This window comes from Ruditapes philippinarum, unplaced genomic scaffold (genome assembly GCF_026571515.1).
Source record: "Ruditapes philippinarum isolate M1 unplaced genomic scaffold, ASM2657151v2 ctg5531_1_1_1_1, whole genome shotgun sequence".
NCBI lineage: Eukaryota > Metazoa > Mollusca > Bivalvia > Venerida > Veneridae > Ruditapes > Ruditapes philippinarum.
Genome location: NW_026863760.1, coordinates 6354 through 78442, shown reverse-complemented (window position 1 = coordinate 78442; position 72089 = coordinate 6354). Strand labels below are relative to the sequence as shown.

Below are 72089 nucleotides of genomic sequence, written 5' to 3'. Positions count from 1 at the left end.
GAGGCTTTTCAGTGAAAATGGCCATTTTTCACAATATGCTCATGGGGAAAGGGTTAACTAAAAAAATTATAAATGTTACAAAACAACAATTTTTTCACCAAAAATTAGGTAAAAGACCACATGTTAACATGGAAAAACTAGATTTTGGGTGATTCGAAGGTTTTTCATCATTTTTTTTGTTAACCTTTTCCCTTATATAAGCGTGTTTCGACGGCTTTTTTGCCCCCCCCCCCTTTTTTGAGGCCTCAAACAGTGAAAAAATGCCCTATTTAGGCCCCAAACACTGTCTTTTGTTTGAGATATGTTGTTAAAAAAAGTGACCATTTTTTCGGCGCCGTCCCCCATCCAAATATTACATCAGGGGGATGCCAGAAGGGGGATGTGCCCCCTTCTGTTTGGGGGGTTTGAAGGGGGCGGAGTCCCCCTCATCGCCAAGAAAATTTTGGACTTGTGAGAGGCTTTAAATGACCCCAGGTCGATCATAAGGTAACGTGTAACCAACGCTGAAAAGCCTTTGACTCTATCTCAATCCCTTGAGAAGTTGCAGCACTTTGAAATAAATTTTGATGGAAAAATTCGAGGCAAAAAAGGGATTTTTGGCAATTTTGAGATGTCCCCTCGTTGCCATGGTAACAAGAAATTTAAGACTGAGCATGTCGTTACAAAGGCAATGGTCCAGTCAACATTTGTGCCAAGTTTGATTAGTATTGGAGCATTTTTCAAAGTTTCATAGCAGTTTGAACTTGTAACAGGAGGCTTTTCAGTGAAAATGGCCATTTTTCACAATATGCTCATGGGGGAAAGGGTTAAAGTGAACACACAAGGAAAAATGCGGGGGACTTGGTTAAAATCCTCGTTTAAAGAAACAAAATAACACATGCATTTTCGACTTTCATATAATTTTGAAAAGTGCCGTACGGCTAGACAATACAGTGTGTCCTGGCTAGTCGTACGTGACTCACATACGGCTAGAACTTTTGGCCACTTCCAAAGAAAATACCAGTATTTTAGTTCAAAATATGTAAAATGTGTGTTTTCCACTAATCCTTTATTTACCCAGTTACAAATCGCAATAATTTTCGAAAAATAAATGATTTAAAGACTCAGTTTTTTGTCAGTCTGCAGAAATGGATGTTTAGTTTGACAACTGTTTCAATATCATTAAGTCATAATGTATACTGCACTTCAAAAGCGGTATGCCTAAAATACGAAAGTGAGATTTTTGACGAAAGTGAGCAGAGTGAGCGAAAGTGACTTTGACCGTTTTAATAGAATTTTGTAAACAGTGATTTTTCTGTTTGTAGACGTAAATTATTAGCAACTAATAATATTTCTTTTAAAAAATAATCACTATGACGATTTAGTCGCCATTCATTTGCATAATTTCTATAAACAAGTTCTAAGATCTTCCTTTTGCTCACTTTGAAAAATACGAAAGTGACTTGTAAAATATTAAATTTAGAGTTTAAATTGAAATTAATACTAAAATTGCAGTTTGTAGACGTATATCATCAGAAATATATAATATTTATTTTCAAAAATAATCATTATGACGAGTTAATCACCATTTGTTTGCATAATTTCTATACACAAGTTCTGAGATCTTCCTTTCCCTCACATTGAAAAATACGAAAGTGACTTGTAAAATATGAAATAAAGCGTTGAATTGAAAGTAAGTTATACTAATATTGCATTTTTCAGGCGTATATTATCAGAAATTAATATTATTTATTCTCAAAAATAATCATTATGATGATTTATACCTTTTTTTTTACATAATTTCTATATTCTAAGTTCAGCAATCTTCCGTTTGCTCACATAGAAAATACGAAAGTGACTTCTAAAATATCAAATATAGTGTTTAATTGAAATATAGTGTTGAATATCAAATTATTAAATTCTGATAATATTAATTTCTTATAATACTCGTCTATAAACTGCAAATTTAGTACATTTTCAATTTAAACTCTATATCCAATACTATACAAGTCACTTTCGTATTTTTCTATGCAAGCGAAAGGAAGATCGCTGATTTACTTGTACGATATAGCAATTAGGCAAATAAATGACGATTAAATCATGATTATGGTTATCTATTATAATATATATAATTAGTTGCTAATAATATACGTCTGCAAATAGCAATTTTACTGTAAAATTCTATTAAAACGGTACAATTCAAATTCTAAAAGTCACTTTCGCTCACCCTCGTCAAAAATCTCACTTTCGTATTTTAGGCAAACCCCTTCAAAAGCTATAATTTTAATATGTTCATATTTTACAATACAATTCTTAATTGGAACGTAATACATCAGTAAAGTTACAGTCACTTAACCAAGGAAAAACATTCTCTCTGATTAACTTTTCAGAAAGCTGTCACTAGAATGGGGTCATATAGACCCTAAGATCCTAAAAAATTAAAATTTCACAAGAACAGGCTTTTTCTGTTATTCACATTGAGATGTACATCCATACCCCAATTGTGACAGCTTTACTACTGCAAATAAATATCAAGATTGAAAAATGGCATAATAAATAGGTTAAAATTGTTTATTACCATTTATCTGAAATTGAGTTTGTCAAAATTTCTTCAAAATACATAACTGGTTATATTTTAACATTGTATGACAATTTTTATGTGGTACAGTTTATATTTTGTTAACTGATTGAAAAGTGGTTCAAAAATTTTGAAGAACAAGAAATTGGGTCAGAAATGATTTGTCCTTGATTCATAATAATAATTCAGGTAAAATTTTAAAAAGTTGTTGCATTTATTAGCTGAAATGATAATATTTGCAGAATTGTAAGAGAAATTTTATTTTTATAATTTCACTGTCAGTTATTATTGAAAAATCTGTTAGCTGATCGGAAAGAGGCAGTACGGGGATACTAATTTGAAATTATCAGGATCACAGGCACAGACAATTTGGTGTTTGACACTGTGCTAACTTTGCACATTCCTAGTTAACACTCACTAACTTTAAACCCGACTGGGGCACAGGTAGTGTTGTTGGTAGTTTACACTCCTGATCAGGCCGGGGGCCACATAATTTGAATTTACCAGACACAGTTCAGTCAATGCATTGTTCTTGTGCAGACTGTCCAGCAGTTTACCAGTACTAGTTGCCTTCATTTTCGCAAAGAACTGATAACTTCTGTTCTTGCCCAGTGATTGACCTTTTCGAAAACCTAGCTTAACACCGTTTTCCGGTGCGTTACGTATTTAGCTCTAGGGACCCGGAATTACACCAAATGAAGGACATAACACAATTACATGATTTTTTCTTTTCTATCATTACTTTACCATTGAAGTTAAAAACAATTGATGTGTTTGAAATTAATCAAAATTCCTTTAATACCTTATGCAATTTTTTTTTTTAAATAATTGTTTATAATGAAAATCAATAAAGTCAAAACAGTCGTAGTGACTCACTACGACTGTACAGTGACATCTTCAGTAATAAATAGAGATATTTTTTGCGTAAACTTGTGTATTAACTTCAATTTTTGTAATGAATTATTCATACAATGATATTTAATTATTTTCTTTAATACAATGAAATAACTGTTTTATTTCACTTTAATTAAAAAAAAGGCCAAAAAAACATAACAGATCATTATTACACTCCATTTAGGTGAATTCCCCAGAGCTATGTACAAGAAGTACCGGAAAACGACATTTAGCTAGGTTATCGAATTCGTGAATTTTTCTCACTGAATTGGGAATCGGCCTTTGCCTCTTGATTTTGGGAAAAATTATCGCTAAAGTTGCTAATTTGGGAAGTAAAAAAACAGGTTTAAGTTAAAGTAGATCATTGGGAAAACTGCATGATTTTAAAGAAAATTTCAATTGGTAAGAGGCCTTTTATTGGAGTCTGTTATAGAAGCAGAAAAATCACTGTAGCCAGAGCAGAGGTACAGTGCAAAGACTGTAGAAAGGATTTCATGATCAATCACAATGAAACCCAAAAGTGACCTGTGCTGTCCTGAAATCAATCTCTCATTGCCTGATTCACAGCCCAATGCTCCACCTAGTTAACCGTACAGCTTTGATGGGGGCACCTCACTGGCGGGTGACCTGTGGCATGTAGTCCATATTTATTCATGGTAGATTTCAATGGGTTACACAACTTACCGGAATCAACCTATTAACCGGCATCAGCAGGGAATTATCAGAATTGACCTGTAACTTTAAGTGCTTTATATCCATGTAGACAATTTTACAAAAACTTAGCCGTTTCCATTAAAATATACTGCAAAAAATAAAAAAAGAGTAAGTCTAAAATAAAGGCAAAAGTTGGGACCGAACCTTACACCTCTCTATAGAGTATAGTAGGTAATCACTTTACTGACAGTGCTAAATATTAGTTAACTACTCCATTATCCATAATAATTCTTGTATTAAAACAACTACACCAACAGAACTGAAGTGAATCGCACATTTAAATGAGCGCTATTCTTTTTTCAATTATTCAATAGAATCAGTTTTATCACTGTGTAATTACATGTTAATTAGTTCTTATTATCAAATAAATTTCAAACTTATTTATGAAACAGGAGTCAAATATTTGGAACAAGATTATGATTGTGAAGTCTTATATAATCATACTTAAACTTGATTTTTCATGATGGGATTGCATGTCTTTTCTACAATAGAGAAATTGTATGATTTTTTTTTCTATTTTCAGCAATAATCATGGCTACAGCAGGTGCCAGTATTTGCACAGACTCTAGTGATGCTATTGAACTGTATCAAACATTTGGCCTATACCTGAAACCTATAGCGCGTGTAAATGTTTGCGTACAGCTTCCGCCGTTGAAAGAAGCTGGGAAATCTATTTCAAACTGGGAAGTGATGGAGCGAATCAAAGCCATGATTAAACCACATTCATTCACATCTTTGAAAATAATCAAAAGCACAATGGAGTTTATAAGATTCGAAGGTGAGGCGGAGAATAAGGATCTAGTCACAACTATTATGCAGAGATTGGAAGGCAAGTCGATTAAACTAAGTGGGTTTCATGAACAATTAAAAGTAAAAGCAGGCGAGGCTAAAATTCAGTTTCCAAGTCGACATGATTGGGATTCATATTTCAGAGACGCGAAAAATATGAATGAAATGAGACCCGGTGAAAGACCAGATACTTTGTATATAAGAGACACGCCAACACGATGGTTTGCATCGAGACATTGTAAAGAGAAAGACAAACCGAGTGAAGAGGTGTTAAAACGAGTGTTTTGTCAATTTGGTGAAATACGTTGTGTTGATATTCCAATGTTAGATCCATATCGTAAAGAAATGTCTGGACTTGTTAAATCCGGCTCGATTCAAACATTTACATTTGGTCAAGATCTAGTGTTTGATTGTTATGTACAGTTTAAAGAATATATTGGTTTTGTAAAAGCAATGGACAGGTTTAGAGGGATGAAACTATTATACATGGATGAAGATGACAAATGTGCTGTAGCTAATATAAAGGTATGTTAATAATGATCTATATACGGTTACCTTAACGTTAAACATCCATACAAAGCTTAAAATGTACAAATGTCTCAGGGGCAAGCCATTGTTTCCTTGAGCAAGAAACTACACTGTCATTGTATAGAGGAACATATTTGATCATTTGTCTTAAGTTAAGGCTTATTGCTTCCTAAACAAATGAACTAAAATAAATTCTGTATATAAAAGTTAAAACTAAATTACTAATAAATTTGGCTTTTTTTCCACTTTACAAATTTTCATGTATAAATTATAATGACAATCAAGTAGCATAAAAAGAACATTTAAGCTGGAGGTTAAAACAACATTAAAATGGTTTGTTTAATTACATTTTGAGGTATGGACAAGTCATTTGAATTACCAAAAATGTGTTAAGAAACAAAATACCTATACCTGTAGGATACCTGTAGGATGATTCTGGGCTCTGATGGAAGGGCTAATCCCTTTTTAAGCCCCTCTTCTTTTGACAAACTTTTGCCACTACTTCATATAAGTCACATCACTTTTATGTTAATTCATATTCACTTATGCTTATTTATTATATGATTTTGGTTTTAAATAGTAATGATTTTGTCCGCAGTTTCATTTTTATAATTACTGAATTTCTTTTGAATAGTTAACATTAGCTTATTTAGCTCATATCCTCCCAGGGCTAAGCGGCTTGCCTCTATGCTGTCAAAATTGTAAACACGGCCATTTGCCTTGTAAATCATTTTGCAGCATGCCTTCAGAAATAACTGGCTAGAACCCTGGCATGAATAAATAAATCTTTGAGTTTATTTTTTGTATTTATAGTTAGAAATTTCATACTGTCATGTTTTTGTAAATCTACTTGAATCTTAGGTATGTACTGGTATATTTTGTCAAAGACATGTATACGTATATACATGTAATACAAATACATGTATATGTTTCATTTTTACAGGTAGATTTTGATAAGACCAAACACCTGTCAGACAAAGCTATCAGGAAGCGACGGTTAGAGAGGGAAAGACTGGAGCAACTAGAGAAGGAAAGAGAAGAAAGAGTGAGGAGAGAAAGGGAAGAACAAGATAGAAAAGTGGCAGAAGAAAAGTAAGTTACCATTACTTGTCTCCCTTTATATAAACTATTCTATTAAAGACTGTTTGTCCATACACAATTTTTTCACTTACTTTCCTTCAAGAATGGATGTAATAGGTTTTAAACTCTTTCCCAAATACATTATCCACCAGGATTTTGTTGAATCTTATCAGTCCTAGGCATTAAATGATTGATCAACTGAAACAATAATGATTCTGGATGTTACTATGAACTGTCAACAAATCGTGTTATAAATATTTTAAGATCTTAAAGTTTTACCTGTCTGTATATATGTCAGAAGAGCTTGCAAGGAACATTTCTAATGACTTTTCACCTTTGCTAATACAGTTTTGTAATGATGAAATACATTTTGTATACATTATTTTACAGCTGAATAAAGGCTGTTTCCCCTAGCACAAAATAGGTTTATTAGTCCCCTACCGGTTTAACCGGAGGGGACTTTAGGTTTACCCTCCGTCCGTCTGTCGGTCTGTCTGTCTGTCTGTCTGTCCGTCTGTCTGTCAGTCCGTCAGTCCGTCCGTCCACAAAACTGGATCCCGCGATAACGCAAAAAGTACTGAAAATATTTTTATGAAACTTGATATATGGATAGATGGCAGTATGGAGATTATGCACGTCTTTTTTTTTTCTTCCTATGTTGAAAATTCTGGTTGCTATGGCAACAAATAGTCTGAAAATATGGCAAATTTAACACATAAACTGGATCCAGTGATAACTCAAAAAGTACTGAAAATATTTTTATGAAACTTGAAGTATGGGTAGATGGCAGTCTGGAGATTATGCACATCTTTTTCTTTTCTTCCTATGTTGAAAATTCTGGTTGCTATGGCAACAAATAGCCTGAATTTCAAGATTTCTGATTTAAATATTTCAGCTTTTTCACTATATGTTCTTTATTTCTTAAGGTGTTTATTTCTAACTTTAAATATAAGTTCCTGGTCATCAACCACATCATATGTGACAAGGTTTATAACTCTAGCACAAAAAATATCAATATTACCTCCCTTGAACTTAGATTTTTTAGGGGAAAAAATGTTGTCTTTTTTAAATAACTTCTTTATTTCCTAATGTATCTACTTCAAACTTCATATATATGTTTCTTATTATCACTCGACATTTTTGAGAAGGTTAAATACTCTAGCAAGACTATTTCCAGAATTATGTCCCCCTTGAACTTAGACTTTTTTCGAGAAACTGGTATTTTCACTCCAACTTCTTCATTCCTTATAGGATTTACTTTAAAATCCCACATCGTAATAATATGACAAGGTTGTATAAACATAATTTCCTTATTAAGCATGGAAACTTAACACATTACTGTGATATAGACAAACTTATTTTATTATGTTTTGTGGTCGATATTTTCAAATACAGACTTCATCCTCAAATTCATTATAAATGGCAATACACAGGAGTGTATTACAATTAAAGAACTTTTTGAGGGACCGGTAGGGGACTACTGTATTGCCCGCAATACTATCAAATGCTTGTTTTCCCATAAAATTGCTATATTTTCCCCTGTGCACATTCTTCACCAAAACTATTAATTAAGAGCAGCTGCCTTATATGAGTTAGTTGATAAATTTGACTGAAACAGTGAAAGCTGTCCATATGCAAAGCTTCTTCCGTGTACCATACTTGTTAAATTGAATTGAAATTATAAAAAAAAAAGTTTGGGCAAATTCCTTCGGTAGTTGTTGGAATTTGATTTCAAGTTTTCCCCCCTCTCTGATTTATGATGCTATATTTTATATGTTTTGAAAATTGAAAAGAAAATCACTTTAAATGTTTGTTTATGAAGATGTGTAAGGTATAAAATATTGACATCTGAATTTTTTCCAGACGTTTAAAAGATGAGGAGGAAATGGAACGAGACAGGAAAAGGCAGGAAAAGTTACAAAGACGCGAGGACCGAAGGAAAGAAAGAGAAGACAAAAGAAAGCAGAAATATCTCGAACAAAAGAGGTTTGAGGAGGAGAAAAAGATGCAGCTAAAAATAGCGCTGGAAGAGCGAAAATTCATGCTGAATCAGCGGAAATTGGAATCATTAAGATTGCTAACGGAACTGTTTGAGCGTGTTAAGGTATGTACATATGTCATTTCCTTCCATCTGTTGACTTTGTTGCAAGGAATTTTAAGTTTTGGAGTCAAAATGCAATGGATATAGAAAATATCACAATCAAAAAGTACTGGTTTGTTAACATGCAAAGTGCCCAGCTAGCTTACAGAACGTCAGTGGTTCTACTCTGTTGTGTGTTTGTGCCTAAAATGATGCACGGAAGGGCACCTGAGGTCTTCCTCCACCAATAAAGCTAGAACATGGCCATATGACCTATACTGTGTCTTTGACGTAAAAATCAATAAAACATGCAAAGTGTAAAGCATCATTACAGGTTTATAATGTCCTACAAGAAATTTTAATTGGGGTGGTGAGAAATTAAACTCGACCATTTAAAGGGTTACACTAATATTTCATGAATTATATATTGTACATTGGTTTTCACAGGTGATAAAGGTCAAAGAAGATTTAGAGAAGAAGGAAATAGAGCTAGAAGAAGAGAGAAAGCGCCAGGTTGATCTTGAAAAACAGAGAAAAGATGAAGAGATGAGGAAGAAAAAAGAAGCAATAAAAAAGAAAAAAGAACAATTGAAAAGACAAGAACAAGAGCTCAGGGAAAAAATATTAAAGAACTGGAAACATAACGAGGAACATAAACAGGAGCAAATGAGAGAAGAGTTACGTAAAAAGTTATCAGGGAAGACGAAATTGAAATCTGCAGTTGTGATGCGGAGATGACTAGACGATGTGCTAGCTGAACGAGAAGATGAAAGCAGTACCAGTAGTATGATTGATAAACTGCCATATATAATAGACACAAAAATGGTGCAGCAGAGGACTTATGACTCTGATTACAGTGACGATTAAAGCCATAAATCTTATTTATTGTAAGAGGGTAACAATTTTTTTTTTCACTCTTTACGGGAATTCTTTATTCCTTTAGATGAAAAAAAAGACAATTTCTGAGAATGCTTCACATGTCTCAGGGACAGCAGAAAGGAAAAAAGATCTAGCCCTTTTTTGTTGACATTTCAAATGTTAAGTTATGGAAGGGAGAAAACGAATGGAAAATGACCTGATCTGATTCTATGAAATGCAGAGAGCAATTGATATAAAGACATAAACTTGGTGTTTTTGTTTCACATGTAAGGGAAGGCAGAAGAAAAAAACACAGGTTTGTTGACTCAAACTTGTAACTGTTAACAGCATTACAAATTTATGTACGGAAGCAGATATAGCCTCATATAGGTAATGGTGAGGTTCATATATCGTCACCTCAGTGCAATAACAGGTTAACTCCTATTAAATTTAGAAGGACTTAACCCGTTACTGCAGTAAGTTGACAATATGACAAGATGTTCTTGTTGTTATTTCCAGTCCACTTACTACTTCAGTAATGATCTCAGTGAAATTGTTCATCATTTTTTGTGTGTGTTAGAATAGGATGATTGTTGTTTCAATACTGCCATATTAAGCAGCATGCCTCCAAATTCAGATAATTTCTTTTTAACATTATACACACATGTATATAGTGTCTTAAATAGTAATTATATTGTGAAGTGAACAAAGATTGCAATTTAAAGTAACATCTAATGTACATGTTTTTGTAATCCATAATTTTAAAGTACCTCAAATTTTTCAGAACACATGTATCAACAAATAGGCATAGTCAATGAGAAAGAAAATGTTGAGTGGCATGAAAAACATTATTTTAACTATAAATATTTATACATTTTTGAAAATTATGATATATTTTTTTAGGAGCTTCTTTCGATTATCTGAATGTATGTAACTTTAAACTTGTGTGTTTGCATTTGTTAAATAGGTATTATTGTGAAAATGCCAAACTATCAAATATTTGTTTAGATATGTGCAATGGTAGCAAAGAATGGGGTAGGTTGAAAATAGGCCAAGCAGTGCTTTGTAAAAAGGATAGAAATCACTTACCAGATTTAAGTTTAGTTTTTAAAACATTTATTTAGATGACAAAGGATGAAAAGTCAAAACAATATTTATTTGATATTCTATGTTACATTAGTTTCCAGACAGGAACCGTTTGTCTTTGTTAATCTTAATGACCAGTATTATTGCTTCAAAAGCACAATGTTCTGTTAGACTTGTTGACTTTGTTGGAATTGTTGTGCCCCCATTTTAGGGGGGCATTTAGATTAACCCTTGTTTGTCTGTCTGTCCGTCTGTGCTACTGAATCCCTATTCAGATAGGGGGCCATCTAACTGTAAACAGAACAAAAGAGATCAATAGAGTTCATTCCATAGCAATGGAGTAAGGGGCCATTGGCCCTCTATCAAACAAAGGAAAATAGCAAAAGATTCCTCTTATATCATTTCAGCTGGATGTCCATTCGTATGTCTGTCTCTCCATCTGTCTGTTTTTATTTTTGTGTCGCACGTAGCTCAAGAAGTATTTCAAGAGTTATTGCCCTTGACTTAGTAAAATTTTCAATTTTCAACTTGTGTCGCTCATAGCTCAAAAAGTATCTTACCTAGGGTCATGAAACTTTACAGGAATGTTGATCAGCATGTGTTGTTGTTAAGGGTGTAACGGTTTACCGGTATACCGATATATTGCAATATGAAAAAATAAATTTCGAACCGCGGTACGATTTTTGGAAAACCGGTATTTTATAAAAATCATCATTTTCAATTAATTGCCTTCTAATTTTGTACAAATTTCACATAAAATCTTTAATTGGCAAAGTTTGTTGGCGCCAACGTAAGATAAAAGTATCTGACAACTAGTACACTTAAAAGTCAATAAGCGGCCGCATAATTTACATAAGCGGCCCAAATGTGAAAGGTCACACGCGACTTGTTTTGTTTATCAAATTGTGTGACACTACTTTCTATTTATTCCTTACATTTTTATTAAGTTTCTACTAAAAATATATACATATAATAATAATATATAAATGTTACTTCATCTTTACATCAAAACATATACACGACAATACGTATTGCAATATATCGCAATACGCTTCAGCAAAATTGCAATATATTGCAATACGGTTTTTGCTGTATTGTTACACCCCTAGTTGTTGTGCACCTGCGTATTTTCGTGTGTATTTATTTAGTATTTGTAGAGTTATTGCCCTTGACTAAGTAAAAATTTGCAATTTCAACTTGTGTCGTATGTAGCTCAAAAAGTATTTGACCTAGAGTCATGAAACTTTACAGGGATATTGATCAGCATATGAAGTTGTGCACCTTGGGGTTTGCTTGAGGATTTATTCTGTATGTGTTAAGTTCTTGCCCTTTACTTAGTAAAAGATTTTTAGTTTTCAACTTGTGACACATGTAGCCCAAAAACTATTTGACCTGGAGTCATAAGATTGACAAAACGGTGGAGTGTGGGGGCACCCGTGTCTATTGGACTCATTTCTAGTTTTTATCTTTTTTGCCTTTTCTTTCAAAATTGAAATGAGAAATGTGTCCCATGATTATCATTTTCTATTGTTAGAAAAAATGTTATCAGTTCTATTAAAGCAAATAACTTGGCCATGCATTTACTGTATATACAATGTTATACAATGTTTGTTATTTATAGTACACATTGTTGTCTAGTAAGGTAATAAGTCAACTTACAAGCTAAATATTATTGAAGTTTTTCAATTTATTAAATTTGTTGAATTAAATTCAAGAAGTTAGAAAAGAAATTGCTAGAATTTATATCTCACAGAGAAAAGGCATTTTCCCATTTGAAAACTGAGATACATTTGTATTTGTAAATGGTCTTCGGTCGCATTTCTAGAGTAAATTACTCTTCATGGATTTTGATAAATTGTGCTTTTTTGCACATTATTTGGCAAAGACCTGCTCTCATTCTACTGAAAAAAACATACAATACTGCTTTGTAAATTGCTATTGTTTATTGAAATATGTGACAGGTACAGTCAAAACTGTGAACAAAGGCCATTCAAAGGAAGAGACAAAACATGGCCATTATAGACAAGTGGCCTTAATAGACAAGTGATCTGTACTTGGAGACAATTATGTTCATTTAAAACAATGAAAGTTTGTCGAAGAGTGGTCTTTATTTGCAGGGTGATCTTTTTTCAGAGGTGGTTTTTAATACGGGTTTGACTGTATAATTAATTTGACTATATTTTTTGAAGGTTTTTATGATAAATAAAACATGGACAGATCATCATGTTGGCATTTTTTACTGAAATTACATAATATGCTGCCATTATTATCTGTTTTCATTTCCATTTTTAAATATAACTCGTTACTAAACATACAGATAGAATCATGACTGCCAAATAGCATGTTTATTTTTTATTCATATTTGATATTGTTTTTACCTGTCATGCAAAGTCAGTAATTTTAATTAGTCTCATTGAAGATGTCAAATCTTTAGATTTTCAAGTGAGTGTTGTCTCTTATTATGATGCTTAATATTTTAAGTGGACTTTTAATTTTTAATCTGGACAATACCTTTCATCATTTTTAAGGAAGAATTTAATATGTGACAGAATGACCAGTATAGCACCAGACCAGGCTGTATTCTGTTGGCTGACTGAAAATTTTCATCTTGTTATCCACATAAGTAAGTATGGACAATTCATTGCCAAATAGGAAAATGGTCAAGTCCATTATACAGGTTAAGGGCCAAGTTAGTTTGTGCATGGAAAAGCAGTGGCATTTTTTGTTGGTTATTAACAGTGCTACCCACTAAAAAAATCTGGTTTGTCTTGTAACAAGGCATTCATTGACTTTGACTGATGAAATCTTTGAAAACGTCATTCTAGTCTGTATGTCTTTTTCTACAAATGTATTTCATAGTTTGGCAGTGGTTTTTCTCATTTAATTTCTTGATTTTGGGAAGAATTATCACTAAAATTGCTATTTTGGGAAAGTAAAAAAGCTTGTATAAGTTCATATTTTTGGGGAAAACTGCATTATTTTAAAGAAAATTTCAATTAGGAAGAGGTCTTTTATACGCCTCTGTTATGGTCAAAAATCATTGTATGGAAGAAGCTTGAATTTTTGCAATGAGATATGGAGCTATATCCACATTTTTTTCTCATTTGTTTTCTGTTATTGCTCATACAGAAATGTTGATGTTCCATAAGTTAATGAGTTTTATATTACAAAAATCACTGATTGTTTTATATGTTTTGAAAAATAAAGACAGAAATACAGTTACTGTAAGTGTTTCTTTATCTTTCTTTATGCATAGACTTTTATGTCACCATTGGACAAAACTTAGGATATAGATTTTAAGCTTTTGTAACAGCGTTTCTAAGTCAAATGGCAAGACTTATTACCAAATATGTTTAGAACCAGGAAGTTTAAACATATTTATTTAAACTTCATTGCAAAACAAGTTCTTACAACTTATATTAATTAATTCCTGGAACATACCAGTACTGGTGCCATATGAAAAAATATGGTCGTGACCCAAGTAGGACTCAAACCCATGATCCCTGGGTTGAGAGGCGGACCTGTAAACCACTAGCCCCGCTCCCCTGTAATGGTAATTAAGTACTAATGACCACAGGGGGCCCACACAGTGTTTGGATGGTATATACTGCTTGATAGTGACCTTAAAATGAGATTTTAGTCATAACCTTATAATATGTATATAAATATAGACTATATTTATATACATATTATAAGGTTATGACTAAAATCTCATTTTAAGGTCACTATCAAGCAGTATATACCATCCAAACACTGTGTGGGCCCCCTGTGCTAATGACCATGTACATTGAGATTTTTAAGTGCCACACTATATAAATGCAGCTGATTGGAGGTGGAATTATGGTCAAGACAATCCTGAAATTATTACTCACATCAAAGCTGGAGAAATGCAGCTCAATACGAAATCCACATAAATGTGGTTCCCAATGGACTCGATAGGAAATTTTTATGTAAAACTTCTCTATAATCATCTATTAATTTCTTCTCTCTTTAAACAAAACGTTTACTTTTAACAGAAACCTATACATGTACAAGCTTCTTACATCCAAAATATTAGACATAACAGCTTGTTGCTGTAGGCAAGCCTTATATATCAGTAGCTTTGCCCAACAGTAAAATTGTATTACCCTTGGTACGTCTTATTTATAGGACTAGCTCCTTATGGGGACATAAACATTGACACATGTTAAACCAGAGAATGTTCAAAGGGAGTTTATGTCTTTAAAAAATAACAATAGTACAATAATATTAAACAAAGTAAACACAAATCTATACAGATCTTATTCTAGGTGACATGTGTTTTAATAATATACTGTTATAAAAGGTGGCCTAATAAAAGTCTCCAAACCCAACTACTTTATTTAAACTGTTGTCGTTGAATCTAAACAATATCAGCTATATATAAAATCTGAATATTAAATTATAGCTCCCATGTTGAACTACATCTTCACAGAGAAAACTCCTTAACATTAATTCTAAAAATAATGCTACCAAAAAAAAAAAAAAAGAGATGACAACAATATTCTACTATGTTAGTCGCCAGAACATAAACAATGATATCTCCACGTCATTTTCTCCAACACAGCTAATATGACTTTACGATTTCAATTCAAAGACACTGCATGGCATTATTTTACTAAAACATGAGATAGCGACTCGAGTCACACTGGTTAGCACTGTTTTATTGATTTATATCGATGCTAATTAATTTTTAATTGATCTTAAATTGCATCGATTTCGGATTAGTCAAATTCGGACAACATTCTAGTTCAGCAGCATGACATACTTTAAGTTAATTATGCTTTCATGTAGAACTTATGCTGTTGAAATCCAATACTTTTTTGTAAATTATTCATTCTTTCTCACTAAATAAGATGCCATTGTTTTGAAAGAATTGAGAAATTGTACATGTAATTTCAATTGACATGCAAGTGTAGTATATGCTATAAATTTGACCAAACTTTTATACATGTACTAGCAATATTCTGGCCAGTAAAATTTACTAAAGTTGCAGGTTTAATTTAGTTTGATATAGTTTTCATTTTGCAGTCAGACCCATTGTATAGAATGATTTTGTATATTGTCAGTGACATAGTCTTATTTCGTGAAATTTTTTAGAAGACTGACTATTTGCTACTTATATTATTTATGATCATATACATATATGTATACATGTATGTTTATAATTTTATCAACAAATTCATGATGTTATTATCTCACAGTTGACTGAAAGTTTACTATGGGGCAGCTTCTGCAGAGGTACCTAGTTGAAGAAGACGGTGGCAACGGACAAGTGGAACCTGGGGCAGTTATTCCTGTCAAGTTTCCAGACCTTTCAGCACTTCCTCCCGAATTAAGTCTCTTGGTTTTGTCTAATCTTAATGCAACTGATCTGTGTCTTGCAGCGTGTGTCTGGGATAAACTAGGAAATGACGAAATTCTTTGGCAAAGGTATAACTTGAGAATGTATTATTTGACACATCTCTTCTTAATTAGGTACATGAATGTGTAATTTGTGTTACATTTATTTTGTCACTTTTTTTTTTGGTAGATGCATGTGCTTTCAGCTTAAAGTGATCATTTGATGTATAAAACTGTTTTTGTATTGTAAAAGAAACATTTGCGATTGCTTTTACACAGTGTTTTTAAATATTATAAATTAACCTGTGCAATTTTATTCACTTTCTTAAATGCTCTGTCTTTACAGCTTATGTAAAAGTTCATGGGGAAGTGTAAGCATTTATCAGAGATGTAGGAATGATCCATCATTTTCCTACCGAAAGCTTTTTCTTTGTCTAGATGAAGCAACCTTGACCTTTAATGGAGACCCTTTTAAGGTAAATTAATCACAACTTTTTAACAATCCAAGGAAGGTTTATGATTTTATCTTTTTGTTAGAGTTACCAATCTTTAAAATTCAGATATTGAGATTTGTGTTCTGTAATAAGAAAAGGTATTATATTTACAAGGCACAAGGAAGCTTAATAGGTCAATCACAGCTAATTTAACTAGGAGCAAGCCATGGCATGAAATAATGCTCACCACTTAAATTGCTGAATTTATATAATGGATTTGCCCATCTTTGAATAAGAAAGAAGCCATTAAAAGTTTAAAGGATTCCAAAACACAGAAATCGAGAAGCCAACAGTATAGGTAATAGTCAGCCTGCATAGACTTGATGTGCAGTCTGAGCTGGCTGTTTACTGGTGACATAGGCTAAGCACTTTGGGTCGCAGCATGTTAAAGGTTTAATGCTCTGCTTGGTTCTTTATCTGTCAATAGAAACTGTTATAAGGTATTGATGATATTGGACAGGTTGTGATTTAAAATTTTAAAAATTTATTTAGACATAATGTAATTCATATTAATTTTATAACTATACCTTTTACTTAGTTAAACAAAGTTAATTATTTTACAGGGAGAAGAATACCTTATTTCTAAAGGACTTGTTGATGACAGTCCAATAGAGCTTGCAAAGTTTATCCATACATCCCGGAAGATAAAAGCACAGCCTAGGAGAATGTACTTGGATAGAAGGTAGACAAAAAATTCTATATGGTCATCCCTCAAGCAAAAAATGCTTTTCTATTGTATTAAATATATAAATTGAAATACATATTTGTTAAGAGGGAGAAATAATGGTGACCAAAACAAAATAACCTATTTTTATTTTTTTTAAAAAGCAACAATTTTCTTGTACTTACTGTCATTGGTATTATGTAGCAAAGTTGCTCTGTAGTTTTAAGTCAAAACAGAAATGATGTTAATTTTATGTAGTATTCTAATGTTTAGGGTTTTTTTCTTTTTGTTCTTTCATTTTTTTATTTAACAAGCTACATGTACCTACTTTGCAGCAGAGTTCAATATATTGCATTAAACATGACACACTAGTACATAATTATGTGCATTGATAGCAAACAATGTAATAGAAAGGTATGGATTTCCTTGTACCTTTGTTATTTAGATTGTTTTGAATAGCACCGATATTCTTACTGTATAATATTGCTGAAAAAAATATTGTGTCATATTATCAAAATAAACCCTTCATCTGGTCAAGATGCCATTACCTGACAAGTGAAGAATTCTGTGTCATTAATGAAAAAAGTCACACCTACCTATATATAAAAGTGTTGAACTACATGTGTATACTTCAACTGCTATTGCACATTTATTGACCTGCTTGAACTAAAAATGATCAGCCTCTGCCAGTATCTTTAGGCTGGCAAGGTTTTCATCTTGATATCCCCAAAGTTGATAATGACCATTTCCTAACTTGAAGCTGGACAAGTTCATTTGAGAAATTCAGAAGGATAAGAGTAAATTAAAAATTTTATATGTTTACAGAAGAGATGTTTTGGACCATGTTATGCAGTTACAGAATTATGAGAATCAATTTCTTCCGAATGCCATGAGAAAGTTATTCAGTACAATATCGGCACCAGCCGAGCGTGGTAGCTACCTAGAACAAATCATTGACAAATTTGCTGAAAGATTTTGCAACTGCAACCCAAATCTTGGTCTTCACAAAGGTAAATTGTTTTCATATTTAGAAGGACCTTTGTTTTGACAAAAAGGGATACATCAGAATACTTGGTGTAAAAAGATTTTTAATTGCTGGTAACTTTTACAGACTTGCTTAAATATTTGAAAATTGTTGATTAGAAACACTAAAATTTATAAGATGTAAAATAAATGTATATGTACATGTATTATGCTTACATTGGTAAATAGTATTTTTAAATGAGGTTCCTCTCTGAAATGCAATGAAAAATATTGAGTATTGACTGACGTGACTGGAGACTGTCACAAGAGATTTCCAAATGTTTCTTTCCGTATTTTTAGTTTTTGCTGATTTATATGTATACCTTATTATTATTTCAGATGTTGTATACTTCCTTTTTTTTTTCGTTAAATTATTTTGTGGGTTTGATTTTGCCCCAGCCCCCCTTTGTTAAAAAAAAATTTGCCAAAAGGGGAAATTTATCAAAAAAATAAAAAGGGGACAGCAAGGGGGGTTGGGGACGGGGAATTTTTGCCGGCCCCCTTTATTGACAATTTTTATCTTGTGGGCCATGAAAACCTTAAATTATTTAAAAAAAATTTCAGATTTTATTTTTTTAATTTTAAAGATGTTTTTGCCTTTTTAGGGTAAAAGGGGGTGTCTGTTAAAACCCTGAAACCCCCTCCAGATGACCCAAACTATTTAAAGGGAAAAAAAATTTTAGAAAAATTACTCGTTTTCAAGAAAAAGAAAAAAAATTTTTAAAATTTTTCAAGTTTTTAATTTTTTATATTATTTGTGTTTATTGACTGATTTATGCAAATTTATCACCATATTTCTACAGGGTGAGTAACTCAGTTAGAGCTATTTTTGCATATTTTGACCTCATTGTGGTAATGGTTAATGCCATTTGCAACATGTTAATTACTTTTTTTGTTCGCAATATTCTTACTTTTGAATACATTTTCAAACTTTTTTATGAAAATTAACACAAATCTGGAGGCATGCTGCTAAGAAGACCAGCTTTGTAGAAAGAAAACTTTAATACCGACGACACTAATGATGATCATCCTTACATATGAAATCAATTTTATGTAATTATTGCATCATCAATTTACTTGAAACCACCTGTCTTGATCAAAAGATACCATAATTATGACTTTGCCGAACATGGAATGACTGAAAAAAAACCAACAAGATACCTTTTTCATGGAATGTTGCTAATGTATATGTTGGTCTGTTTCAAAATGATTTAACCATATAATATAGAATCAGATATATAAAGATTTATTGTATTATACCTAATATAGACTAGTTTTTAAAATCAGGTCTTTTTGTTGTGAATATATAAGTTATTGTTTGTTTATCATGAAATATGTAGATATTTCAGGTGCATACTGTAGTATAACTTGCGCTTTTTATTTGATATTATGACATTTATTATTGACACAATAGTGCTGTATCATACTGTGCTTAGATTAAGCTTAAGATTTTTGCTGATCAATTGTATGGAGTGCCTTTTCCAATCTATATTAGGAAAGGCGACTGGTTTAATACATGGATTGACAGTTTCCGAACTAGCAGACAACAGGCTATTCTTATCAGTAGAATTGCGAGTAAAGATAATTGATTGTGTATCTAACTTATAAAAATGGTCTGACGTCTGACTTGTGGTCGGTTTAACCATCAATTTAAATACCTTCAGTGTCAAACAATGTGTTGAAATATATACTGAGGCAAAGCTAAGATCACAAGCTTTTCATTGGTGTAATAAATTTTAAAATCGCCCCAAACTAGCAGTTTAAAATACGGCTAAATTTGCATTGTTTTAGCATTAGAGATATTGATTTTTTTTCTTGAAAATAAGGAAAACAACTTGTGTTTTTTCACTTGATATACCTCGGTTATTTACGTAGTTCAAATAGAGACTGTCAATGGGTGTATTAGGAACAATTATGACATAAGTGACATTTTGTGAAATTTGAGAAATTTTCCAAAGGTTAAAAATCTACCCTATACAGGTATAATAGTTTTAAATGTTAAATAGTATGACCATGTAACCTGTTATTTCTTAAATGAAAAAAGTCAAAACAGTTTAGTTTTTTCTCAGATATTGAAATAGATGATTTTGTGGCAGCTGCTTCAATTGAATTATTTGTTTTTATTATATTTTTTGTTGTGTTTTTTTTTTGGGAGGGGGGTGAAATGGCAAAATAAGAGATTATTTTGTATTGGGACTTATTGAAAATGCCCTGTTACTTTTTTTTTGTATGAAAAAGTTTTCTATATATTGCGATTCCATGTTTTATTCTTTACTTTGAAGAAAAAGTCAGTGATTCATAATTGTATAAGTTATACAAAAAATCTGTGTATTGCTTTATTATTCAGTATATTATTTTATGATATTATAATTAGAAAATATGTTTTAATTTTTAAGCATAAAATTTTTAAGTATAAAAAATTTAGTATTTAAATTATACGAATATAATGTTCTATCTATCATGTAAACCCAAATAAGTTTAAAAGTTAAAAAAGAATATTTTTTTATTGGGCAAAACCCCGTAGTGTAAAAGGGTCAAAAAATCAGTCGGCTTTTTAAGGGTTTTGTTTATATTTTTAGCGCAAATGGGGGTCCCAAACAAAAATGTTATTACACTAGTGTTTAAATTGGGTTTTTTCAGGGCTTGTTTCCATGGTTTTTTTGATTAAAAAAGTAAAAAACAAAATTTCCCTACTTTAAACAAAAAATTTTTTTGCAAATAATTTACCTTTGGGCCCCGTCTGGAGATGCTTTTTGCCAAAAAGGTTTTTTAAGGGGCACTTTTTAAATCAAGGGGAAATTTTTCAATGGGCTAAACCCTTTTGTAAAAATTTCTTTACAATGTCTAAACATTTTATAAAGATGCAAAGAGTTTATTTTAAATGCACCATTAATCAAACAGTGTAAAAGTCAGTCGTCCAAATGCATTTTATAACTTTTGAAATTAGATATTAATTTTATGGGTGTTTTTTTTATACATTCTATATAGATTTGTAATTTTGATAATTTCAAACATGTAAAACATTTATGTTAAAAGATATAATGTATATTTTACGCTGAAACAATACCTACAAGTAAAAGCTGTTTGCATACATGTGAACTTTTTTTGATGATCAAGTGGGAGATTTTTCTTCAAAAAGAGGGAGATTTTAGAATTTTGCAATACACAAAAAAGGAAGTTCTGACATAAAAAATAGGAAGATTTCTTTAATTTGTGAAAATACCCCTTATTTTAAGAAAAATCTTTGAAAATATGGCTGCAGAAAGTGGGAGTCTCCTGCTAAAAGTGGTAGAGTTCACATGTATGCTGTTTGGTTAGCTCAATAGCTAGTGTTGAACTGTGAATCGGGCGATAGGGGTCCGATTCCCAGACAGTGCAGGTCTTTTTCGTTGTGATTGATCATGAAATCCTTTCTATGGTCATTCACACTGTACCTTTGCTCTGGTATGTACAAAAGTTATCATTTCACTGCTAAAGTGAAGACAACTAGTTCTGGTAAACTGCTTGACAGCTTGCCGAGGAACGATGCGGTGGCTGAATTGTGTTCTGGTAAATTCAGTGTAGCTTTCTACCATGAACCGAAGGGTAAACTAACACCGCCACCACCACCTTTCCAGTAATAAAATGGGGCAAGCACAATGATTTTTGTTACTACATGTATATGTAAAAAGGATGTAAAAGATTAAAGTCATATGTGGACATTATATTTATCCAAGTGATGATACTTTATACAAAAATCTGTATAACTAGCCACCCAAGTTTTAAACATGTTTAGAGTGATTTTGGTCATTTGTAACCAAACAGTCAGTATAGTGTTATTTTTATCAAGGTCACATATTTCTATACAGTGACACTCTTATTTTATACATAAATGCTTAAACAATTACTCTGTGTTGCACAAGTAAGGCTGGACATCATTCTTATTTTTCTGACTGAGAAGTCTGACTTTGCATGGTTGAAGTTTCTTTATGTCTAGCTATGCAACTTTATTCTATACCCATGTGACCAAAGCGAATGAAGATCAGCTGGCTTATCTTTCCTTTCTACGCTGTTTGAAAATCAGTCAGTACTTATTTTAAAATTTCCTTAAAAAATGATAAATGTTTTAGTCCAGATTGAAAAATGGAAAAGTCTGTTTTAGGTATTCAGTATGGTAAGAGTTGTCCCACTTAAGTAACTTCATAGTATTCCAATATGAAAGTTTGAAGAATTATTTTATTTTATTTTTCCTTTCATTGAATGTTTTGTATAAGTTAAGATAATTAAGCTTCTTTGGTTTTAGATGATATTGTTTGGTATGAAGACTTTGCATTATTTTTTGTTTTTTTTAATATAGACTTTGCAGTTGTAAATAATTTTATTGTTGTTGTTGTTGTTGATGATTCATTGTTTATACCAATTTCCTTACACATAGGTTGTTATTTTGTATTTTAAGAATAAAATTGATAAAATTCAACTTGTAAGTTTTGTTTTATTTACAGATAGTATACATATTAACCCACTTGTGTATTAACAATAATAATTGCTGTTCCAGGATTTGACTTGTCTGTGGCTTTTGTATATAGTCAGGCCAATCCGCACATCTGTGAACTCTAACCATGCTTTATATTGCTTGGAGCTCAATTGTAAATTTGATTAAAGTACTACATACTGGCATGGTATAGTACAAGGTCACAGGAGGACAAACTGTCACCTGAGTGCAGTAACAGGTTAACTCCTTATATGATGTAATATTAAGAGTTAACCTATTATTGCTCTAAGGTGATGAAACTCATTATATGCTATATTTGGCACCTCTACTGCGGAATCTGGTCCAAACAACTGACACGGATTAATTAAACAAATGACCAGTGATACTTTTGATTGCCATTTATCATCATCACATCATACCATCCACCAATAGATAACTTGTTGTGACCATGGTGCTAGTAAACTGAATCTGGGACTTGAAAAAAATTAAGACATGATACATTTTGGGTAAAATGACAACTTCAATTCAAGGTTCTATGCATCTGTTCTGTATTCTGCCTGATTACATTTCCAAAAAAAAATATATACTGGTTGGAGAGATAACTCCGACACTAAATCACATATTTTTTGCAATATTTTAATTATCTTCCAGTATATTTTAAATATTGAACCACCTAAACAAAGTTCAGTTCAAAGACTTTACATTACACTACAAAAAAAATGTATGGAAATGGAATCTGGTACTTCTTTAAGGTCTTGAATGAGGTATACAAAACATAGTCTTTTTACCCCACAACAGTAGATAAAGTCGACACTTAAATTTTTAAGTAAAAAAAGACTGGTAAATCAGCATCAATAATTTATCTTTACATCTTGAATGGTTTATCTATTTTTTGTAAATATTTAAACAATTTTTTAACAATCTTTCCGAAGTCAGTGGCCTGTGGTCAATACATTTCTAACTACCTTATTGTAATTTAGTAAAAAGAACGTTTTGAAGCAGTTTTTGCCTACAAAAAGTTTAGGTTATTAGAAAAACATTAAAAAATTGGAAGTGGCTAGCCGTACGGGCCCGTACGGCTAGCCAAAAGTTCTAGCCGTACGTGAGTCACGTACGACTAGCCTGGACACACTGTATTGGCTAGCCGTACGGCACTTTTCAAAATTATATGGAAGTCGAAAATGCATATGTTATTTTGTGTCATTAAACGACGATATTAATCAAATCCCCGCATTTGTCCTAGTGTGTTCACTTTAATAAAGATGCTCCGCAATTTTGCACACACAAAAAATGAATACGAGTAAGCGTTGTATAATCTATCTTAATAAAATTAATTTAAGTGTCAAAGTTGCCTTAATTTTCATGCTTATGATTTGTATGAAAGATGAATTGTTAAATCTGTTAATTAAGCACATGGATCGAATAAATAATGACCGGAGGGGAATAAATAAATAAATAAAATTATATTTAAAAAAAACGGTGAAAAGGAAAAATAATTTAATAATGCAAACTTTCCTTAAATGATGGACGATGGACAAACTTCTATACCGTCGGTAATTGACGCAATTATCAGAGCCCAACAACAACTATTTTCGGTGTTTTTTGTTTGCTTTTTTTTTCAATTTAAAAATAAAACTTAACGAAACAAAAAAGGATTATTATCAAAATTTTGTAAACTATTTCAATTGATGTTATTTAACTGCAACCAAACGCTATTTTTTCTCGACGTCTTGAGATGACAAAGTACGTACATTCTTTACTGTAGCCAACACGTCGATTAATCTCTAAAAAGTAAACATTCTTGACTAAAATCCTCGCTTAAAGTCATAATTAACATATGCACTTTCGCCTTCCATATATTTTTGAAAAGTGCCGTACGGCTAGCCAATACAGTGTGTCCTGGCTAGTCGTACGTGACTCACGTACGGCTAGAACTTTTGGCTAGCCGTACGGGCCCGTACGGCTAGCCACTTCCTAAAAAATTTACCAAATTATAATAAAGCATCACATTCTGTCCTGTTCCTATACTATTAGGTGATCATGTGCTTGTTTGTTGAAAAACAAAGCTATAACAATTATACTTATCAAGTGTCGGGGTTATCTATGCGTCGGAGTTATCTCTCTGACCAGTATATAAAATAAATCTTGTATAGAATAGAAATAATAGTATCATTATTATATGCCTCATAGTGTCCCAGTACTAAGGGCGACAAATCTATGATATAAACTCCTGGCAGCGGTTACCTGGGGGATACTAATCGACGGTCTCCGCAAAATCGACGGTCTTTGACGGTCTCCAAAGACCGTCGAAGACCGTCTATTGTAGGAGACCGTCGATTAGTAGGTTATCACACAAATCGACGGTCTCGCGATGAATTGATAAGAATAATTTTAGAAATAATTAATAACAGGTCAATTAATATTTTCTTTTACGACCGATTCTCAATATTTAAGGATATTAATGGGGAAAGAAATGATTACATAAAAAAGGGAAAAATATAAAAAAAAATATGGGGAAATAAGATATTGTTATGCAACAAATTAGATAAACAAATTAACAATGAAATATATTGAAATATAAAAATGTTATTGAATTTATAAATAAATATCAAGGTCTTATATTTTTATTTAGATCTATATTATTATTGTTAGTAGTAGTTAAGAGTAGTTAGCAGTAGTAGTAGTATAAATATAAATTCGTGAGTTTATGCATATTTGCATATATTCTAAAGACCGTAGAAGACCGTCAATGGGGAGAGACCGTCGATTTGTAGTTTATAGATAAAGACGGTCTCATGGTATAGTTTTATGCCTACAAGGGCCGTCGATTGTAGTAGACGGTTGATTAGCAGGTTACTATACAAATCGACGGTCTCGTGATTATACATTAATTTGATGGATATTACATAGTTATCAATTAATTTAGCCGGTCAATAAGCAAATTTCTAAGATAATGATTTATTGATTTCAGTATTTTTTGATAATTTGTAAAAAAACAAATAAGATTTAAAAATGAATAAGATAAAAACATAATTAACATGCCATTTTTTTTATATATTTTTTTTTAATTTCTTTTTAAGACAATGAAATATATTGGAATATAAAAAAATGCTATTAAATTTATTAAAAAATATCAATGTCTAATATTTTTTATTTATATCATAAGTAATAGTAGTAATTAGTAGCAGTAATATAATTTCGATGTTTTAGCTTAAAAATACATACATAAATTTGTGAGTTTTATGCACATTTGTATATATTCTAAAGACCGTCGAAGACCGTCAATGGTGAGAGACCGTCGATTTGTAGGTTATAGACCGTTGATTTGTAGGAGACCGTCGATTAGTAGGTTACTATACAAATCGACGGTCTCGTGTCCAGCCAATAAGCATTTTTTCTAAGACGAAAAAATTTTTTTTTGTGTCAAACTTTTGTAAAAAAAGAAAGAAAGATATTTCCTTAAAAAGGGATATATATAATTAATATGATTTTTTGATGACTGTCAATTAATCGATAGATCATTGTTATTTTTCCAGATTTCCCCTTTTGTATTTATGAGTGGTTTTTATTTGTATTTTTTTAATATCAACTTCATCGATAATATTATAATTTGTATAAGTAATAATAGTATAGTCAGAATAATTTTAAACAGAAAATTATTAATTTTGTAAGTGTGCGCACAATTGTCTAAGACCGTCGAAGACCGTCAACAGGGAGAGACCGTCAAGTATAGTCTACAGTAGTTTGATAAATATTGAGGGCCTCGTGGAGACCGTCGATTAGTAGGTTACTACACAAATCGACGGTCTCGTGATTATACATGAATTTAATGGATATTATATAGTTATTTATTAATTTAGCCGGTCAATAAGCAAAACTATTTTTTTTTCTATTTTTTTTTTTCTTTTCATTTTTTCTTTTTGTTTTTTTTTATTATTTTGTTATTTTCTTGTTTAAGGTCTCCGATTTTATGTTACATGAACTCCCTCCTATATTATTATTATTATTATAAGTAGTAGTATAATCTCGATATTTTAATTTAAAAATCTATAAGAATGTGTTAGTTTACGCACCAATTGTATATATTCTAAAGACCCTTGAAGACCGTCAATTTGAGAGAGACCGTCGATTTAGTAATATTATAAATATAGACGGTCTCGTGGTATGGTTATGTCTCCAAAGACCGTTGATTGTAGGAGACCGTCGATTAGTATGTAAAATATACGAATCGACGGTCTCGTGTTATTAATTTATGTAGCCAGCCAATAAGCATTTTCTCTTAGACGATAGTTTATTTGTTACAATTTTTTTGATGATTTGTAAAAAAGCAAAATACGATATTCCTTTAAAAAAGGATATAATATAATTAATATGATTTTTTTTTATGAACTGTCAATCAATTGATAGATGATTGTTATTTTTCCAGATTTCCCCTTTTTGTATTTATGAGTGGTTTTTTATTTGTATTTTTTTTTTAATATTAACTTCATCGATAATATTATCATTTGTATAAGTAATAATAGTAAAGTCAGAATAATTTAAACAGAAAAATTGTTAATTTGTAAGTTTGCACACAATTGTCTAAGACCGTCGAAGACCGTCAACAGGGAGAGACCGTCAATTATAGTCTACAGTAGTTTGATAAATATTGAGGGCCTCGTGGAGACCGTCGATTAGTAGGTTACTACACAAATCGACGGTCTCGTGATTATACATGAATTTAATGGATACTATATACATTTGTAGTTAATAATTAATTTAGCAGGTCAATAAGCAAAACTTTTTTTAAATTTCTTACCCTTTTTATTTATTTATATTGTTTTCTTTCCCTTTTTTATTTATTTTTTATTCCTTTTCTTGTTTAAGGTCTCAGATTTTATGTTACATGAACTCCCTCTATATTACTATTATAAGTAGTAGTATAATCTTGATATTTTTAATTTAAAAATCTGTAAAAATGTGTTTAGTTTTCGCACAATTGTATATATTCTAAAGACCCTTGAAGACCGTCAATTGAGAGAGACCGTCGATTAGTAATATTATAAATATAGACGGTCTCGTGGTATGGTTATATCTCCAAAGACCGTTGACTGTAGGAGACCGTCGATTAGTAGGTTACTATACGAATCGACGGTCTCGTGTTATTAATCTATGTTGCCAGCCAATTAGCATTTTCTCTAAGACGATATTTTATTTGCTTCAATTTTTTTGATGATTTGTAAATTAAAAAGCAAATAAAATATTCCCTTTAAAAAAGGATATGATATAATTAATTGATTTTTTTTTTGATGACTGTCAATTAATTGATAGATCATTGTTATTTTTTTCAAGATTTCCCCTTTTTGTATTTATGAGTGGTTTTTATTTGTATTATTTTAATATTAACTTCATCGATAATATTATCATTTGTATAAGTAATAGTATTATACTCAGAATAATTTAAACAGAAAAATTGTTAATGTAAGTGTGCGCACAATTGTCTAAGACCGTCGAAGACCGTCAACAGGGAGAGACCGTCAATTATAGTCGACAGTAGTTTGATAAATATTGACGGCCTCGTGGAGACCGTCGATTAGTAGGTTACTACACAAATCGACGGTCTCGTGATTATACATGAATTTAATGGATATTATATAGTTGTTAATTAATTTAGCCGGGCAATAAGCAAAACTATTTTTTTTTTCTCTTTTTTTTCTTTTTAATTTTCTTTTTTGTTTTTTTATTATTTTGTTATTTTCTTGTTTAAGGTCTCCGATTTTATGTTACATGAACTCCCTCTATATTATTTTTATAAGAAGTATAATCTCGATATTTTTAATTTAAAAATCTATAAAAATGTGTTAGTTTTCGCACAATTGTATATATTCTAAAGACCCTTGAAGACCGTCAATTGAGAGAGACCGTCGATTAGTAGTATTATAAATATAGACGGTCTCGTGGTATGGTTATGTCTCCAAAGACCGTTGATTGTAGGAGACCGTCGATTAGTATGTAAATATACGAATCGACGGTCTCGTGTTATTAATTTATGTTGCCAGCCAATAAGCATTTTTCTCTAAGACGTTATTTGTGTCAATTTTTCGATGATTTGTAAAAAAAGCAAATAAAATATTCCTTTGAAAAAAGGGAAAAATTATAATTATTATTATTTTTTTTTTGATGACTGCCAATTAATTGATAGATCATTGTTATTTTTTTTTTCGATTTTTTTAATATCAACTTCATCGATACTATTTTCATTTGTACAAGTAATAGTAGTGTACTCAGAATTATTTTAACACAAACATTGTTAATTTGTAAGTTTTGCACACAATTGTCTTAGACCGTCGAAGACCGTCAACATGGAGAGACCACAGTAGTTTGATAAATATCGACGGTCTCGTGGTTACCGTCGATTAGTAGGTTACAATTTGAACTTGTAACGGGAGACTTTTCAATGAAAACAGCCATTTTTCACAAAATGCTCATGAAGTAATGGGTTAAATAATAATACTTATGTAATCTTTATTTGACCTATCACTACACATTATAATATTATTGAGGGCTAGAAGTAAATGTATATTACTTAATGCTGAAATAAATTGTTGTTGTTGTTGTTGTGTGTTGTGTTGTATATTTTCTTTATATTCTTAAGACCATAGAAGACCGTCAACATGGAGAGACCGGACCGCCGACTACAAATATTTTATTGCAATAAAACTAGCAATACAATTTTCAATAAAAAGGCATGGTTAACAGAAGAGCACAATGCATGTATAATATACTTATGACATACCCTTGTCCCAATTAATTCTTGTGCATTTCGCGATAAAACATTTTTTTTTAAAAGTATATATTATAAAGTATCAAAATATTAGCCCCGTCATTAAAATTGCCTATACATAGTAAATTGATTTTTCCACATATAAAACAAGCAAGTCTGCTCTATATATTCTTAATAGTAAATATTACTCATTGACTTGATTGCAGTAACAAACTTTGTGCTAATGTTTTCATTTAATAACTTTATTAAACCCTATTAATGTGGTTAAATTTGTTAATTAGTAATAATGGCAAATAATCGAAAACTGTTACGAGAATTGTTGCGTGAATATATTATAGCCATCTATTAATTACACTAATTGTCGCGGAGTATTAGTTAATTATCGAGAATTAGCCAATCAATTAGCATGTGTGCGTTACCAAATTATATTACCGTAACAATTTATTGGTCATTTGAAAGCTTTCTAGTAATATAGTAATATTTCAACTAATCTATTGCAAGACTGCTAGTCCTGCTTAAATTAATATTTACAAGAAACGATCATTAAATACAGTTTGACACAGTCTGTAACTTTAGTGAACTTTGTAAATAATTAATATTTGAAAAAGGAGGTCTGTCTGTAAGTACTTTATGGATTTCCATGGATTTGAAATACAAAAATTTACAATGTGTTCATGTATAATAATTCATATTTATATAAAGGGCGTTTTTGATGTTGCAACATGTGTGTACTGTAAATACCTCTTGCCATATTAAATGGGCTAAGGAAGGCTTTTAATGTATCTTATAAGAATAAAAATCCACTTTAATTAAAATGCTTCTATAAGAAATTCCGTTCCTTTGCATACTTGCACATGTATAAAAATTTAGATCATGACTGAGTAGATATACATATTAAAAATCTAAAGAAGATAACAGTATATTGAAATTCCAACTAACCCGCTTAAATTCTTAAGGTCTTAGACCCATCATTGACATATCTTAGAACCTATGGAATGTTAATATTTATTGAATCTATGCTACATGCCTGACATGTTTGCAAATTTTCATTGACTTTTACCATCTAATAAGAAAATTATGACCAAGTGTATGTTTTCGGCCTTTCCCTTTCTGGATCGTGTAAAATTTGCCAGAGTTGAACTATAGAAATGAGCTTATTTTCAACAGATATTGCAAAAACATTAGAAATTTGGTACCAAATTGTAGTACATTTATTATATTATCAAAATAAAATATCATTTGAGTAACAGTATTTGCAATAAAACTTATGAAAACAAAAATATGTTACCATTGTCACTCGGAAAATGGCCAAATCGTGAAAATGTAGACTTGTACTTCAATTTTTCTAAGAATTTTCTATAACCTACTTACAAGGTCCAGCCAATTGAAATACATAGAAATTATCTAACATACCATATGAGAAAAATAAGAAAAGAAAGACATCATTTACCATGTTGTTTGTAAAATATACAGCATTATATTTGACAACCCCATAAACTGATTTTGGCCATTTTTCATCAACAGTACACATTTCTTTATGTAAAATTCAAAATACATTTTGAAAAGTATCAAACATTCTCAAAATGACCTAATTATTATGAAGCTATATTCTAAGCATTCTATAAATATGTTAATTACTGTATATACTGAGTAAATGTAAAAATTGTCAACTTGAAATGGATCTCAACGTATTGTTCTGACTTTAGAAAGAGTACGAGCAGTGTACTAAACTGTATTATTCCCCTCTGGAGCAACACAGAAGTATATCATATAAAAATGCTATGTCATACACTAATTCCTTGAAAAATACTGTGCAAGGGCAGGGATAACAGTTTCTAATGTTCTTTTAGTATTAGTTACTCGTGGCTGACCGTCACAGTTCTTCATCACGAAAATGTTCCGAAGACCATCTTCGCCTTGGCGCTTAAAGATGCACCTTAGATGTTGTAGGTTCAAGCCGGACGCAGCAATATTCTCGGCTGTAGTTAACTTACACACACTATTATAAATCAATACTCTAAGTGACGGCAAATTCTTTGCTTTTTCCCGACTGCACAACTGGGAATTGTACACAGATTTTGTTGAAAATGTGTGTGGCAGCAGATCAACAGATAATATGTCCAAGTGGTGAATAAGTTTACCAAGAATCGAGACATCTTCTGAAGCATTATGAGCACAGTATGAAGCTCCCAATAGATCCTTTGCAAGGTCTTCCTGTTTGTAAGACTTCCTGTTTGGGTATGCTTTTCTAAATATAGACAGTGAATCCGCACATCCAGCAACACACTTACACATTCTGTCCCTCAATCCTACATTGTCACATGCCGTCAACAAAACAGGAAAGTCAAATCTTCTGCCATTATGCGCAACCAATACAACATTCTGAAATTTTTCTAACCAATCACAATATGATTTCAAAGCTTCATATATGGAATAAGCCTCTACATTAGTTCCATTGTACTATGTTTCATAACTATAAGATTTTTATGGCATGTAGTAATTAGGGTAATTCTACATGTAAAAACTGGCAATTTATGTATAGTACTCACATGTCTAGTTTAGGTAAAAAAATAAATAAAAATAATCTAGATTTTTTGCTAGTTTGATACAAACGGAGTTTCTAGCTTGCATTATAATATCATTTACGTAAAAGAAAAAATATAAACAGACGCAACATTGTGCGTAACGTCTATACGAGTAATTATATAATATCTTAAAGAGAAAAATGCCCATTATGTACATTGCTACACTGTCATTAATTGCAGACTGTCGTGCTTCTGGTCGGAGCAAATGATGTTGCTTTCAATGTGCCGTCTCATATAGCTTATGACATACGTGCACTCTGTGAGACCATCCATTCAATAAATCCTGGGTAAGTTTTTTTGTTTGTCTTTTTTTTTCTTTTTTTTTTTTGGGGGGAGAGGGGGTGACAGGTAGGTTCGGGTTACGTCACATATTGAGACTTTCCAGCTTTCTTGTAATTTCATAATTGGTTTATACAGTTTTTTTTAGTTCGATTGTGCAGGAAGCTATAAGCTTATAGACACACTTTCGAATCCGTTCCTGGAGATGAGTGTAATGTTTCTTGCTGAAGGAAACAACAAATTGCCCCTGGAAGGGGTTTGAACCCATGCGGCTAGCGATAATGAAATTACTATTACTAGTTCACCGCATTAACCACTCGGCCATGCTTTTTGATAATTGACATGCTTTCGTTGATTGAATTTTAGCTTTAAAAAAAGAGAAAAAGTTTTAATGTCGCATTATTAAAGGCACATAATGCCCAAGAAACGAATAAATTTTTCCTGGCTTAGAAAGGGCAGAGTTTAATTTATGGCTTATGTTTATGTCACATGAAATAAGTAACGTTGAATAACGCTGAGGGAGGACAAAAAGAAAGACCCTTTGAAGAATGAAAACAAAAGCATTTCTGTAGACAAAAGGGCATTTAATGTACTATGACTTAACTTGATGTTATAGGCAACAACCTTGCCTTGATATAATAATGATAAGAATATAGTTAGGAAAAAAATGTCTCCAGACAAATGTTAAAGTAAAACGACGTCATTTTACCGGATATAACTGAAAGTGAAAATGCCACTTCAGACAAAAAAAGACACGCGTCTCCAGATAGGACCTTAAAGAAAAAAGTTAAATTAGAAATGCCAACTTTGAAATCACCAATAAAAAATCAATGTATTAACGAATTAAACACTGGAAGAAATTCCGATGTTACAGATTATGCCCCTTGGTTGACGAATTTAATATTTAGATTTAAATGATAAAAAAATACTTGAAGATCAACAATGGCTGACAGACAAACATAATAAATGCAACAATGACGATATTAAAAAGGCAATTTCCGAACATTCATGGTTTGCAGGATACTAAATTAGCACCTTTTTTCTTAGACAATAAGAAAATTTGGAATGTTGACAGAAAATTTGCTAGACAAATTGAATACCCTTCTGTACAAATACATTTTGACGGCAGTTGTCACTGGACAGTCAGTATGAAATCAATAGATGACTTGAATTTTATATATTATTTTAGACAGTTTAGGGGAAAACCTTAAACTATTAAAAAAATAACATTCAGATCCAATTATCACAACTTTATTCAAGTGAAAAAAATAATTTATGCGTTAAAGTTCCAAGAGTACAACAACAACCAAATAGCAACGATTGTGGACTATTTGCAATAGCACAAACGTAGATTTCTGTTATAGTGGCGGCAGATTCAATTTTAAACATCAATATATTGTTTCAGAAATGCGCGAACATTTGTTTCATTGTTTTGTTAATGAAAAAATGTCTCCTTTCCCAAAAGAAAATAGTAAGTTTCAGAGGCCCGCATCTTTTCAAGGTATCCATAGGTCATTTAAAATCAAGACAACCTGTATGTGTGAAATGCCGGAATTTGTAGACAATATGATTCAATGTGATAATAGAAAATGTCGGAAGTGGTTCCATCAAAAATGTGTAGGTGTTAAACATAAACCAAAATCATTAGAAAAGCAATTTCCCTGGGAATGTTTTTATTGTCATAATATTAATTAAATGTAGGAATGTACTAAAAATGGGATGACTTTGTTTCAACGAAAAGCGGCACGCTTCCAGCTGAGTAATAAACCAAAAAGTAAAACATACAGAATATGTTTACTTTAAAAATATATATAAATATTCACAACAATACATTATATGTCATTATGTATTGTTTACATACGTGTATTTGATATGATTCACGACAAAACGCAACGTTATTCTTTTTAAAATAACCTTTACATACAGTAGATATGATGCTAGTGGTATTAGTTTCGTATTAAGTAGATCTATTCGAAATGACTATTCTTAACTTATTGAACTTTATAGAAATATTCAGGTAAGATAGTTTCACCCATTTGTTTATTTATTTACTCATTAAATTTACATTTTTTACGCTGCGTTTTTATTGACGCTATAAATTATAAACGAAAAATGTCATACGTTCTGGATATTCTTTTGACCTTATAATATTTAATGCGATTATGAACAGATAGAACGGTAATGAAAATAAGTGGATTTGTTTTAACCTTTTTCCCTTTTCAAAGCATTGTGTTATAGCCAGGATAAATGTTTCGTACCTGCAATAGAACTTATTATTTCCATTTGTAGATAATTATTGACTTTTATTTATAAACTAACTTACTCGATCTATCTTTATATTTGATACCTGAATAAATATACCGATTTATAGCTTTAAATTGACAGAAAATTAAAATACTTTCAATTAATGCACCATTGTCTTAGAAAGGAAAATGGCGGACTTCGCAGGCATCTTAGCGTGAAACTGATAACGATCGCTGATTAGCTTATCTCTGTGACCCCTGCCAGCTTGATTGACAGGCGGCGTAATGTTTATTTTGTTTTATTTTACATTGCATTCATTAAAAGTAGGCCCTTATATTAACAACTTTTATTTTTTTAAATTTTATTCCTGACCGATTTTTAAACCAAAGTTGTGCTATAAAGAATCAATTTCTAATAAATTACTGAAATAATTTTTTTTGTAACTTTTGTAACTTTTCTCGTGCAAAATTTATTATAAAATTTTCTCTCACTTTTTTACATAATTCCATAAATTGATTGCATAACTGTTTACTATGTTCATGTTTTTTTCCCACTTATGTACTTCGTAATTTGAGATTTAATAGCTGATTTAAATTTTATTTACATTGCCTTTAAGTAAGTGTTTTTTTGTTTATATTTGCATTTTGTATATTTCGTAACCATTGTTTTTTGCCTTTTCCATTTGTCAGTTCAACAGGTCATTTTTCAATTCAACAGATTTGATTATTTCAAACATCGTTTTTTTTGCGTTCATTAAAAAGTAGGGCCTTAAATTAACAGTTTTTTATGTTTTAAATTTTTATTCCAGACAGATTTTTGAAACCAAAATTGTGCTATAAAGAAATCAATTCTAATAAATTTCTGAAATAATTTTTTTGTAACTTTTGTTAGTTTTCTCGTGCAAAATTTATTATAAATTTTCTCTTACTTTTTTACATTATGCCATACAAATTGATTTGCATAAATGTTTACTATGTTCATGTTTTATTTTCACTTATATATACTTCGTAATTTGACATTTATTAGCTGATTTAATTTTTATTTACATTGCCTTTAAGTGTGTTTTTTTTTTGTTTTTTGTTTATATTTGCATTTTGTATATTTCGTAAACCATTATTTTTGCCTTTTCCATTTGTCAGTTCAACAGATTTGATTATTTTTAACATCGTTTTTCTTTGCATTCAGGAAAAAGTAGGCTTTTTTTTATGTTGTAAAATTTTTATTTCTGGACAGAAGTTGACGATTTTTTCCATTCTAATAGATTTCTTTAATTATTTTTTTGTTACCTTTCTAACTTTTCATGTGCATTTTTTTTGAAATACATTATCTCACATTTTTTTCTTTTTATAAGTTAGGTTGGGCCACGAGAGAGTTTCTCCCCGTGGTGTGGCCCTGGATTATTACATTTTCGCAAAAACAGTCAAATCCGTTTATTTATTTTATTTACATCTAAACCTTTGGCGAAATGTTAATTAACTGAACGCTTCTCAACAAAATATATAAGATTTTCCACGGAGAAAAACCAATAACATTTTTTAAGTTAAAGTTTTTTTTATTTTTAGAAAAAAAATGCTTATTGGCCACATTTTTACCTATGTCGCAATTTCAATTATGTAATAAATCTTATATAATAACCTATTAATAGAGGGTTCTACTTTATCTTTACAAATATTAAGTCAAAATGTATTTAATTTCATTAAAGACAATTAATTGATCATTGTTGAATTACAACTGAACAAACACATCATCTAAATTCTAAAAATATTTTTATAACTTTTAAAAAATTTCTTTCTTTTTATTATTACTGTATTTTTTTCATCAAAAATACCCGTTAATCACTCTAATTCTATTGACATCAATCACTGAAAATAAAAAGTGTTATTGCCTATTGGTCATTCTGTCTAATTACGTATATAATCTGGAGACCCGTCGATTTGTGTTATAACCTACTAATCGACGGTCTACTACAATTGACGGTCTTCGACGGTCTTTGGAGACCGGGGACCGTCGAAGACCGGAGACCGTCGATTAGTATCCCCCCGGTTACCTTCCTTGATCCGGGGAGATCACTGTGTACACTTGTGACAAGGGTTTTTCCTGAATGGTTATTTTTAGAAACTGTTAATTGGGATCATACCAGCAAATATTTATTAATTTTGGGTGCTATATTCTCATAGAAAGTGGTAAGTTAAAACATAGGTTTACCTTTTATTGCTATCTTGTCTATCGTTTTGGTAATTTATATGATTTTAATATAAACAATTATGTTAATTTTCTATTTATTACACCTGTTGCTGTCAAATGAGAAATTACGTCATCATGTCGAAAAAAAATGTTTTTCTTTCTCCTGTATATTATGGTATCTTTTTACATGAATGATTTAGTTTCAGCTATTTTTCATAGATACATTTGCTATTTTTCGAAATAAGAAGAGAAATTAGTGATGTTTCTAAAAAAGAAAGTGATCTTTTATTCAGGGTCATTGACCTCCTTAATTAATTAGTAATTATCGTGGATTGACGTGTAATCGATACTGACCTGAATTCGATACTTTGTTTTTTGTTTACCGCGACATAATTAATTAAGGAGGTCAATGAGTGACCCTTAAATTTATTGTAAGAGAAAGCAAAACAGTGTCATGAGTCACAGTCCATGTATTTGCACACCAAATTCATGGTTTATGTATATTACAGTACATGTACAATATGGCTGTATCATTCAATTTTTTTCTTCAAACTTTCTCAAAGTTACAAATGAATTTATAAGTACATATTATGTACGTTTAGAGCTGTCATCGATATCGACAATATCGATGTATCGTTGATATTTTTTTGTCGATCAATAATCGATACACATTTTAAAAAATCGATACTTTTGACTTATAAATTAAATGTCTAGAAATTATACAATTCACCCAAAATATATGCAGAAACAATTATTTATATCAAATGTGATGCTTTTGTTATATAGTGGAATTATTTCATAGCAATGGTGACAAAAAATATTGTCTAGAAAAAATCATGCAGTGGACAATTAAGACACTGTACATAACATGTTTTTGACTGAAATCATTGAAACAGGTATGAAAATGAATGACAGACAATTGGGTGTATAGGATATTATCGATATATCGGTGTATCGTTGATTTTAGTTACTTGATATCGATATATCGTTGATGTGCTTTGCACTGAATCAATGACAGCTCTATGTACGTTACTGTAGCATTCAATTCTATATACTTCCTTAGGCATTACTGCAGTATAGTATTAGGATTGTGAGTTTTGGATCATCAAGTACCTAGTGAAGGCCCCACCCAATTATATGGTAAAGTTTCAGGTGAATTTCCCCACACTGCAATTTGGTCATATCCTCTGCAATTTTGGCACTGAGACAAACAAGTACTGTATACATACTAATAAATTAGGTCTTAAATCTGCGGGCTTAATTTTCTGAAGTGAATGATTTGCAGATGATATGATTTTCAGTAAACTAAATCTATTTTACCTACTAGTATTTAAAAAAGGGTTAAATATTAGTGCCCATATGTACAGTGTTAAACAGGATAAAGTCAGGCTTAGTAAGTTAGTCATATCCATACAGAATGACCTAATTAAGGCTCTTTATAATGTTGCCTGCTCAATGTTATTATATTTAAACTTTGTTTTTAAAATCTCACCCTATCACAAAATTAATTGACTGTTCCTACGCTTGACAATTATTAGTCAATCAAAATCAGCAGGGAAGTAATGTTAAATTTATGTTATGATATCATTCATGGTGTTTGTTTATTTTTCTAATCTTTCTTTGGCTCTGGCCCAAATACTTAATTAAACAGATAATACTGGTTAATTATTATTGTATAACAGTAATAAAATATTAGCTCTTATACCATGACATAACAAATATGTGTAGTATTTCCTTTTCATATTGTGAGTTTATTTAGCTTATTAATGATTTTGTAGGAAGCTTTTAGCGCACTTTCTAATCAACCAGTACTAACTATTGAGTTGGGCTTGCCCCACAGACAGGGTTTAAACCCACACAACCAACATTCCTAAGATTTATTGTCTTATCATGTTTATCATTAATTTTGGCCGTGCCGCCAATATACAGTTCACCCTTGCAGTAATATTAGATTGTTAACTGTATGTACTTTGTCTAATGCATGAAATTAATAATTAATCCATTCCATATTATTACAGGAAGGCCAGGTGAGGTACTTTTAGGAACAAGTTTCAACTACATATACATGACAACCTGACATGATGGATAAGTTTGGTAAATCAGAAGACAAATATATTTCTGGTAAGTTTAGATAAATGAGCCGCGTCACGACAAAACCAACGTAATGCGTTTGCGAGCAGCATGGATCCAGACCAGCCTGCGCATCTGTGCAGTCTGATCAGGATTCATGCTGTTCGCTATCAGTTTCTCTACTGTTAATCGGGTTTGTAAGCGAACAGCATGGATCCTGATATTAAATTTATTAGAACCACTGGTATTCTGTAAGCTAGCTGGATAACTTTTGCAAAGTAAAGAGCTCAATGTTGTTCCTGGGATTCTAACCCACAAATGTCAAGTAATTCAAAGTTGGATCCTGATATTAAATTTATTAGAACCACTGGTATTCTGTAAGCTAGCTGGATAACTTTTGCAAAGTAAAGAGCTCAATGTTGTTCCTGGGATTCTAACCCACAAATGTCAAGTAATTCAAAGTTGGTGATGTTAATCACGTGGCTATAAAGTTTTGAAATGATAGAAAGAGATATATTTGATATTATTTTTGAAGTATTTAAAGGAACTACACTAAGGTTCAAAAGCCCAAAAATATAAAATTTGGATTTCTTACATAGATCAGCAGCAGCACTTAAAACAAAAAGTATGTAAAATATAATCAAGAAATATACTCGGAGATAAATTTAAAGTCTTATTTTTATGTTTTTTCGCCCAATTTGTTGCAACACTTCAATTTTGGGTCATTTTTCACAATTAGAATGATTATTTTGGAAAAACAGAGTGTCCGAATGATCTGAAATTTTTCGCACAAGTTATTGGTCTAGCCCTTTCACCAAGTGGAAAACATAAATCTCGAAAAAATTAACTCAAGTCCGGTCATTTCAAAAAAAGCTCAGTTGAGTTCCTTTAATTTATATATTCCCTGACTGTTCTTTTATTACTAAGATATACTGATAAAGTTTTTAGTGATTGAACTGATTATGTGAAGTTTTCTTTGATACAGGCTCTAGTTCAGGTAGTGAAGAGTCTGAGCAGTCTTGGGAAGATAACACAGAGAAGCACTCTTTAGCAGATGGCAGAAATCCTGAGCTTGAATTTTTACTAGGTCATACTGAGCCGAAACAGATTGAAAGTCCACACAGCAGGAGACAAGATGTGGTGGACACCTCTAATTCTGTTCTTGAGTCTTTATTGGGCGTATCTGAACCACAGTACACTGACAGATATGCCAGTGACAAGCATCATGAAGCTAGCCAGGTTACTATAGAGACAAAGAATAGTAATGTTGTCAACCCTTTGTCTGAAATGCAAAGTACAAAAAACATTAATGTTGAAACCCAAAGTGCTAAATTCCCATATGTTGAGAGCTCACATGCTCCAGCCAGACAATCTGTGTATAAAAGTGACAAAAACGTTTATTCAAGGACTTCACAGTACTGTTCTTACCCAGTCATTGACATGACAAAAGCCCATCAAATAGGGCGTACAAGGTTTTACAAAATACGAGTACAGTCCTCCTCGCTGATAAATGATTTGAAATTTGAGGTGAGCCAAATGTTCAATGTAAGCATTAGTAAGGTACATATTATAGAAGAAGAGGGACAAAAAGAGGAAGTTTTGCTCAAAATAATAATAGTAATTCTTCCTGACAATGTAGGAGAAGAGTATTGTCCCTTGTTGGTGGAAGTATTCGAGCTTACAGACCAATTCCATCCAGAGATTTTGTGCATTAGATTGCCAGTCAGACAGACCATAAAAGACATAAAGAAACTCCTTGCTGAAGAGTTACGTTGGAAAGGTCTGGTCCTTTGTCAAAATGGCAATGTTTTGGAAGATAACTTGCAGTTAAGGTCATGTAATTTTAAACTTCTTGCAAGAATTCAAGCTTTGAAACAAAGTTATCATAGAATTGATTTTGTTTATCAACCAAGGTCTGATGTTTCTTGTTCGTACTCGCTAGATCTTGATATGAATAGTTCTTTAGAACAAGTGAAAAGGCAGTTTGCAGCACAATTTCATGATGAAATTCAAAAACTAAAAGGTACCGAAGAATCAACATTTCACTTATGTTTTCAAGGTCGTTTACTTAAAGATGAAGAATGTGTGGGTCTTGTGCTGCGAAAAAATATCAAAGAGGAGAAAATTACGCTACATTTTGGTGCACAGGTTTCAATAAGCATTGATCTGAAGTTTAGAGTGAGACGGAAAACTAAGCACAAGTTACTGATTGTCTCTAAAAAGATATCCACCACTTCCCTCAGGACAGAGGTGTCAAAACATCTTGGTGTTGATCCAAAGGCAGTGAAGCTCACTTTTGATGACAAGCTTCTGGATGAGCATGATGATTTGAGCAGGGTCTATAAAGAGCACTGGCAGAATGGTTGCAGGATTGCTGCTGGAATAAAGAAACACAAGACTTTGAGAATAAAGCATCCGATTGAATGTGGTGAGGAACCATTCGAAATGTACATGCTCGACCCTGTGTCAGCTCTGAAAAGAAAGATTGCAGAGCAATGGGGCTTGAAGCTACTTCAGATTTCACTTTTCTGTAGAGGCATAATGATGGAATATGACCAGCCTCTTCAGTATTACCCGATTAAAAATAATATGGAAATTTCCCTACAGTTATTTCAGCACAGAATCATTTTAAAAGTAGTCATTTTATCAGGTAAAAAGAGGATTAGCCTCATTATAGACAATAGCGAAACAACTACAGGAGACGATTTGTTACGATTCTGTGCGCACCACTTCCAATATGCTCGGGAACGTTCAAGGGGGATTTTCAAGGATCACTGCATAGATCGGACGTGCTCACTTGCAGATCAGGGTGTGAAGTCTGGAGATACTGTGATAATAAGCTACTTCGACCAGCCCAATTTGTTACAAGGGAACCTTATCAACATCTTCATGGTACATGAAAATGGACATATGGTAAAACGTTTAGGTGCGGTCAACTCTGGACTTCTACTTCACGGTATGTAGTCTTGTTACATACCTATAATTAATAAGCATTACTTTACAATGATTCTTTTTTTAAATATGAAAATAATTACTTTTTTTTCACATTTTATTATTTATGTTCTTAGTACTAAATGAAGTAAAAAACAAAAGATCTTTCTGCAAATGCTATGTTATGGGAAAAAAATGCTCTAAGCAGGAGTGATAAAGTTGTTAGTCAATTAAATACAACGTAATATGTACTTAAAACAGGTAAAAAACCTCAGTGTAGATTTAAATCTGAATGTTGTTGTTATTTTTGTTATTTCAGCACCCAAAACAGCTGAAGCACCTCAGACTGAGGACACTTGTCTGGATAATGGACCTATACCGGCGGGAATTAGCATTTGTGATACCAAAGAAGCTGCTGTTTCCAGTTTGCCCCGTCAGATGGTAATATCTTATTATCAATTTAATATATATTTATGTAATACATATGCCATTGTTATAATCAGACCAGCCAATATTTACCCTATGACTGACCAGATTTATAGTCTTATGCCAATTTTTAAGTTTTTTGTTAATTATTCCCCTTAAAGTAAGGTTACTACTGTCAGTCAGGGTTTTCATTTTTATGTAAGCAATTTTCATGTGCCAATGAAAAAAAAAGATTTGGCAAAGTGTCAATGGGGATATTTTAGTCTAACGGTGAAAATACAACTGATTTTAACAGCTAATGATATGCATCGCCAATCTGTTAATAATGAAAACCCTGTACAGTTCTCATATCAGAGTAGGTAAATCGAATTATACATATCTATCATGGAGTATGAGTACAATAAGAGGTTTCACATTACCTATTCAGATTTATTGGCAAAAATATTTTTGAACAATAGAGAACAATAGAGTAGCCACATAATTACTGTCCCATTAGAACATCAGTCCTTCCTTCCCACATTTTTGTCTGATGCATATCTCAAAAAGTATTTGAGATATTCACTTGAAACTTCATAAGTTGATAGATCATATTGAAGAGGAATGCAGTGCACAAGAATTATAACTCTACCTTGTATAATTTTTCAGTTATTGCCCTTTGTTATTTTTCAAACTTAATTTTTGTCCAGAGCATAACTCAAAAAGCCTGTAAGATATCAACATGAAACTTCATAGGTGGATAGATGTCACTCAGGAGGTGTGCAGTGCACAAGAATGATAACTCTACCCTTCTAATTTTTGAGTTATTGCCCTTTGTTATTTTTCATACATAATTTTTTCACCTGAGTGGAGCATAACTCAAGAAGTCTTGGAGATGTCAACATGAAACTTCATAGGTGGGTAGATCTTTAATTGAGGAGGAATGCTGTTTGCAAGAATGGTAACTCTACCCTTTTTAATTTTTATCTCACCTATCACAAAGTGACAGGGTGAGCTTTTGTGATCGCTTTTCGTCCAGCGTCAGTCCGTCGTCCATAAACTTTTACTTTAAATGACATCTCCTCATAAACCACTAAGCCAATTTTATCCAAACCTCACAGGAATGTTCCTTTGGTGGTCACCTCTAAAAATTGTTCAAAGAATTTATTTCCATGCAGAACTCTGGTTGCCATGGCATAGGAGGAATGGTAGATCGTTGTTTTTATATACCCGAAAGAATTTCGGGCATATTATGTTATACCCCCTGGCGTCCGTCTGTCCGTCCGTCCGTACGTCCGTCCGTCCGTCTGTTAGCAATTTGGTTTCCGGAGCATAACTTAAGTTCCATTTGGCCCACAGTATTCAAACTTCATAGGATGATTGCCCATATTGGGTAGAAGACCCCTATTGATTTTGGGGTCACAAGGTCAAAGGTCAAGGTCACTATTAGCTAAATACTGAAAATGGTTTCCGGAGCATAACTTAAGTTCCATTTGACCCACAGTATTCAAACTTCATAGGATGATTGTCCATATTAAGTAGAAGACCCCTATTGATTTTGGGGTCACAAGGTCAAAGGTCAAGGTCACTATTAGCTTAATACTGAAAATGGTTTCCGGACCATAACTTAAGTTCCATTTGGCCCACAGTATTCAAACTTAATGGGATGATTGCCCATATTGGGTAGAAGACCCCTATTGATTTTGGGGTCACAAGGTCAAAGGTCAAGGTCACTATTAGCGAAATACTGAAAATGGTTTCCGGAGCATAACTTAAGTTCCATTTGGCCCACAGTATTCAAACTTCATAGGATGATTGTCCATATTGGGTAAAAAACCCCTATTGATTTTGGGGTCACAAGGTTAAAGGTCAAGGTCACTAGTAGCTAAATACGTAAAATGGTTTCCGAAGCATAACTCAAGTTCCATTTGACCCACAGTTTTCAAACTTCATAGGATGATTGTCCATATTTGGTAGAAGACCCCTATTGATTTTGGGGTCACAAGGCCAAAGGTCAAGGTCACTATTAGCTTTATACTGAAAATGGTTTCCGGAGCATAACCTAAGTTCCATTTGGCCCACAGTATTCAAACTTCATAGGATGATTGTTCATATTGGGTAGAAGACCGCTATTGATTTTGGGGTCACAAGGTCAAAGATCAATGGATGACTATCACCTTTAAACTGGAAACAGTTTTCACTCAATAACTCAAGTATTAAACGAACTACAGCTGTTAAATTTTATAGGATTAACAGCTTTATACCCCTGACGTCTTGGTGTCCATCCGTTTTAGCATTTTTACTTACAAGATAACAACTTGATGGTGGTGCTTTGAAAACAGCAACTGCATATATACATGAATGTTCTTCAGCTATAAAGGAGGATTGCTTTTTGAAGGAAGTAATACTGTATTTAATTCCAATGTCTTCCTCACTAAAAGAAAGAGTATTTTCGGGCATATAATGCTCCGCCTAGCGGTGCTCTTGTTTATAATATGTGTGTAGTGAAAACTTAACATCGTGAAACATCTTTTAATGGGTGTCTTGCATGTTTGTTCAAATAAAAGCCCTGGGGTTTAAACTGGCCCCGCTCCAGATGTGGCCAAGTGTGGGATCAAATCCCGACAGGGACTTTGGATTCTTTCATGTAAGGAAGCTATCCAGCTAGCTTACGGAACGTCGGTGTTTCTACTCAGGTGCCCATTCATGCCTGAAATAATGCACGGAAGGGCGCCTGAGGTCTTCCTCCACCAGTAAAGCTGGAACGTCGCAATATGACCTATACTGTGTCGATGTGACGCAAAACCCAAAACAATTACAGGTGAGCGATCTCAGGGCCATCATGGCCCTCTTGTTTCAGTAATTGCCCTTTCTTACTTTGCATACTTTTCATCTGGAGCATATCTCAAAATGTATTTGAGGTATCAACTTGAAAGTTCATAGGTGGATAGATCATATTAAAGAGGAGTGCAGTGCACAAGAATGATAACTCTACCCTGTATAATTTTTCAGTTGTTGCCCTTTGTTATTTTCAAATTTAATTTTTGTCCAAAGCATAACTGAAATTGAGATATCAACATGAAACTTCATGGGTGGATACATTTCACTCAGGAGGGGTGCAGTGCACAACAGTGATAACTCTTCCCTTCATAATTTTTGAGTTATTGCCTTTGTTATTTACTTAACTTTTCCTGAGTGGGGCATAACTCAAATAGTCTATGAGATGTCAGCATAAAACTTCATAGGTGGATTTATCTTATCAAGGAGAAATGCTTACAGTGCGCAAGAATGATAACTCTACTTTTTAGCTCACCTGTCACAAAGTGACAGGGTGAGCTTTTGTGATCGCTTTTCGTCCGGCGTCCGTCCGTCGTCCGTCCGTCGTCCGTCCGTCGTCCGTCCGTAAACTTTTACTTTAAATGACATCTCCTCATAAACCACTGAGCCAATTTCATCCAAACTTCACAGGAATGTTCCTTTGGTGGTCACCTTTAAAAATTGTTCAAAGAATTTAATTCCATGCAGAACTCTGGTTGCCATGGCAACCAAAAGAAAAAACTTTAAATATCTTCTTTTAAAAAACCATAAGAGCTAGAGCTAAGATATTTGGCATGAAACATCTTCTAGTGAGTGTCTACCAAGTTTGTTCAAATAAAAGCCCTGGGGTCAAAATTGGCCCCGCCCCTGGGGGTCATTGATTTTCCCTATATGCATATAGTAAAAACTTAAAAAAAATTCTTTTAAAGAACCCAAAGAGCTAGAGCTAAGATATTTAACATGAAACATGTTCTAATGGGTGTCTACCAAGTGTGTTCAAATAAAAGCCCTGGGGTCAAAATTGGCCCGGCCCCGGGGGTTCATTGATTTTCCTTATATGCATATAGTAAAAACTTAAAAAAATTTCTTTTAAAGAACTCAAAGAGCTATGGCTAAGATATTGAGCATCAAACATGTTCAAATAGGTGTCTACCAAGTTTGTTCAAATAAAAGCCCTGGGGTCAAAATTGGCCCCGCCCTGGGGGGTCATTGATTTTCCCTATATGCATATAGTAAAAACTTAAAAAATCTTTTTTTAAAGAACCCAAAGAGCTAGAGCTAAGATATTTAGCATGAAACATGTTCTAATAGGTGTCTACCAAGTTTGTTCAAATAAAAGCCCTGGGGTCAAAATTGGCCCCGCCCTGGGGGTCATTGATTTTCCCTATATGCATATAGTAAAAACTTTAAAAAAATCTTCTTTTAAAAAGCCCAATGAGCTAGAGCTTAGATGTTTAGCATGAAACATTTTCTTATGGGTGTCTACCAAGTTTGTGCAATTTTCTTATGGGTGTCTACCAAGTTTGTGCAAATAAAAGCCCCTGAGTTAAATTGGCCCTGCAACGTTGGGGGGGGGGTGGGGGGCCTATATACAGGTGAGCGACCTCAGGGCCATCATGGCCCTCTTGTTTATAATTTTGCAGTTATTGCCCGTTATTTTCATAGTTTTTGTTCGGATGTATCTCAAAAAGTATCACAAAAGGTATCAACTTAAGACTTTATAGGTGGATAGATCTCATTGAGGAGGAGTGCAGCACACATGAATGATAGCCTACCCTGCATTATTTTTCAGTTATTGTCCTTTGTTATTTTCAGCCATCAGTATTCACATAGGTTTCAAATCTGTAATCACTTCAGCCATCAGTTTTCATTACCAAAAGACCTCTTAAAATTGAATTATTTTGCTCTACTACATATACATTCTTCCAATGAGCAAACGCATGGCTATTTTAACATATGGCTCTTGTTGGCAATTCCTTTTGTCAGGTAACAAGCATCTTACATGCTCTTAAACCATTATTTAAATGTTATAAAATTAATATTTGCCATTTAAATATTTCAGCTGAAGTCCAATTTGAAAAATGTAAATGCTAAGGAGAACAGTCAAAGTTCAACAAAAGACATTATGAAAAATAAATCAAAGTTTTTAAACCGAGCATGGAGAGTAATTCAGCAGAAATATTCAAAACCACATGAACAACTCAACATAGTTGCGCAAGTCCCTAAAGAGTCCCATGAATCAACACCAACTTTCTATCTTGGAGGAGAACCTGAAGAATTAGATTTAGATGAGGAAACAGGCAGAAAGACTGTTGTGGCTTGCAAAAATATGCCTGGGGAAGTTGGTAGAGAAAATTCAAATACTGAAGTAAAATCACTAGCAACTGATGAACAAAATCCAAGAGCAGAGACGCCAATAAACATTGAAGTGTCTGAGAGAAGAGACCAATCTCAGAGGTATGAAGGATGTGTGAGAGGTGAAATAGAATCAGATGGTCCAATTTGTGAAGATAACGAGATTTGTCAAAAAGTTAAATGCATTGAAAACTGTTGTAAAAAAATTTGTGAAATTCAGAGGGAAAAAGTGTTGAATGAATTTCCAACAGACAATATCACTACATCTACTCCATCTGAGTTTGATCCAAATTGCAATACAAGATTGACATCAAAACCTTCTGAAACTATGTTTAAGAACTCCACAAAGAAAGCATCATTTGATCTGCCCAATGATTTAAGCGGATGTGACACAGAAACATCAGGGTGTGAAAGTTCTCACAATAAAAATATTACGTTGAACATTGCTCCACATAGATGGCAAAGAGCAGAGGACACTGACAGTTCCGACATTGATCATGTGACTAGTAGCCATGGTGAAGACTGTCAGTGTAGAAAGTGTTTATTGAGTGGGAGATTTACAAGATGTCCCTTCCTAAGACAGCAAATGAACTCGCGAGGTAACATACGAAGGAAACCGAGACATCATACTTTGTCGGAAAGTTCAGTGGCCTGTTACGATTTGTTGCCAAGATATCAAGCTAGTGGCCACATGCATCTGAGCAGAACATTTCCATCAATGAGAGATAGATTTCCTGAACCAAATTCTGATATTGAAACTTCAGGTAATTGCCATTAATATTCATCAATTTTGAGCCTTCTGTTAGCCTGGCATTTCCTCAGGTAGGCTGACAATTAAGACTGTACTACAGCGGACACACAAAACCATTGTCTGTTCATGACTGAAAACTGTGGTTATTTTGTAACAGCCCAGACACTTAATGTCCATGAAATAGCTGCTTTTGCTCTGGACAAATCTCTTCAACTTGCATTTCCTTATTAGTTATGTTGCATGCCCATGTATATTCATAGTCAAAAATGTGGATGTCACATCCAAATAAGACTTAGAAATCTGTTATTTTAAGGTTAGCAGAAGAGTTTCGCATTTCTCAATAACACCTGCTTTGAAATATCACCTGCAAAATTGATGAAATATCACATTATATTTCATCCCAATTATAAACAGATATAGTTTAAATGAACACAGGCACAAATGTCCTTGGAAATGCTTTAAAATTTCTTGCACCAACTAAATTTAAACATGGATGGCAAAATTAATTGTCTGTATTGCCGAGGTTTTCCCACAGCCTGTACACTACAGACAAGTGAATTTTTTTAAGAATGTGCATTATAAATATCAAATGGACAAGTAAAACAAATGATTTTTAAAAAAAAAGACAAGTAAGTCAAAATCAGATTTTGCCGGCCCCGTTTGAAAAATAGATTTTTTTTGCAAAAGAATTAATATGCTTAAGGAATGAAAGTCATGTACAAATTAAAAATTTGTTTAAAAATGCTTTTTTTCTTTTAGTGTAATTATTTGTCTACAAATTCTTGTTCAAAATTTGTACGCTTTGTGTGGATAAAAAATAGTTTTTTTTATCAGTTCTTCACATTTATCTTGCGTTAAAGAAAACCAAGATTTATCTCAGTAGTTAGGAAGAAAATATTTGTATTTTTTAGAGTGAAGAAAGTTTATGTTCCTTTCTGAAACAGAAAAAAAAATCCCAAAAAGTAGCCCAAATGGTAGGTTTGAATTATATTACTATATTTTAAAAAAAGAGATTATTACTTTACAGGTATAACTATTCCACTTCTAAGCTATGTGGCAAAGTGTCTGGGTAAAAAGTGGAGACAGCTTCTGCGTTCACTCAAAGTTGGTGAAACAGAAATGGACGAGATTGAGCACCGTTACAAAGATCATGGTTTAGTGGAGGTTGGAATTGAAGCTCTAATCACATGGAAACGAGGTATGGGGTCCGACGCTTCGAAAGACCGTCTTCTGAAAGCTCTGGCTGATATAGGGTTGAAGTCTGTGGCAGAAAATTGTGAAAATGTTGGGTATCAAACCGCATAGCGTATATCAAAAGAAATTGAGATTATTTGTATATTATATATACATATATTTATATAAACATAAAAATAAGAGAAAAAATAAGGGAATGATTTGTGAAAAATAACTGTATTTTATTTTTCCAAATTATTCACCTGAAAAAATAAAAACACTGATAAGCAAATGCAGATGTAATTGTAAAATTCACAGTTAAAAATCTGGTTATGGGTATATGAATGGTATGAATGTTTGCTTCTTATATGTATATATGTGTGTTTAAAAATAGGTTTCTGCGAAATGCAGACAATAAATACAGTTCACTTTATATGTTTATTTCTTTTACCGCTTCCAATGTTGTACACATGCCTTTTGATAATAATATAACACTAAAAATGCTTAACAGAAATAAACATATAAAAAATGATATTTATTTTCTGCATTTCCCAGAAACTTATCTTTTACATAATAAAACATTATTAGATCCACACATAGAATCAAAATTCCTTTTTTTATATATATATGTATGAGTATATATATCTTGTGTGTTTCATATAATGACAAAAGTGCTATATATTTATTTATAATAAATGTACTTATTTTCAAGTATAAAAGTAGATAATAGTTTATTCAATGAAACTTGAATTAAACAATTTTTTCTAAAGTGTCTGGTACACTTATGTCTTATGCGTGGCATATATTATATCAATACATGTATGTTTGTGTCTACATGATTTTATTAATAAAACAATTTAGTGGCTGAGTGCGAAAATTTTTACTTTGGAAAGTTTAGATTTAAGTGACTATTAATTTTGTTTTGTTGAATCAAAATTGAAAATGAAATAAAAATTTGTCAAAACAGACTGATACTAATATTCCTATCATACACTGTTTACATTGTGCAATAGTTATAATTTTAATGGCTAAGTAATACTTAATCAATGCAATTACATTAAATTACGAGACGAGAAAAAAGTATAATAATCATGTACTATGTTGCCAAAACAAAGGCTGTTTCTGGTCTCCCCGACTACCTTCTGTTTTAGCTAAATTAACTTTTATGAAGAAACAAATTCAAGATATATCTAAGATGTCCATATTGGCATTGTTGCTAATGCCATTGCAGTTGCCATCTGAAGACTTAACGTTGTTGCTTTATTCTAAAAGCTATGTGTGTGCAGAACATTTTTACATTGCATTTTGTTCTCCATATGGCATATTTCTCAATGCAAATGTCATTTCTTGAAAAAATATTTAAAAGTAAAGTACACTGCAATGGTGACTTTATATGTGAATTACTTTTTATTGCACAGCGTTAAAGTCACCGTTGATTATGGGTGTCTTTAGATCCTTCTTGACATTACCTTTAACCCTTTGTTAGCGTCTCAGGTCAAATTTATCTCATTCAGGCTACTATTTTCACATAATTCTTCCTTAAATCTCCAGTCAGATTATGTAAAAAGGAGATACAAAAATGAAACGGCTACCCACCCTGAATTGTCTACCTTGTTTTGGTTGGGAGACGAGAAACAGAAGTTGTTTTGTTGTGTTGTTTTTTTTTTTTTTTTTTTTTTTTTGCGGAACTGGAACTTTTCTTGTATATTTTTCTCAAATATTTGAATACCTCATGACTTGCACTTTGATATTTTTGTATATTATTGTCAAAAAATTATTTATTTGAATACCATAACACAAACAAAATACTTAATAATGTAAGAATGTTTTATTAATATGAACTTTTGCATTTTTTCTGTTTTTTTCCCATTCAAAATGGGTTTGGTATTTACTTGTATAAGTGGGGGTGGGGGACATAGCTGTTATCTGGGTGGGGGATGGGGTCATCATAAGCAAATGTTAACAAAAGGATTATCTTTATATCAAATGTTAAAGCTGCATGCCTCCTGAGATCAGATAAAATATTTCAAGAAACTTGATAAAAATGTACTGAGATTTTAAGAAAAGTAAAAAGGTTGAAGATGAAAGTTATTGATTCAATATAATTTGCGATAAATGAAAGATTTTGTGGTATTTTTCACTAAATCATTGTAAATTGCTGCTGTGTTAAAAGTGAATATTACCTTACACAGTAAGGGTTAATTTTGTAAATTTTGGCCTTCTTTTGGTAATCTACATGGCTAATAATAGTTGTAAGTGCCGTTAGCAATGTGTACATTATTTTCTTTGTTCACTTTACAATATTATCCTTTTTTAGGCCATTTGCAAAATATTCATGAGAATCAGCAGGAATCGAGAGGCGTGCCGGCTTTGAACATAGATTTTTACTTTAGAATATTGACAATTATTGTTATTGTTTATACATGTATGTACATTATATGTATATTATAATGTTTAATTGTATTATACATGTACATATAGTTTTTATAAAGGGTTTATAATTTTATGTTACATTGAACTTGTTGTAATAATTGCAAAATACCTTTTTATTATGTGAATCCATCTATACAAAGTTTTACATTTACTTATTTCTCAGACAATTTTCACAAGTGGTTTAAAGGTGTGTGTAGATAATTTAAACTTGTACCAAAAAGATTTTTACTGTAGTAATGGATAATTTGATGAGCAATTTTGTTTTACCTTAAAGATTGTGCATAATTACAGTCTTAATAATGCTTCATTTTTTTTACTCATGGTTTCACTCGTCTACCAGATTTCATGTATGTTATCTTTGCATTTTTGTTTCATTTTTTTTTTATTTCGCATTTTACTTTTTGTCTCAATTTAGTAAAATATCAATGCAAGAAACAATGATTTTGTGTTCACTCATAGTAATCAGATATTTTATTTATGTAGAAATGTCTCGCACCACATATGGCTGATATATTATGAAATGATACTCTTGGCAGTTTGAAGAAACAAAGAAATTTTGTTTTGCTTTACTGACTGATCGGTTTAGATATAAACCCGGTGATAACCTGTTTTGCTTGTTAAAATTGGCATACCATGTGATATTTTGCTAGTTTTCTTGTTAATTTGGTTTGTTGAATGAAAATTATGTGTGCTGGTGTTTTTTGTACTTCTATTGATGTTTTACTGATAAACCATGACATTGTGGTTTAAGTCATCTTTTGTTTATTTTAAACCATGACATTGTGGTAAATAATTTGTTGCCTATAATGATTGGTTTAGTTATAAACCATGTGATAATTGATATTTTGCTTGTTCTGACTGTTTTATATGAAAAAACATGTAGTAAGTTTTGATTTGATTGGTTTAGTGATAAACCATGACTTATAGTAATTTATCTTTTGCTTGTTTTGATTGATTAAGTAATAAACCATTTGGTAATTTATCTTTTGTTAGCTTAGACTGGTTAAGTAATAAACCATGTGGTAATTGATCTTTTGCTTGCTTTGACTGGTTTAGTAATAAACCATGTGGTAATTGATCTTTTGCTTGCTTTGACTGGTTTAGTAATAAACCATGTGGTAATTGATCTTTTGCTTGCTTTGACTGGTTTAGTAATAAACCATGTGGTAATTGATCTTTTGCTTGCTTTGACTGGTTTAGTAATAAACCATGTGGTAATTGATCTTTTGCTTGCTTTTACTGGTTTAGTAATAAACCATGTGGTAATTGATCTTTTGCTTGCTTTGACTGGTTTAGTTAGTAAACCATGTGGTAATTGATATTTTGCTTGCTTTGACTGGTTTAATAATAAACCATATGGTAATCAATCTTTTACTTGTTATGATTGAATTAGTAATAAACCATGTGGTAATTGATTTGTTGTTTGATTGGTATAGTTAAAAACACATGTGGTATGTGATTTTTATGTTTATTTTGATTGGTTAAGTATTAACCATGTGGAAACTAATTTGTTGCCATTGATCTTTAGCTTCTTGTATTGGTTTTATTATAAACCATTTATGATGATTGCTTTGATTGACATTTGGTAACTGCATGATGAAAATTTTTTATTGGAATATTAATTCTTTTTAGCAAATTGATTGCTAGGCTATACATTTTATGATGGCTGTCTGATGTTTTGATGCACTCTTTAATGATGTTTTAATGTGAAGATTTGAAACTCTTAGTTTTTGTTGTAGACAGGATAAACTTTATATTTGCTTTTTGTAGACAAATTTAGAGTTTATGGTTTTTCAGTTTTTGTCAGAGGTATCAAAATGGCTTCAGATTTATATTTATTTCAGTTAAATTGCATTTTTACAGTTATCTGTATGTACATGTATTATAACATAATTATGTAGGATCATTTGTTTGAATCTCATTGTTATGGTGATATAAAATTAAAGCAATTTAAGAAGCACATGAGCACAATTAATGTCATTGTGAAAGTAAATTTGGCATTGAAAGTTTGGGTAATAAGTTGATATGTCATTTCAGGGTAAAATTTTATTTGACATTAAAACATTGTAGCTTATGAACAACATAAATTTCACCATGAAGGTGAATTTGACATTGAAAAACTAGTAGCCAATGAACAAAATGTCACTGAAATAATGAATTTGACATTGAAAAACCAGTAGCGAATGAACAAAATGTCACTGAAATAATGAATTTGACATTGAAAAACCAGTAGCCAATGAACAAAATGTCACTGAAATAATGAATTTGACATTGAAAAACTAGTAGCCAATGAACAAAATGTCACTGTGATTATGCATTTGATATTATGACATTGATATTTATAATTGGCTTGAAGTTTATGAACAAATGTTACAGTTACTGTGAATTTGAGATTAAAAATTTAAAAGCTAATGAAAATAATTGTCAATGACTTGACATTGTAAAGAAAGGTGATAAATGGACCACTTCATTTCATATTTATGATTTAATGTGACTTTGACACAGAAAACTACATATGAGCCGTGTCACGACAAAACCAACATAATGGGTTTGCGACCAGCATGGATCCAGACTAGCCTGCGAATCCATGCAGTCTGATCAGGATCCATGCTGTTTGCTATCGGTTTCTCTACTAGCGAACAGCCTGGATCCTGATCAGACTGCACGGATGCGCAGGCTGGTCTGGATCCATGCTGGTCGCAAACCCATTATGTTGGTTTTGTTGTGACACGGCTCATATATTTTAGCTGTTGATCAGATTCAATGTCACTGGTTATTTAACAGTGAAAACTTTGAATGTGGAATTCTTTACAAATTAATGAAAAAATTATTCTAACATGTATTGATCATAAAGAGAAGAAAGGAAATTCAGGAAATTATTAAATTTTGAGTGCATTGTTGTAGTTCATATCTGCATGAATATAAATATGAAGGCTGATGTGCCTTAGTGATTAAATTAAAGCATTTGAAAGATATTATTATGCAATAATGCAAGAAAAATTGATATCTATTTCAATTCTAATTTACTAATAAAGAAAAGAAATTGATAAAATACATGTATGTTGAACTGTATTGAGCATAGAAGTAATTTCACTGACATCATAAATTTTGGTATAGTGACATCATATCTGACATCATATGATGTGTAAGCATTCATTAATTTATGCTGTGCATATATTGTGTAATAATGCACTTGATACTCCTATCTGTTTGAGAGCGGAAAAGTGAAAAAAATCAAATTTTTAAGTACAATTTGAATGCAGGAGTTCATTTAATTCTTCTTCTGCTGCGCAGTCACATTATAACTGCCACCCATATAATTATACTTGAAAGCTTAATAGAGAAAATAAAATAAGATATATACACTAATGATCACTTAAATTACATAAATGACTGATATTATGAAATATTAAGATAAATAAACTTGTATCAATTTCTGTTAAAATCTGTCATTTATGTCACACAAAATTTGATTTATGTTCTATTAAAGACAAAAAACATTTTTGTAAAAACAAAAAAAGTCTGCCTATTAAGCATTTAAATGACTGTCTTGGTGGTTTTCAAACCAAGGAAATATGTGTCAATTTAACAGAAAATGGGAGTTTGAAACATCTGTGAAAAATTAATAGGGGGGTGGGGGTTACTAGCCTGACGAATAAAATTTTATATACTGTATTGTTTCCATTTAACAACTTCTCCACCCCCTGTTTTTAGTGCCCCCCATCCACCACATTTTGTAGAAGAGAAAGTCTTACCTTATAAATTCATAATCTATAATGAAAAAGCAATCCAAAAAAAACAATTATTTTTATTTAGAAAATAACAATTAAATTGACACTCCAGTAATGTAAAATCTTTAAAAACAAAAAACTGTACATGTATTATGTCTTGGATCATAATAATGATTTTCATAATTGAATTGTATCTATAATTAACATATTTCAAGGCACATTTTTATAGTTCTAGTTTTAAGCGCTTCCTTTTTAAAAAAAAAATGGAAGTCCCCATTAAATTGAAACAATACAGTACATTGTATTTGAATTTGGTCAGACTTTCATAGTCTTTATATTGAATTATGTGAAATTATTCTTAACGTTATTTTTCTTGTTTGTTTGTCTTTTAAGTTATTTGTTTTTATTTACTTGTTTTGTTTGTTGTTTTTTTGTTGTTGTTTTGTTTGTTTGGTTTTTTTTTGGGGGGGGGGGTGTTGGAGAGGGTAATTCCTTCTTTCTTTCTTTTTCTTTGTTTGAAGGGGAGGGGTTAAATACCGTTTATTTTATAAAAGAAAATCTGTAAATAATAATTATGTGTTATATTACATGTAAATGATTATTATGTCATAATAATTTAATTTACGCATTATTCATTTAGCATTAAACTATAAAACTTTACTTCTCCACCTCAGACCCACCTCTAAGTTAATGGTCAGAGTCGTCACATACTTTTAATATGTTTACAATATGCTTTTCTTATTACATGTACATGTTTGTGTTTTCTTTCTGCAATATAGAGTAAAAAACATTTAAAATGGAACTTACAATTAATGTAATGATATTTAAGTTTTTTTCTATAAAATCAGGATTTATTTTCATTGAGTGGTATGAAAAAAACAATAAAAAAATTGTTTAGCCACAAGTGAAATATGATAATTTTCATACCACAAGATGAAAATAAATCCTGTATTTATAGAAAAAAACATGAATTTTCTATTTATTATATACATTTTTCTCTTTTTTGACATTACAATTTAAAAGAATTTCCCTTAAATTTTTGTGTATTGGCTGAGTTTAGAAGAAAGTAGTCCAGCAAGACACCAGTGAAAATACATAAAAAATGTTCCTGACTGCAGTGAAAAAATAAATTTTTACAGTGAAAATATAAAAAATTAAACAACCTTTTTATTTCGTCATTACTTAATATTTCATTTATATGTATTATAGTAAAAAGTATTTATTTATTTATTGAAGATGTCTTTTATGCCTCATTTATGTGAAAAAACTGTTCTGAATAAATAAGAATAATACTTTCTCATCATAATGTAAAATACCTCATTCAATATGAGAAATGAACAACAGTAACTTTGGTAACAGTCCTTGAAATATATTGAAAGTAGGTTTCATGCCTGTCTATAAATGGTCATTTAAAAATGATAATTGAGCCGCGTCACGACAAAACCAACATAATGGGTTTGCGACCAGCATGGATCCAGACCAGCCTGTGCATCCGCGCAGTCTGATCAGGATCCATGCTGTTCGCTATCAGTTTCTCTACTTGTTATAGAGTTGTAAGCGAACAGCATGGATCCTGATCAGACTGTGCATACGCGCAGTCTCCATGCTGTTAGCTATCAGTTTCTCTACTTGTAATAGGGTTGGTAAGGGAAAAGCATGGATCCTGATCAGACTGCGCAGACGCGCAGGCTGTCTGGATCCATGCTGGTCGCAAACGCACTATGTTGGTTTTGTCATGACGCGGCTCAAATGTGCATTCTGTCTGGCTGTATACTGTTGACATGTCTTTGCCTTTATTATTCCTAACACTTACAATTACAGGGATCAATTCAAGGTTCAGTAACTGACATGTACAATTGACCATTTCATTTTGCTTTAATATTTATTATATACTATATTTGTAATGTTTCTCATATTATGTTTACATAATTATATATTTCTTGTACTTGCAAGTCTCATGTGTAAATATGTGTATATTATATTGATAGTAGGTTCTGTTGTATGAAATTCAAAGAGAACTGATTGATTGTCTTGGAAAGAGCAACAAATAAATAATCACTGGCTTAATGAAAGATTTTATTTTTAAAGCTATCGGAACCTCTCCAAAAACACTTGCTATATACTAAGTTCCAAGACACTGCTGAACAAAAATATCTGAAAACACTATTAGCCCTGTACAAAACATTAGACCTGGAATTATACATGTGTATGCATTAAAAGAAAAAATAATTGCACATTGCTGAAAAATGAATTGGGTTTCATTCCTGGGAGTAGAAAAATTAAAGATATCGAAAATCAAATATTAAAGTTTGTTATTGTGTAAATAATTAACATTTAATTTGCACATTGTATTATTAAATGTCAACACTCAATATTGTGCCAATTCATTGAACTGTGTTATTTTATATTTGTTTGTGAAGAGTTATGTTGAATTTAATATTGATTTTCATTTTGTAGTAAATACATATTATTATATATATATTGCTTAAATTATTGTTGCATAGAATCATGGATGTCAATTTATTAAATAATTTCTTATCTAAAATATTTATAATAGGGGCGTGTCTCAATATGAACTTGACATTGTCAACACAACAAAACCTGAACAACCATATCAATGCTGAAAAGTGTTTGATATCAGAAAGTGTTCTGTAGGATTCCATGAAACAATTTCTTGAAATTATTCCATAGCTAAAAACTAACATTTTATCTCTTTATTCTGGAATGATTAGTTTGTATTAGAGAGAAATTATCATAAAATAATTACTGTCATAAAGTAATTTAAGTTTTTATTGATGGGGTATAATAGATATTGACAATTATACATAACCTTGAATGGGCACGGGGCAGTAACCCTTTGGAAAGGTTTGAAAAAAAAATGTTGGTCAGTTTTGCTCAAAGCTATTTTGTTTTACTTTTCATTATTGTTTATTTTACTTTTTTTACCCTTAGTTTGGCAATGTTATTTTACCTTAGTCAGGCAGAGTTACCAGTACTTGACTTCTGTCTGTCTACATCAGTACTGATGTTTGAGACAAGTCTTTCATAATAACTGAATAATTCGTTCACAAAAGGGATTAAGATTGTTTTAAACTGACAGAGTTTTACCTCTTAACTCATTTGAATTTAATACTAATTTGACAAAAGTCTAGTACTATAATTCATTGAATTTAATAATTTATATGACAAAAGATGCACATAATTTTCTCCAATAAAAATTAATTGAAAATGTTCCCTGCAATAGTAAACATGTTAAAATAGGTTTGCTTTTAATTCATTAAAAGCAAATGTGATGTTATCAGAAGTGAATCAATTTTGTTTTAGAGTAAACATAATTGAGCCGCATCATGACAAATCCAACATAGTGGGTTTGCGACCATCATGGATCCAGACAAGCCTGCGCATCCGCGCAGTCTGATCAGGATCCAATTGCTGTTCGCTATCAGTTTCTCTACTTGTAATAGGGTTGGTAAGCGAACAGCATGGATCCTGATCAGACTGCGCGGATGCGCAGGCTAGTCTGGATCCATGCTGGTCGCAAACACACTATGTTGGTTTTGTCGTGACGCGGCTCCTTTGTGTTCTGGGAATATCATGTGCAGACATCTCTTCAGTTGCTACATTAATATTAGAATGTGCCATAAAATAATTTTGCCATGAGGAAAACATTTTAGCTACAGGATGTAGAAAAATCGAACTACCTCTTCTTTCTGTCTGGACCTAATTTTTATGGATCGGCATTTTATCAGTCTGGACCCAAACATGACCTATTGACCTACTTTTTTTCTTGTCTGGGTCTTTACTTAAATTCCTTGCAAAATGATGTCATGTTTTGATGTCATTATTTTATGTGCTGTTGAGAAATAATTTTTTTTTATTTATGCTAAAAAGTTGAGTTTTTGAGTTCATGTTTTCTTGTATTTTTGTGCTCTGTCTGAATAAAAAAGACAGGGCAATAATTTATTATTGTTATCACCAATTGTTATCACTTTGTTTGAGTCTGCATGTCATTGAAAAGTTGTCTCTTGTATTTAGTACAAAAATATGTTACAACATTTCTGCATTTATCTAAATGAGGACACTTTGTAGGGTTCCAGAATTTTATCACAATTATGAATGTCAAGGTAATAATTTTAATGTGGATTTCATTTTTAATTTTGATAAATGTATCGCATTGATCATGGTACCCAGTTGAAATTACACGAGAAAACTTGACACAATCATCTATTTGAATTGTGACACATAAAAAAAAAAGGTCTCAGCCCAATGCAATCATGGTTGTTTCAAAATTAAAGAATTGTTATTTTTTACATTTTCAATATTCCTCATATTTTAACCGTAGGTAATTTAATTGCATATGTTTGGTGCACAATGCTTTCTTGCATAATATGTATTATTTTATTACAATAAAAAGTTAAAAACAGTAGAAAAATTATGCGGAAAATAGTTGTATACATGTATTAATAGTATCATAAATACCTTACAGTTATTAGGTGTAAAAGCTACATGCCTCCAGATTTGCCAAAATGTTTCAGGAAAATCAAACTCGAAAAAATGTACTAAGATTTTAAGAAAACCAAAAATATTCATGATTCAAATTATAATTTACATATTATAATGCCATTAATGACTGATTTTGCAGTATGTTTAATATTTTTGACCTCATGTTTTATAATTAACATGATTTGTAAGTACGTAAGTACCGTTTGCAATGTGTAAATTACTTTCTTTTTTCACTTCACAATATATTACTTTAAAATACATTTTCAAAATTTTCATAAAAATTAGCATGAATCTGGAGGTATACAGCTTTAATATACATTTATATACATGTATATTTATGCTTATATAGTCATAGAATTAAATAAGCATGAGAAGAACAATTGTACTGTATGCATGGAACTATCTGGGTAAATAAAGTATATTGCTTTTTTATGTAAAATCATATCAAGCAGTAGGAGAAACTGTGTCATATGAAATGTTTATATTTTATTACATGTAATTTAAAGATATATATAGGCATGCATGTAATGCTGTTTGTTATATTGGGTAAAAAAATGATATTAATCTATTTTACTTCTGCAGGTTTTACTATTGAAAAAAGAGCTTTTTCACTAATATACTTAGTCCCAGCATTTTTTCAATCACTAATTAGCTTTTTACTATTATTATAAAACAGTTATAGTAAAAAGCTATGTCATACATATGTTGTTCATTGTTATAGGAATAAGAATAAGATCCCTGAATAGAGATATTCTGGAACTCATGTAAATGTGGATTTTTCCCATATATATTTCCGGGAGTACAATCAAACATTTACTGAGTTACAACTTGGTAAATATATTGATAATAAGTGCAACACGTTGATCAATCTGTTGTCAACAGTCACTAAGTGCACTGTGAAGCTTATGTTATTGCCTACCTCTTGATAATTAGATGGGGGAAAAAAGCTCACATTTTTTCCGAGTTCCAGACAACATCTGTTAAAGGACTGCAAGCTCATAGCCAATTAATGTAATTACAATAGGAATAAGAACAAAAACATTTTATATGATGAAAAAAAATCACATCACTTGTCAAACATGTCATATGAAATAAAGTTTTGTTACATACAATAGCAAAGCTTAAATATATGTGCTTAACTGTAAATGAATATTTCATGTTTTCTTGTTTAATGGTCTCTTTCCAATATTTGTCTCTGTTTCATTTAAATTTCATGAGCATATAAGTTGAACCTAAACCAGTATCATAATGAAAAGAAAAGCAAATGAGCCGTGTCACGACAAAACTAACATAATGGGTTTGCGACCAGCATGGATCCAGACCAGCCTGCGCATCCGCGCTGTCTGATCAGGATCCATGCTGTTCGCTATCAGTTTCTCTACTTGTTATAGGGTTTGTAAGCGAACAGCATGGATCCTGATCAGACAGCGCGGATGCGCAGGCTGGTCTGGATCCATGCTGGTCGCAAACCCATTATGTTGGTTTTGTCGTGACGTGGCTCAAATGATTTTTTTTAATAATTCTGAAGAAAAAAAACATGTTTTAAACAAAATTTATATGAAATATGTAAATTGCATATTCTTTGTGAATTTTACACATTTTTTTAACAGAACTGTATTTGTTTATCAAATGGCACTCTTTTAAAGCAGCATGTTGCCAGATGATTGAAATATATTTCAAGAAAATCAGCCTTGTAAAAACTGTACTTAGTTTGAACATTGAACAAGAAATAATTTACATGTTAAAATTCCATTAATGACTGATTTTGTAGTGTTCATCACCATATTTCTGCTGCATGAATAATGCAGTAATTGCTATTTTTGACCTATTTATGGTAATTGCCATAGATTTTAAATAATATTGATTTTTGAAATGTGTCAATTACTTTCTTTGTTAACAAAACAAAAATTTACATTTTGATACTTTTTTGTGTGGAAAATTCATAAAAATTTGCATGAATCTGTAGGTATTTCCTACAGAAAATTTATTGTAATGGTAAAAAAATATATGGATTTTGGAAGTCCTTAGCTTATTTTTCTTGTCCTCCTTCCCTTATTAATTATTTTGATTCAATTTTTAGATAGTTCAAAACTGTAATGTAATTTTTGTTCTTTTAGACATAAAAAAGTTTCTTATTACACATTTATTTGGAATATGAGACGATTCTAAATTTTGTAAAAAAAATAAAAAAATTTTTTTTATCTATTTTAGTTTATCAACAACACTTTTGATGCTTTTGTGAAGTTTATTGACGTTTGTTTTCAAAAATAAAGTGATATCTATTATATGATTTACTTGTTATTTCAATCATGAAGTTGTTATATTGTATTGTACAGCTCTTACTGAATTGATTTTTGATGAATGTTCTGAAATGTCAGTCTAAAATATTTATCAGTTTTGTGTCTGCTTGATTTTGGCATTTCCCTTGACGAATGTCAAAGTTTTATAGGTAAACATGTAGTAATTATCACAATGTTGAGTTTTCATGGTGCTCTTTTACTGCCAGGAGAATCATGCTGTTGAAGAAATAAAATAATAGTACCCCACACTGCCACTCGGTGATTCATATTATGAATTATATGGTCAAGTCTGTTTGCATAAAGAAGGCTCTTCATGTTTGAGTGCCAAGTCCAATGCAGTAATGATTTTTTTTAATAACCCAGTCAGGGATCCAGCAATTTTTTATGCTCTACCATACAAAGTATTATAGACTTATAGTACATGAACATGCTTTTTCCTATGATAGGCCTAATATTTACTAATACAAGTACTCCACCAATTACAATTTGATCGAAAACACTTATCTAGAATTCAACAAAACAGTATAATAAGGTAATGAGGGAGTAGCCTAGTTCTCCTTTTAATTGATTATTGCCATGAACAAAGGAGATTTTTATCTAGCCTTTTAAGTGTGACACTGCTATTATATTCTAAGGATCAAATTAAGAACCCATGGAAGGTGATAATCAAGTTTAGCGCCATTTAAATAACTGTAGCATCTGTGTAACACTGGATTTGGGTCTGTAAAACATGCAGATCTTTGGACAATGCCATCTGATCAATTAAGGTCTGACTTAGGATGGGGAGGGGTTGGAGAAGCTGGGTTGGCAGAATATTTAGAATAATGCTCAAACAACCTCACACCTTTAACACTTTATTGTTAGGATATCATAACTAAATGTTCTAGATCTTTCACATTATTATCTTTTACTGCGGGAGAATAGAATGATGTTATCCAGAACTCAAGATGTGTGAATTTTCCCATCTTATCCTCAGGTACTCACATTTTAACTTATTGTTAAAAGAGTACTTATCCAAAAATAACACAAAACAAAGGGGAAATTGTGGCAGAGTGGTTAAGGATGTTGACTTCAAACTACTTGCCTCTCATTGCTATGGGTTTGAATCTCAACAGGAATTTTGGATTCTTTCATGTGAGGAAGCTATCCTCCTAGCTTCAGTGGTTCTACTCGGGCACCCATTTGAGCCTGAAATAGTGCTCGGAAGCGCACCTGATGTTTTCCTCCACAAGTAAAGTTGAAAAGTTGCCATGACCTTTACTGTATTTTTAACATCTAATTTATCCAATCAAATCTTTAGTCTTACTAGCTTTTTGCCTGACTCCCTTTTCAATTTTCTTAACTAGCTATTTCAGTTGTTTACTAAAATATTATGCCCCCACTTCGAAGAAGAGGGGGTATATTGCTTTGCACTTGTCGGTCCGTCGGTCTGTCGGTCCGTCGGTCTGTAGGCCAAATGGTTTCCGAGTGATAACTAAAGAACCCTTAGGCCTAGGAACTTCAAACTTGGTATGGTGATTGGTCATGACCAGTAGATGACCTCTATTGATTTTGATGTCAAGGGGTCAAAGGTCAAGGTCACATTGACCTTGTATGTTAAAACCGTTTCCGATCAATAACTAAAGAACGCTTAGGCCTAGGAACTTCAAACTTGATATGGTGAATGGTCATGACCAGCAGATGACCCCTATTGATTTTAGGGTCAAGGGGTCAAAGGTCAAGGTCACATTGACCTTGTAGGTAAAACGGTTTCCAATCAATAACTAAAGAACCCTTAGGCCTAGGAACTTCAAACTTGGTATGGTGATTGGTCATGACCAGCAGATGACCCCTATTGATTTTGGGGTCAAAGGTCAAGGTCACATTGACCTTTTAGGTAAAAACGGTTTCCGATCAATAACTAAAGGACGCTTAGACCTAGGTACTTCAAACTTGGTATGATGATTGGTCATGACCAGCAGATGACCCCTATTGATTTTTGGGTCAAGGGGTCAAAGGTCAAGGTCACATTGACCTTGTAGGTGAAAACGATTTCTGATCAATAAAGAACGCTCAGGCCTAGGTACTTCAAACTTGGTATCATGATTAGTCATGACCAGCAGATGACCCCTATTGATTTTGGGGTCAAGGGGTAAAAGGTCAAGGTTACATTGACCTTGTAAGTAAAAATGGTTTCCGATCAATAACTAAAGAACGCTTAGGCCTAGATACTTTAAACTTGGTATGATGATTGGTCATGACCAGTAGATGACCCCTATTGATTTTGGGGTCAAGGGGTCAATGTCATAGTGACCTTGTACTTAATGACCGTTTGTGACAAATAACTCGACAACTAAAGTTGCCTTGGTTGATATTTTTATGTGCTTTTGGTATACACATTTGAAGGTCTTATGTAATATAACAACTTGGCTGTCATTAATGAAGCCTATGTGCTTCATAAAATTTATGTATATAATATTTGGTAAGATTTTTAATAACTTTAATTGCTGCACACAACCTATGGGGTCACAATAATTATTACCTTGTGACTAGTCATGACCAGTAGATACTAGATAACCCTTATTAATTGCTTGTTCACTGGGTCAGATGTCATGCATAATAACCTGATCACATGACAAATTGGCTGCCGATAGGGGGCATACTTGTTTTACAAACATATCTTGTTATATATATGACAAGTGTACATTAGGATTTTAATCACCAGCTCTGGAGACATCAGTGAGTGCCCACATGTTATAAAAGTTTAATTTGAAAATAATGCTGAAAGCTCTATTAGCTAATTAGTAGATACTGGGGAAAGATTTGAAATTTTCTAGTGGATTAAGTTTCTAGTAAGATAGGATTTCAGTTTAATGACTTGCTGCTATGTTGAATATGGTTCTATAAATGAGCAATTCCCACTTGTGCCTGATCTCTTTGATAAAATGCCTGATTAACTAGTTTAAAAGCCGTCTTAGTTTGACAATATGCAAAACAATTACGTTGGAATACCCTGTTGTTATGAAAAATACGCTCAAATTAATTTCAAAGCAGTAATTGTTTTGTAAAATGATATACACAGTGGGCTTATAACAGGAGACATAGACCTTCTCAAAGAACTTGAGACAAATATTAAGTGCAGAAAAGACAATACATACTCACTGTATGTAATCTTTAAGAATTTATATAAAATTTTACAGACTTGAAAATCCCTTGTTTAAATTTAGAACTTGAACTTTAAAATATTTGAGAAGCGTCTAAAATACATGACCAACAACACCTGTATTATACTAAGAGCCAGGGGAGTCTTCTTGCAGATCAAACTGTAATAACTTCTTGTTGCCGCTAACGCCCCCACTAAATGGGGGTGGAGGAAAATAGATTTGCCTTTGTCCAGTTTTCCTGTTATTGGTCTGTAGACTGACTCTAGACAATCAGAGGTATGTGGGGACATCTGTGTTTTCTGAATGGATTCTTTGTGTTTGTATGTAATAACCATCCCTTTTAGCTTGACTATATAAAGTAAACTATATGGACACTGTCCTACTCATCCTGTCAGTTGGTGTCCTGATGATGTCCAAACTTCAGACTTAAGGTTTTATGCAGTAAAATAATTTCAAATATACAATGTATGTTCCTTATTATGTGACAAGGTTCATAACTCCAGAAGCAATATTCTCCAGAATTATCTCCCATTGAACTAAAAATTGTCCTTAAAAAATGCTATTTTTTTGCTTCTTTATTTCTTAAGGTATCAACTTCAAATCAATGTTCCGTATCATCAACCAAATCTTCTGTGACAAGATTCATAACTTCTGAAGCAATAGTTCCAAAATAATCTCCTATTGAAATTTTCCTTTTAAAAATGTTATTTTTTACTTTTTTCTTGATATCAACTGATACAGAAAAATACATTTATATCCTAATTGATTATATGTTATTAAACTTGTTTTCCTTTACTGTGTATTGTATTTAATTAGTCAAGCCGCACCGTCATCTCCAACGGCTCTTGTTTAAGACTGAAATTCCACACCATCACAAGATTGTAAACAGGTATGCATATGGACAGACTGTAAATATAAACCAAATAGGATGTAGGGCAAACAGTGTTGTTAAGAGTCCCTGGTTTTGAAATTCATTAAAATCTGTTAGTGCCAGGGACATAATTGATCCTGTTAGCTTTAAAAGGTTTCAGTAGACTTGTCAAAGATATTTCAACATGGTCCAACTTGTGATACATTTGATAGTAAAAGTCATTTTATTTACTGTTCTTGATTATTCTTAGACCAAGGCTGAAATGTATTGTTCAAACAGCAAAAAGACAGTTATCTCCCTTCAAGCACAGATTTTATATTTAGTGTTACAGTTATCTCCCTTCAAGCACAGATTTTATATTAACTCAAGTACATAATTACTCAACTTGGGTAGAGGAATTACATGGACTTTCAAAATTAATTACTTTTTTTAAATTAAAGGCCTGACTATAAAAACTTTAAAGGTAAGTTTTTCAAAAGCTTATATTCAGTTGAACATTTGCCAGTAGTTATAATGCGTAACAAGCAATAGGAATTTATACATTCAATAAACAACAAACAAACATTCTTCAAATTTTTAACCACATTTTATTCACAAAGAAAAAGATTAGCAACAAAATTGTTCTTGCTAAATACACAGGTATGTGTAACAATGATATTAACAAAATACATTTATCATCCTGGACACAAAATATATATACAATAACAGAACATGTACAGAACCTTTATCACGCTGAATTTCATAAATGGACTTGTCCAACTAGTATATTAGAACAGTCTATTATCAATTCAAGAGAAATCAGCTTGCTTTCAAATAATGGACTTTTTTAACTTGAAACAGTTCATTATTTAAAAGAATTTACAGTTGGTGGGACATTAATATAAAGCCTAATCAGGCCAGCCTGGCTCTATAACAATTGATACCTCTTTTCCGTTTCAATTTCAGAGTAGTTAGGGTTTATCTATTTCTCTGAGAGCTACCTGGCACACCAATATGCAGCTAGTCTATGATTTCATGCATATTCTCAAATCCTAATACATTGGCAGTCTAATTTCGCTATTGAAACCCTAATATTTACTCTATTGAAATCCTTATACATGTATTTACTCTATTGAAAACTTCACATCTAGATTTACTGAAACCCTCATTTTTATCTATTAAAACACTCATATTTACTCTATTGAAACAATCATATTTACCTATTGAAACCCTCACATTCAATTTATTGATCACTCATATTTACTATAATGAAACACTCATATATTTACCTATTGAGACCCCAATATTTACTTCACTGAAACCCTCATATTTACCTATTGAAACCATCATAATTATTTACTCTATTGAACCTATTATATTTACCAATGGACAGTTATAATTATATATGAAAGCAAGACATGTCCATAATATAAATTCAGCGAGGTAAAGGTATATCACACAGATGTTTTAAGTGAGAAGACATAACAAATGATCAAAAAAAATTCATCCTATCACATGATGTTTGAAGGAGAGAGAAAAACTGAAATGTCAAAATGTGTAAAAGACTACCACTAAGTATTATATTATTTTAACTAGTACATGTATCAAGTTAGTATTCCAAAGCATGGGTAACCATAAATCTAAGGATATCTGTTCCAAGTTAAAATTTCCCTTTCATTTCCCATGAACAGTGTAATTGTTCATGATTAATTACTAGTAACAATGCTGAAATAATTAATACAATAATTTGCAAAAATATAGCCCTTAGTGCGTTTGTAACGCAGTAGACATAATTATGGTGACAAATACTGCAAAATCAGTCATTAATCACAAAATAAAATGTGAAGTAATACTTGATACTCGGATCCTTTTACTTTTCTTAAAATCATAGTTCATTTTTCTCAAGTTTGACTTTTATAAATTATTTTGGCTCATCTGGAAGTATGCAGCTTTAATGATGGGTAATCAATTTATTGCAACTTGGCCACAATAATAATAATTGAGCCGCGTCATGACAAAACCAACATAATGCGTTTGCGACCAGCATGGATCCAGACCAGCCTGCGCCTCTGCGCAGTCTGATCAGGATCCATGCTGTTCGCTTACAAACCCTATTAGAAGTAGAAAAACTGATAGCGAACAGCAAGGATCCTGATCAGACTGCCCGGATGCACAGGCTGGTCTGGATCCATGCTGGTCGCAAGCCCATTATGTTAGTTTTGTCATGACACGGCTCATTTTTTTTTTTGGTCACCTTGTTGTGTCATCAAAATATATTAGCCCCATTATTGATAAATTATCACAAAATTCAGTTTATACAAAATGGGCAAAACATGTGTCTCTATAGAGTTCAAGTCGGAGACATCAGACATCGTGTGGTCACGATTGTCTTGTTACCATGGCAACATATGACATCAAAGTGAAAATTGATTATTTCCAATTACCTGTATATTATATTTCCAAAATTATTCCACATTTTTCAATGATTCATTATTGCATGTCAGTATCTTCATATTTCAGATTTTTTCTTCAATAGTTATGAACATCTTTTAGAAGTTTAAATGAATGTTATGGCCTTAAAGCTACTGAAAATTTATTCATAGTACATAATTTAATATCGCTGTCAAATAACTAAATTCTATCTATCTGGAGGTCATTTTGGCAGTTTTTCAATAAATGAAGGGTTGTCAAAGAGTGGCCTGTATTTCAAGGGTGATCTTTATTCAGAGGTGATATTTTAACACAAGTTAGACTGTATACTGTTGTCTTTGCATAACACGGACTATTTTCTACATTTAGAGCACATTGGGGTTTTTTGTCCGCCATTCCTTATATGTATTTTCTGTTAACAAATTAGCACCCAATCTATACATTATTTTCTGTGATCACCATGTATCACACTTCTTGCAAGGACTGAATAATTCCATACCGTTGTCATAGTAATATGAGCATATATACTCACCTTTTTTTCCAATTATTTCCTTTACAATTATCATGAACTTGATGTGACCCTTTTACACTTTATTAGTGATAATATATTTGAGTAACCTTCACAATAAGGAATACATAGATATAGATTTATTGCTTGGTAATGGAATACCTTTAGATTGGTTGTCAAGGAAACAAAACAGTACAATATTCAGTGTACATGTAGTTTTAAATTCCATTTATAAGATATTATTTTTATCAAAGTATCTATCCTTTAAAATCATAAAGTAATTCTCTTTCAAATTCTTTAACTTTTTTATTTACAAAAAGAATATTTTATACTGCACACACAAGAAAAATAAATAAACTTTTGAAATATAATACCGCCTGATGGATGAATAAGATTATGCCATAATATATGGTCAAATAAAGCAATAGTAGGTGCACATGACCTGCAAATATATCCAGTTCTATTCATATTATATTCTTCATGAAAGGCAGTTTTAAATGAATGCAAAGAAAAATAATGGAAAGATAATTTGATGTTGCTTCAAAGCAGATAAAAGTAGTCAAAAGAAGAAAATAGATACGAATTCAAACAATTATAAAAGGGAACAACAACTTGTTTCCTATTCAGAAGAAATAATGAATTAGTTCAAAATGGCATACAGATGCAAGTAGAGCTTACAAAGCTATAAAAGGGAGATAATTTGTTAAAATTTTGTATCAAGAGTTATGGTTGTTGGGTTTTGCCATACAAAACTATATCCTTTCCAGCTTTAAAGTACATTCGAAGCATGACAGCAAGAATATTGTTAAGTCCTTCTTTATTTCATATGAGTTGATGCAGTTTTGTGGTAAACCACTATTATCATTTCCTTTCAGCTCAATAGTAACCAGGCATCATGAAATGGACATATAAAGAGATGACCTCCCCAAGCCCTTTTAGCAATGTCATTGCAGACAAATGACAAAAAACTTGGCAAAATAATGAGGAAAATTCATTACTTGTTAGATTATAGATTATAGAAATGAAGAAAAAAGACTTTACATGTGTCACAAAATATCTATTTACATAACACAGTTTAGTAACAAAATACTAAATATACAATTTCAATTGCACATACATGTATATAACTCACATAACAAACATTTTAACTATGTCAAATAAAGCATCCTATAAATGTGGCACATTTAATGTCAAGGAGGAAAAAACAGAAGCATCTTGTCTCTCATATATATATACAAAATAATCACAGGCAAAATATACATCATGAAAAAAATGATAATGTAACAATGTGAAGGGGAATAATATAACAAAAAACAAGCTTTTAAAATGGAGATAAATTCTGAAATATATCGCAGAGACCTGTTATTATCTATTCTAATGAGAAACTACTTAATTTGATGATTATCCTACTTCCCTAAACACACCACCCACAACGCCCACCCTCCCAGAGAAAAAAATGTTATTTGAAAAATTATTTTTAAATATGTTATCTTTAAAGTAAAAATAAAAAGCAAAAATATTTATTCATAACATTTCCAATGTTGTTTTTTTTTTGATACCTGGGTGAATAAAGACATTTCAATTTGAAAGTGACAAAAGCTTACCAGTACTTGAACCACTCGATCAAGTCCATTTTCTAGATTAACCATTATGGAGGCGGGAACCATGATTCCCTGAGTTACTATGGTGATACAGTTACCACTAGGCCACTTCTCATAGTAAGTATACTTTATAATAACAAACAAGAGGGCCATGATGGCCCTGAGGTCGCTCACCTGTATATAGGCCCCCCGCCCCCGGGCCAATTTTTACCCAAGGGCTTTTATTTGTTTATTTGAACAGACTTGGTAGACACCCATAAGAAGATGTTTCATGCTAAACATCTAAGTTCTAGCTCATTGGCATTTTTAAAAGAAGATTTTTAAAGTTTATACTATACACATATAGTTAAAAACAATGTCACCCCTGGGGCAGGGCCAGTTTTGACCCCCGGGCGTTTATTTTAACAAACTTTGTAGATATTTACTTAAAGATGTTTCATGCTTAATATCTAAACTCTAGCTATTTGGGTTTTTCCAAAGAAGATTTTTAAGTTTTTACTATATACATAAAGGGAAAAACATGACCCCCTGGGGCGGGGCCAGTTTTGACCCCAGGGCTTTTATTTGAACATACTTGGTAGACACCCATTAGAACATGTTTCATGCTAAATATCTTAGCTCTAGCTCTTTGAGTTCTTTAAAAGAAGATTTTTTAAGTTTTTACTATATGCATATAGGGAAAATCAATGACCCCCTGGGGCGGGGCCAATTTTGACCCCAGAGCTTTTATTTGAACAAACTTGGTAGACACTCATTAGAAGATGTTTCATGCTAAATATCTTAGCTCTAGCTCTTTGGGTTCTTTAAAAGAAGATTTTTTAAGTTTTTACTATATGCATATAGGGAAAATCTATGACCCCCTGGGGCAGGGCCAATTTTGACCCCAGAGCTTTTATTTGAACAAACTTGGTAGACATTCACTAGAAGATGTTTCATGCCAAATATCTAAGCTCTAGCTCTTATGGTTCTTTAAAAGAAGATTTTTTAAGTTTTTACCATATGCATATAAGGAAAATCAATGACCCCCGGGGCGGGGCCAATTTTGACCCCAGGGCTTTAATTTGAACAAACTTGGTAGACACTCACTAGAAGATGTTTCATGCTTAATATCTTAGCTCTAGCTCTTTGGGTTCTTTAAAAGAAAATTTTTTAAGTTTTTACTATATGCATATAGGGAAAATCTATGGCCCCCTGGGGCGGGGTCAATTTTGACCCCAGGGCTTTTATTTGAACAAACTTGGTAGACATTCACTAGAAGATGTTTCATGCCAAATATCTAAGCTCTAGCTCTTATGGTTCTTTAAAAGAAGATTTTTTAAGTTTTTACTATATGCATATAGGGAAAATCAATGACCCCCGGGGCGGGGCCAATTTTGACCCCAGGGCTTTAATTTGAACAAACTTGGTAGACACTCACTAGAAGATGTTTCATGCTTA

At 32.0% G+C, this 72089-nt stretch overlaps 4 protein-coding genes and 1 long non-coding RNA gene across 5 annotated transcripts in view; 4 read left to right on the top strand and 1 right to left on the bottom strand.

Moving 5' to 3' along the window:
• The window catches only part of LOC132723256 (A-kinase anchor protein 17A-like), a 14069-nt gene extending 2684 nt beyond the window's left edge, over positions 1-11385 (top strand). Inside the window, exons 2-5 of the mRNA XM_060707933.1 lie at positions 4689-5479; positions 6426-6574; positions 8426-8666; positions 9090-11385. Coding sequence (XP_060563916.1) covers positions 4697-5479; positions 6426-6574; positions 8426-8666; positions 9090-9380 — 1464 coding nt within the window. The 5' untranslated portion in view covers positions 4689-4696 and the 3' untranslated portion in view covers positions 9381-11385. The remainder of the gene's footprint in view (positions 1-4688; positions 5480-6425; positions 6575-8425; positions 8667-9089) is intronic.
• A 3722-nt stretch (positions 11386-15107) lies between these two features.
• On the top strand, positions 15108-18168 carry LOC132723252 (F-box only protein 8-like). Its single transcript, XM_060707930.1, has 5 exons — positions 15108-15252; positions 15808-16037; positions 16294-16423; positions 17005-17123; positions 17931-18168. The coding sequence occupies exons 2-5, from the start codon at positions 15826-15828 to the stop codon at positions 18151-18153; spliced, it is 684 nt and encodes a 227-aa protein (XP_060563913.1). The 5' UTR covers positions 15108-15252; positions 15808-15825; the 3' UTR covers positions 18154-18168.
• Positions 18169-31153: 12985 nt separating this feature from the next.
• On the bottom strand, positions 31154-31657 carry LOC132723257 (uncharacterized). The gene has a single exon (XM_060707934.1). It carries the CDS (start codon positions 31655-31657, stop codon positions 31154-31156), a length of 504 nt encoding a protein of 167 aa, XP_060563917.1.
• Positions 31658-36530: 4873 nt separating this feature from the next.
• Positions 36531-49487, top strand: LOC132723254 (uncharacterized). Its single transcript, XM_060707932.1, has 6 exons — positions 36531-36653; positions 38673-38775; positions 39710-41680; positions 41975-42096; positions 46937-47993; positions 49008-49487. Exons 2-6 carry the CDS (start codon positions 38733-38735, stop codon positions 49283-49285), a joined length of 3471 nt encoding a protein of 1156 aa, XP_060563915.1. The 5' UTR covers positions 36531-36653; positions 38673-38732; the 3' UTR covers positions 49286-49487.
• Positions 43280-44483, top strand: LOC132723251 (uncharacterized). The gene is made up of 2 exons (XR_009624718.1): positions 43280-43628; positions 43781-44483. It is a non-coding gene; the product is annotated as an uncharacterized LOC132723251 (long non-coding RNA).
• Positions 49488-72089: the final 22602 nt, after the last annotated feature.

Bases quoted from the DNA above. Each gene is read 5' to 3' on its own strand.
- LOC132723257 (XM_060707934.1), bottom strand. From the start codon at position 31,657: ATGTGTAAGTGTGTTGCTGGATGTGCGGATTCACTGTCTATATTTAGA.
- LOC132723254 (XM_060707932.1), top strand. From the start codon at position 38,733: ATGATGGATAAGTTTGGTAAATCAGAAGACAAATATATTTCTG. The intron at 38,776-39,709 runs GTAAGTTTAGAT...TCTTTGATACAG, and splicing joins AGAAGACAAATATATTTCTG to GCTCTAGTTCAGGTAGTGAA. The intron at 41,681-41,974 runs GTATGTAGTCTT...TTGTTATTTCAG, and splicing joins CTCTGGACTTCTACTTCACG to CACCCAAAACAGCTGAAGCA.
- LOC132723252 (XM_060707930.1), top strand. From the start codon at position 15,826: ATGGGGCAGCTTCTGCAGAGGTACCTAGTTGAAGAAGACGGTGGCAAC. The intron at 16,424-17,004 runs GTAAATTAATCA...ATTATTTTACAG, and splicing joins TTAATGGAGACCCTTTTAAG to GGAGAAGAATACCTTATTTC. The intron at 17,124-17,930 runs GTAGACAAAAAA...ATATGTTTACAG, and splicing joins AGAATGTACTTGGATAGAAG to AAGAGATGTTTTGGACCATG.